The following is a 72,089-nucleotide window of genomic DNA, read 5'->3' as shown; positions in this document are numbered from 1 at the left end:
CTAATGAATGTGTGTTGCTTTTGCACCATCACAAAGCTGAAAAATAGTCAGTTGAAACATCATAAACTCAGGGGCCATCTGTACATATTATATGTATGTATGTACATAGGTACATATACGTAGATTGTGTATTTGTATAAACAGTTGACCCTTGCTGTTCACAATTCCCTATTTGAGAATCTCCTGCTCCCTGAAGTTTATTTGGAACCTCAATATCAAACTTCAGTAGGCTTTTACAGTCATTAGTGGACACACATATAGCCGTGAAAAAATTTGAGTCTCCCTGTATGCACGTTCCCAGCTCAGGTCAAACAAGGCAATGTTCTGCTTTCTTTTTGCACTCTCGGACAACAATGACCAGAGGATGGAGATAGCAGCGGGCAATGCAGTGGAATCCAAGAAGCTCTGGCTCTGGGACCAGTTGACCAGGATTTGAAACCCAGTTCTGGTACCTGTTAGTGCAGCAGCCCCTGGCGAGTCACATAACACTTTCGAACCTCATTTTCTCTTTCATAAAAATAAAGAGAAAAGAACCTACCATGGTAACTGAGTTGTTTCTTTGAATTTAAGATTAAGATTATAATCTATGAGATTATATAAGTATCTGTGTGTGTGTGTGTGTGTGTGTGTGTGTGTGTGTGTATTTCCACTAAGAACAATGGCTCAGTATTCACTAATTCAGTGTTTGCAGGGACTTTCTAGAACATAACTACCAGGAATAACAAGAATCAGTTGTGCATGTATGTGTGTATATACAATAAACATATAAAAATATTCAACCTCACCAGTAATAACAGAACTGCATGCTAAAATTATACAGAGTTTTACTAGCAGATTAACAAAAAATAATGGTCAGTAATATAATGTTTTGATGAGGATCTGGAATAAGTAGTACTTTTACTAACTCTTGCAGAGAGGGATACAAACTAACACAAATTTCTCAGAGATAATTTGAAAAATATCTTGCAATTAGGAAAACCCATCAATTACTTCAAAATCTATCTCACAGACATAAGGATTAATTTAGGCTATAAATAAAAATTAAGATCATCCACATGACTATCAGCAGGAAAATGTTTTAAAATACTTAGTCCCAGCAGCATCTGGGAGGCTCGGTCAGTTAAGCAAAAGACTCAGGTCATGATCTCAGGGTTGATTTTATCTCAGGTCATGTTTGCAGAGTTCCATGAGATCTAGCCTCACTGTTAGCATGGAGCCTGCTTGACATTCTCTCTCCCTCTTCCTCTGTCACTCCCCCACTTGCACATGCACACACAAACACGCACGCTCTCTCTCAAAATAAGCAAATTAATTTAAAAAACAATAATAAAATAAAATAAGATACTTAGTCCCATCCACATTCAAAAATAGTATGAAAAAGTAGGGGGGGAAATACAAATAAACTGATGTACTGATGTCCATTTTATTTCAAGTGAAAAAACTTGTTTTCAATTTTACATAGATTATATATATGCACACACATATGTAATGTGTACTTCTTTCATGTACATGTGTACACACATACATTTAACATGCAAATATATTTAAAAATATATTTATATAAATATATACAGAAAGACGTGAAAGGATGCCCTCCAAAATGTTTCCAGTAATTACAGACAGGAGGATAATGGAATCTTACTGCATGAGGGTAGGCAATGATGTCAAGGTTTTATTGTTGCTTCTGTGGCTGTTTTTCACTTAATACTATTATTCTTGGATATTTTTATTTCTTTAAAAAGAGCATGCATCCTTGTATTATTTTTAGAATTTAAATTTTATTTGTTACCATTCAAAAATTTCACCCAATTAAACATATCACAAATTTTAGTTTTACTTATAATTCTTAGCCTAGATTTGTAAAAAACTTTTTCTATCAATATCCCCACTGCTTACGTTGTATAAAATTGCCTGGCTACATTTCAGTGGAAGTGAATTAGTTTCCTTGTCTCTATAAGGAAAACACTATAAAGACAGTACAAAATCAACTATGTACTAACTTGTCCAAAATTTTCTAAACAGTCATAATATAATTTATTTCTCTCATAAATACTAAAGAATCTTCTTTGATTTGTTCAGAAATTTTTAGGCATTTGGCAACTCTGTTCAAATTTAAGCAAAGCTTACGAAACTGATATGGTTTACTCAGAGGGTATAAATTATATCATTAGAAACAGCACTGGCTTTATTTTTCCCTATGAAACATCATATCATACATGGCAACAGAAAATATGTTATTTTCCAACCCCCAAAGTAACTATTATGTGTGTCTACAAGATCATTTAATTTATTTTTAATGATTCGAATCTTTTCTTAGGGTCAAAGTCATCTTGTATATCAACTTGCTTTTACAAATTAATGTTTTGAAGGAAACAGTAAAAGTCAAGTTGCTTGGGAGTACATTAAATTATATGCTAGTTAATAGTGTTAGAGAGATGGCTTAAAAATAAATTGCCCATAATACCTTTTAATAAAAGCACTAAATGCACTTTTTTTATTCTATGTTAAAAGCAGATGCCTATTTGGCACTGTTTGGAATCCCATTTGCCATGTATATTTTGATTAATATTATGCTGGGTAATCTGCTCTATGTGGTCTAGGTTCAGTAACCTCACTGTAAAATAATGAGCCTTCAAGAATAAAAAATATGCTCACTATAAAGTTGCATATTCTGAGAAGCAGTGAACGTATTCAAATGAAATGAAAAAATGAGGTTTTCACCCAGTAAATTTGCTCGAAGTGAAACTTACATTTCTCAATTTGTATTTAGCTGTCAGTCTGTGCACTAAAAACTGGACGAGCTATCAACCTTTTGCATATGTTTTCTATAAATACCTTTTCTTCTCTGATTCGACTGCCATAGGACTCTGCAGAAGCAGTGGTCTTAAGGGAGCTTACAGCAACTGGGATGCAGCCAATGGCAGTGAGTTCCCACACTAAGTGGCATCTTCAGAAAAGGACCAGCACTCATATTTTATGCAATATGTAACATGATTTACCCAGGGTTGTCAGAAGAGATGAATTTCAGCCAATGCAAGGTAATGAATAGTAATATATGCTGCATATATTTGACTTATAACCCTTGGCATTTCGAAACAAAATTCTTTTGAAGAATTCATTTTATACGTCATAAACTTTTCTACTGTTTTTCCTGTTTGGGCTGTCTTTGTCATCAGACTTCTCAGGAAAGTATTATTCAAAATTGTAAATGAAGCAATATTTTTTGAGAATACTCACCTAAGATTTCCTTTCCAGGCAACACTTGAAATAGGAAAGTTAGAGTGTAAAAAATGGTGGGTTTCATGAAGTCAGAACCTAGAGAAGAGAAAAAATCCAATGGGTTGTTGTTTGTCCATGATAATAAGAAATTTGTTAATAAAGTTTAATGCTCTTTTCTCTCATGAAACAGGATCTTTTAGAAACATAGAAAAATAATTTTGCTACGTTTAATTTTACATATCTGGAATGAAATTAAAAGGCTCAGCTAGCATAGAGATATATTTTTTTTGTTCAAGGCATAACACTATCCATTAAATATAAACATAGCTACTTCCCAGGTTACCTTCTTTTGATCTAATAAACACTATGTTTTAATGGTCATTGTTAAAGAACCTAAGGAACTTTGCTGTTGTCCCTCAGATGATTGTTATGCGATAATTTGGGTAATCCCATATAGCTTTGCATTTTAGTTTACATTTCCTTCCTTGTTTTTCTCCCAACACATAAACACACAAATGTTTTTTAGAGATTCTCACATAATATGTTGATGACAAGTAACTAATTAATGTTTAACATCATATTATAATCATACATAAAACACCTATTTTCAAATCTTCCATCCACATTTTCGTGTGTATATTTTCAAATAATATCCATAGAGAGATTTCAACATTTGGTTATGTTCACAAAACACAACAGAAGTGAAGGAATGCCCCATCCACGCACATACATACATTATTTTGCTAAATACACATACACTTTCCATGCAATATGGACACTGCCCCTGAAACTGTGCCTGCTTTCTCCCCAGTGATTCCATTCTGAAGTTTCTCCTGGCATATCCTTTGGAGTTCACAAACGAAACTTGAAGCTGGCCCCTGTAACAAGGCCCCAGAGACTTTGCATTTGCAGTAGCTCCTTACATCTCAATAACAGAAAACAAGACTTGGGAATAGATATATCTTCTCAATCTTATGAGGAGTGTGAAGGCTACTACTTGAATTATTCATTGAAGAGGGAATAGGAAGATTATGTGACCACAGCCCACCTTTGCAACTGAACGTTTTAACATCATTATAAAAAAACATGTATTACACATTTGTTATGGTGCTGAGCCAGGCACTGTGTACACGGAATTTATGAGAATTACCCTCCATAAATATTCAGTTAAGACATAACCGAATATCTGTAAGACAGATAATGAACATCTACTTATGTAAATTATATAAATATCTCCATAAATATGCTAACCAGAGGTGAAAATGTATACACTATATTCAATTATACAAGGGATTTGGTTTTTGTTTATTTTTTTAAATCGCCTTTTCTAGACCTGAAAATAACAGAAGGAAGATTTTAATAGAGGAGTCAGAGCAAATAATAAACTTCCATATTCTCCAATCTTAATCAGTGTCCAGGCCCACAAGTTTTATACATGATGAGTATAAATCATTTCTAATTCCACCATTGTTAACATGAAAATGTTTTGACATAGGTCACCAAGCCGACTTTGTAAGCTTCCCTGCCAGAAGATAAATTCAAAAGGAAAATGATGAAGACTGTCCCTGTGTTGACACTCAGGTTGGCTAATGGTTTTGTTCTTCCTATTTAGCTAAGTCATGAAATGCTATTCTTAGAAGGACAGTGCAATCCCTCCAGCATATATATTCAAAGATCATTTTCATAATTTAATAAGGCATTTATTTAAACCCTAGTTATTAAGCCAGACTGGTTTTTTTTTTTTTATTTTTTTTATTCACTTACTTTATGTTGGTCACTGCTCTGGGCACCAGAGAAACTGAGATGATCAAGACACAGCCTCAGCTTTCAATGGGCTTCTAATCTACTAATCAGAGCACAGTAATCAGCCACATAAGTGGATAATTATAATAAAATACTCTGCATGCTGTGTTGAGAGAATTCAGAGAACCATCCAACCCAGACTAAAGATTTCCAGATTGTATCCCACAGGACAATCACAAGCTACAGAGATAGAAAAAAAAAAAAAGGCAGACTATAAGGGAATGGTGGGGAGTTGTGGGGATAAGAGGAGCATCAGACAATGATAACCTTGTGAAAAGTCTAAGGCACAAGGGAATTGGGTCTCTTCTAAGAACTGCATGTAGGGGAGGTTAAGGGAATGGGAAAATATGGTTGACAAGACACCGATCATGACAAGCCTTGTATCTAAAGCAAAGGTTTAAACTTGATCCCAATAATAAGGGAAATTATTAAAGACTTTTAGGTAGGAGAGGTGATCATAAGGCTCTTTTAAAGAAATAACTCTGCTAGCAGTGTCAGAGGACAAACTGGAAAGGACAAAGGATCAGCTAGGAAAACTGGGATGGTAGGATGGGCTTGTGGCAGGAAAAGACTGAGGTTTTCATTTTCCTGTGAAGCTTGGTCTTGTTAAGAGTTATTTCTACAGTGTGGCAGTCAGATTTTGCACAGTAATCTACAAAGCATGTAAATACCCAACATAAGCATTAGCATTTGTCATTTTGACTAGCACAACTGGCAGAGCCTGGGAAAGAGTAAGCTTTTATAACCAAGAAGACTACCCTGTTTCTCAATCCAAATAAAAATATTAGCAAAATCTTACGGCCAAAGATAATGAATATGAATGTATTGTCACCCAAAATTCATTTATTTAGATGAATCAATTATCTCAACTCCTGAATATTTCCCTAATCTGTCCCCAGTGGAAAGAGGCAAATTTGCAAGAATGATAGCAGTCAACGTTAGACATACACTATTACCTGAATGACATCACTTATTCTTTGTTTATTAATAATTAGAAATACTAAAATAATTAGAAGTAATCACCTGCACATACTGAATGATGAGTTAGTGTGTAGGGGCTACCTCAGTGGGAGCATTTGAATTTTGGCAAAATGATAAAAAAGAACAAGATCCAAAAGGTATTTGGGGTATTCCCAGGGTCAGATTGTGGGTGGGCACTAGTACCCAATTACCCTTCTTGACTGCTTTCTTGAGTCTAGAAGCTACCCGGAGATGGCTGTACCAGAACAATAGTTTAAAATGGCACTAGTAAGGAACTCAGATGGGACATTATCTTTGGCCCATCTGTACAGTATCCTAGTTAGATTATTTGTACTTTGGGTAATAAAACTTCTCTTGTTTATATGAAAGGTTATTGGGAGTATAATCTTTATTTTCAGAAAACCCATAAAACGGGGGAAAAAACAAACACTCAGGATAGGAATAGTTAAACAAAAAGACTAAAACCTAATGTTTTAGCAGAAAACAGCTGAAAAAGAAAATCTTCTGTGGGTAGGTAGGTATATTACTATACTACCCTAGGATTAGAACTTTGTTGACCCCAAGTCAAGTTGAGTAGTCAGACCACTCCCCTCTACTTACTGTATTTTCATCCCTTCTTTGCAATGTCTCATTAGAGAGATGATAATAGATGATGATGATAGATAGATAATAGATCGATCGATTGATGAATAGATAAAGTATTAAAGCCCATCAAATTCAGGTCAATGGGAAATTAGTCAATTGTGAGATAGATCTGAAGAAATTACAGAGATTGTTATAGGATAAAGAAAATTTAGTTAATAGGAAGTTTATGAGACATGGGTAAAAAGAAAGAGAAGGTTCAAAATTCATCAATGAATTCTAGGAAGAGAGGAATTCAAGACAAAGAAAATATATATAAAATGTTGGACAGGCAATAAGAATTTTTCAGAAAGACATAAACTCCAGATACATTAAGGACAATAATCCTCAAGTGGGGTAAATGAAAATAAGCCAATACCTAGACTCACCATAGTCAAATGTATAACACAAAAAAGAAAGATACTATTTTAAAACCTAGTAAAAAAAAAAAAAAAAAATTCCCAATCGCAAGTAAATTGAAATCTGGTTAACAACAACAGGGAAAGCCAGAGTCAGTGGAACAGTATATTTAAGTGATAAAACAAAATAAATGAGAATATAATTCTATGATTTCAGAAATTATCTTTCAATAATAAGTGCAAAGAAGAGCATTTTTAGATAAGCAAAACTGGAGGGAGTTTACTACAACCAAACCCTCACTAAAGGAAATATGAAAGAAAGAAAATCAACCTAGAAAAAATAATGAACATACGGGTAAATCTAAAATAATGTTTATGGTATATGTAATAATAATGTCTAATTTAAGAGGCTAAAATGGAAAAAATATCAATACAGTACAAAAATCCTGGATGATAGAATTATATAAGAAGAGAGGGAGGATGATTGAAGTTAAAGCATTCTGAACTTTCATTTAAGAGCTAGACTGCATATAAACGAAATCCCACTGTATGGTATCTACAAGAAATCCTTATAACCATGGCATTGAAAGGTAGAAAGTAAAAGGATGGGGGAAATAATACTCCAGGAAAAACTGATATGACTATTTAATTGCTGACAACACAAACTTTAGGGCAAAATAATTAGCAGAGATAAAGAGAAACTGTATATATAGATAATATGCTATAATTTACCAACAGGATATGAATCCAAATTGGTATGCACCTAAAAACCACTCAAAAAATATGTAATGCAAAAATGAATGAATACAAGGATGACAAATCCTTAATGAGAGATTTTAACCCAACTCTGTCTATATGGCTGAAGTTAAAAAGCATGCAATCTGCAGAATTGGCAAAAGAATGACATAATAAACCCAAGGAAAACAGAAATAAGGAATTAATAAAGATATCACGAAGACAAGAAATTGGGTAATTTATAGCATATTCATATGATAGAGTATAGTGGTATATATGATAAACTCCTAAGAGAAAAAGGAAGAACTATATTAAATTTGTACTAATCACAACAGGAAAGGAACACATGATCAGGGAGGAGAACACAACAAACCTCAAAGGTGGTAGGTACATAGTTATGTGCTTTAGGTATGCTATTTGGAAAATATTAAATACTATATATGAAAAGTTAAACTAGGGTGTCTCATTCTCTGACTGCCCATGCTAAAAACAAAGTACATTATCTGTAACAATATTATGCACTTATATTTTAACATTGTATTCATTAATTTTATCAGGTCTCATTTCCTCAACTAGAGTATAAGCCTGCTTTACTCTACATTGCCTTGTTCAATTATTGACTCTCGGGCATGAAGGTCCTCAATGAGTAAATGTCATTTGATTTACTTGCCAGATGGTGATATGTGATAATATTAAGGATACAGTTGTCTCAGCTATCTCTATAGCATTTAACTCAACTTTACATTCTGAAATTCTTAATTGTTAATTAACTGTGCTTAGCATTCCTGTTTTGTATATTACTCACTACCTTCTTTCCAAGGTTCTAACTTTAATATGCCTTTTCATATAAACAACTCCATCTCCAGAATGATTGTGTCCTGCATAAAACCACCTAAGCCCTAAGTAATTAATTTACTGTGGGGCTAAGCACATCAGGTTAGTCTATTATCTTCAAAGAGCCATGGATACAAGAGCCCTCAGTTTCACAATTTGTTGAGCTGTAACAGAACTTTTCACTGAGGAAGGAAGGAAGGAAGGAAGGAAGGAAGGAAGGAAGGAAGGAAGGAAGGAAGGAAAGGAGGAAACTTTACTAAAATAAATGCATATTTAACACCTTCCACAGTTTCCACTTACAATGGCATTTAAACCATTATTTAGAGCAAATATTTTCCTTCCCCTATTAACTCTTTTAAATGTTTCCAAAATGCTTTCTATTATAACTGTGGAAATATTTTTAATAACAGTGATATGAATTTTATCTACTGTTAATTCCAAATAAAAGACAATGTTTATAAATACTTTTTTAATTTTGCCATGTAATAAACAATTATTTCCTCTGGTATTCTTAGAGAATTCAAAACTCTAAGTGATTATCAGTGAAAGATTATTATATAACTGGACTGACAAAACTATTAATACAGTTTTCCCAAGAGACTTTGACAAACATCATCTCTGGATGATTAATTTATTGTCCTATAAATTAATTTATTGTCCTATAATTTGGGGAATGTTTAACTTATTTTCTCAAACATTATAGATTATACTGTTTAAAGTAATTTCTGAATAAGAGAACCTAGTAAATTTATGATTCTTACAATGGCTGTAGTGCCCCTGTGATATCATCAGTAAATCTTCTGATACTTCTAGGTCTATTTCATTATGAACACAAAGAGGATTTTTAAATAAATTTGGCTTGTAATAGATAAATCATATCGTACACCCCAAATAGGATTTTTTTAAATTTTTTTTTCAACATTTATTTATTTTTGGGACAGAGAGAGACAGAGCATGAACGGGGGAGGGGCAGAGAGAGAGGGAGACACAGAATCGGAAACAGGCTCCAGGCTCTGAGCCATCAGCCCAGAGCCTGACGCGGGGCTCGAACTCACGGACTGCGAGATCATGACCTGGCTGAAGTCGGACGCCCAACCGACTGCGCCACCCAGGCGCCCCCCAAATAGGATTATTTTGAATGTAACCATGCTAGACTTCTTTGCTAAATTTACCTTGTCTTCTAAACACTGCAATAGAAGAATCATTAGCATTTATTATTACTTGCCTTTATCAATAATATTTTAATGTGTTTGGGACATAATAATAACCATTTAAAAACTGTGTATATATAATTGTGCCTTCTGGTGTCTGGTGCATCATAGGCAATTAAAAGCAGTAGGCTTATTTTACCTTCTTATTTGATTTCATCAAAAGTGCCATGCCGATGGCTTTATCTTTAAAGTTATACTCTTTCTCTTTCCCAAGATCTCAGGGCTTAGTGCATCTTACACTTACTATCTGTGCTTTATTTTTTAAAGATTATTTGTTTATTTTTTAGAGAAAGAGAGAGAGCAGGGGAGGGGGAGAGAGACAGGGAGATAGAGAGAATCCCAAGCAGGTTATGCACTGACAGCATGGAGCCTGATGCAGGGCTCCAGCTCATGAACCATGAGATCATGACCTGAGCTGAAATCAAGAGTCAGACAGTCAACTGACTCAGCCACCCAGGGCCCCCATCCATGTTTTAAGTAGGATAAATCTGATATACATGAGAATCAATAGTCTATCTATTTCACAGTATGGGTTTTAACTGTAAATTTTGGTTTTTTAAAATGTTATTTCTATGCTATTAGGCAGAAGGATAGCTCTACAGGCTATTAACAGAGTTGTGCTAAGCATAGTATCATTTTGGTCACTACCAAAATTCTACTGGCCAGTTTTCATTACCAAAATGAGTATGTTAATGATGAAACACACACATGTGGATAATTATATGTATATATGAATATATGCATGCAGGTTGAAGGAAGTGCTCAGTCCTACAGTTTCATGGATGCTTCCTAATATATGGAGATAGATATTGTGCCCTAGTAACTTTTCACTCTATGTGCTGGTTTCACTCTTCATCAGGGACCAGTGTTAATAGTCTGAAGCTAATGAACAAAAGGGTTCAGTCATAATATGGACTGATTATTTCCATGACGGTCATGATCAAAGACTATAGTCCTCAACCACAGCCAGTCATTTCACAAATGCACGCCATACTATTTTAAAGGAAAAAAGATACAAGATATACGGTCTCAATTTAAATGTTCCTTCCTCAAGGAAAATAACTCTTACTCTCACCCCAAGATAAGATTTCTATGCTGTATATCCACAGCTTTGTATTATTCACCTTTCATAGCACCCATAACACATGAAAGGAATTACATGTTTAATCATTAACTTAGTTTGGATTCTTCATAAGCAGTCTGAGATTGGATTCATGGATTATTAGGAGTAAACTGTCAGACGAAACCTGTATGGGAATGAGGGAGCAGGACAAGGAAGAGGAGCAAGTTAAGCAAAGTTTGAAGTTTAGCTTCAGCCTAATCCCACAGGGGAGTTCTGGAACATGAATTGTCCCACAGAATATATCCAGCCTTGAAGAAACGTTATTACACTTTTAGACACAGTGTCATTCAGTCATTGCCTACAGGCTGCCTAAAGACAGTAGAAATGCAAAGGCTTAATTCCTAGGCATCTCCAAGCAAGATGGCTCCAGTATCCTAAGAGCAAAACTCTGGAAAAAGTTACAGATATGAGACATTACAGCAAAATTCTACCGTGGCAGTTGGAAGGAAGGCACACCAAAGGAACAAAATGGTTCCCAGGCACTCTAGGCAGGGCACCAATGAGTCTGTGGTAATTGCCTTTCTTCTCTAAAAGTATAAGCTCACTAATGACAGAGGAAGTTTCAGTTTTGTTTAAGGGCTGAATGATACCAAGCGCATACCATACACTTCAGAAATATTTGTAGTAAGAATGCATAAGTAAATGAGTCAATGGAATTATTTGGCAGTTAGCAAATCATATTTCCACCTACTTTAAATTCATTACCATCTTAATGAGAAATGGCACCATAGGTGGATTGAAGGCATTGATAATCAGGTATATATGTGACTGTAGAGGAAAGCTCACCAGAATAAAATACACATGATACCTATTACGGTGTCCACACTTGTTACTATGTTTTTCTATACAATCGTTATTTTTTTTAAATCTATCCATTCAGTGTTTAGGTTAGTATATTACTTTTGTACATAAGTCAGAACATAATATGGTAGTTATCTAGCAAAAAGTTAAACAGAAAGGCAAGAAATCTAAGAGTCAAGGAATTTTATTAGCTTGTTATTTTAACACGTTAGCAAGCCAATGAGTTAATGCTGATTAGCTTATGTGATTAACCTATTACTACCACTATCAGTGATGTCTGGCACATGTGTTTATATATTTGCAAGATTAATGTAAAATATTTTACACTGTTTATTGCCTAGCTTATGTCATAAACATTTTGGTTTTCTATATGTCCTTCATATTTACAGTAACAAATATACATACACACATACATTCACATATGAATGCATGCATATTCTACAGATTGTATGTTGCCAAAATATTTTATTATGGCATTCTTTTCTTTTGTTCATATTTTTCTGTCATCGTTAAAGCTACAATGAACATATTTGTGTCTATTTGTGCTTCTGTTTGATTGCTTAATTGGGATAAAATTAGGAATGAAAATATTTAAGTCTAAGCAATTTATTTTTTTTAACTTTATTTATTTATTTTGAGAGAGAGCAGGGGAGGGGCAGAGAGAGAGGGAGAGAGACAATCCCAAGCAGGCTCCATGCTGGCAGCTCAGAGTCTGACAAGGGCCTTGATCACACAAGCCGTGAGATCATGACCCGAGCCAAAAATCAAGAGTCAGACGTTCAACCAACTGAGTCACCCAGGTACCCCTAAGTCTAAGCACTTTAATTTCTCTGCCATATTGCTTTTCAGAAAGGCTATACTAAATTGCTAAATTAGCAGTAATGAATTAATATGGTCATTTCTTTTCAATATAGCCAGTATTGGATGTTTTGGGTTTTGTTCCCTTGTTTTTTAATTTTACTATGTAAAACACTACCCTATGAATGCTTTATTTTGCCTTATTTTGGTAACTAGAGAGGCTAATGCCTTATTTGTCAGTTTTATTGCCTCTTTTACAAACTATCATATTGTTTGCCCATTAATTTATTTAGAATGTCAAATCTTTCTTACAAATTTGAATATAGATTACCATTATCATGTTGAGGAAAATATCTACAACTTATATAAAAATAATATTATTATTTTATTTAGGTTTTATCTTTTTCCCAGAAAATTAATATGCATACATAGTTTTATAACTTCTATTAATTCAAAGAAAAAATGTTATTTTACCACAGAGCTATTATTCTATTCCATTAGTTGCTACTTTTTCTTTTGTTTCATGCTCATTTTTAACTATTTAATGAACTTGCCATTTATTTTAAATTAAGAGGGTAAGGTGGGAATAACATTTTTCCACAATTGTTCCAAACACACTTATATAACTGTTTTAATGTGGTTTTTTTTAGAAAATTTATGTTATCACACAATAAGAATTGGTATATAATTATTGATATTTCAGATCTCTACCTTCTATTCCACTTAATGTCTACAACATTGCACAATTGTAATATTTTATGTATTGATACTAAACAATATGTTTTAATGTTTGATGGGGCAGGTCACTTTTTTATTATTTAATAATCCTACATATTTTCTCCTAACAAACAGTTTCCCAATTTACTTTTATGAAGAATTATGTTACAAATTTTGGTGCAATTATTTAAATTTTATTTTATATTTTATATAATTAAAAATTGCATTTTTGGAAATATGTAGTAGCCCCTTGCAAGAATTGGCTCACTATGTCCAATTATTCAAATTTTCAAATGATAAGATTATGCAGTTTTCATATAAAGTCTCACCATACGTTAAAATACAACTTTATCCCTAAATATTTCCTATATTATATATCCTGAGGAATCTCTCCCTCTTTAAAATTATATTTCCTAGTTTATTAATTACTGGATTATAGAAATACAAGAAAAATTATATATTTACATTATGTTTAGATATGTATTAGTTTACGATGGATTTACATGGATGTTCTAAGTGTATAATTTCATATATATGTATACATATGTATGTGCATATATATAAATACACTCCTGGTCCATACTTATTTCTCATTTACTTTTCTTTATATTTCCATTCTCAAGGAATTTAAATGTTTTATTAACAACAGAGAAGCATTACTCCTGATTTTAGAGTTAATCTATTCCCTTTAAGACTCTCTAAAAACAGCTATTTCCCCTTTTCTGTTAAAAATATAGACACATGACTCTGAAAACTCTAAAACATTGGTGAAAGACATTGAAGATTACACAAACAAATGGAAATTATATTCCATTTTCACGGAATAAAAAAATTAATCTTATTAAAATGTCCCTACTACCAAAAGTGATCCTCAGATTCAATGCAATCCCTATCAAAATACCAATGACATTTTTACAGAACTGGAAAAGATAATACTAACATTTTTATGGAACCAAATAGCCCAACCAATCTTGAGAAAGAAGAATGAACCTGGAGTTATAACAATCCCAGATATCAAGATAAACTATAAAGCTATAGTAATCAAAACAGTATGGTACTGGACAAAATAGATACATAGATCAAGAGAACAAAATAGAGTCCAGAGATAAACCCACACTTACATCATCAATTACTCTACAATAAAGGAGGCAAGAATATGCACCTTCTTCAATAAATGGTGGTGGGAAAACTGGATAGCTACATGCAAAAGAAGGAAGCTGAATCATTTTATTATATCATACAAAAAAAAAAAAACCTCAAAATGGATTAAAGGCCTAAATGAAACCTAAAGCCATAAAACTCCTAGAAGAAAACATAGGCAATAAATTCTCTGGAGGATTACCATTCATCCATGTCTCCTCAGGCAAGGGAAACAAAACCAAAAATAGTCTTGGGACTACAGCCAAATAAAATGCTCTTGCACAGTGAATAAAACCATCAACAAAACAAAAAGGCAGAATATATAAAGAACTTATATAACTCAACACCAAAAAAAAAAATCTGATTAAAAATAGGCAGAGGACACGAATAGACATTTTTCCAAAGAAGACATAACAATGGCAAACAAGCACATGAAAAGATGCTCAACATTGCTCATTATCAGGGAAATACAACTCAAAACCACAATAAGATACATGGCAATCAAAAAGAATGAAATCTTGCCATCTGCAACTACATGGATGGTACTTGAGGGTATTATGCTAAGTGAAATTAGTCAGAGAAAGACATATATCATATGACTTCACTCATATGAGGACTTCAAGAGACAAAACAGATGAACGTAAGGAAAGGGAAATAAAAATAATATAAAAACAGGGAGGGGGACAAAAGAGAAGAGAGTCATAAATATGGAGAACAAACAGAGGGTTACTGGAGGGGGTGTGGGAGGAGAGATGGGCTAAATGGGTAAGGGGTATTAAGGAATCTACTCCTGAAATCATTGTTGCACTATATGTTAAGTTGGATGTAAATTTAAAAAAATAAAATTAAAAAAAACCCAAAAACATATGACCTTACACCTGTCAGAATGGCTAAAATAAAAAGACAAGAAGCAAAAAGTGTTGGTGAGAATGTAGAGAAAAGAGAAGCCTCACGCACTGTTGATGGGAAGCAAATTGATGCAGCCATGGTGGAAAAGAGTATGGAAGTTTCTCACAAAATTTTAAATGGAAATATCATATGATCCAATAATTGGACTACTGGGTATTTACCCAAAGGAAACAAAAACACTAATCCAAAAAGATAGATGCACCGCTGTTTGCTGTCGCATTATTTACAACAGCCAAGATATGGAAACTACCCAAGTATGTATCAACAAATGAAGCAAGATGTGGTAGATATATAGATACCCACACAAACACAAACATACACACACACACACACACACACACACACACACACGAATATTACTCAGCTATAAAAAAGAATAATATCTTTCCATTTGCAACAACATGAATGGACCCAGAGTGTATTACGCTAAGTGAAATAAGTTGGAGAAAGACAAATACCATACGATTTAACTTATGTGTGGAAACTGAAAAACAAAACAAATGAATTTAAAAAAAGCAGAAACAGACCTATACAGAAACAAACAGATGAATGCCAGAGGAGAGGAGGATGTGGGGATGGGCAAAATGGGTGAAGGAGAGTAAAAGATACAGGCTTCCTATTATGTAATAGATAAGTCATAGGGATAAAAAGTACAGCATAGGGAATTTAGTCGATGATATTGTAACAGCATCACACGGTGACAGATTGTAGCTATACTTGCGTTCAGTCTGGCATAAATTTGTCCAATAGATTTGTCCAATCACTCCCTTGCACCCCTGCAACTAATGTAACATTATGTGAACTGCACTTCAATTTAAAAAATGCAAACACCGGTACACTCAGACATACACATACCCACAGTCATGCATAAATGTTGCTATTGATTATAATACTGTTTTTCCATTTAGCAAAGAAGAACTTTTATATTGTAGGAGGCATTTATTAGGATTTGGTTTCAAATTTTAGTAATTACTGTTTAGACATCTATTAAATTGTTACATATTATTTTCTTATTTACTTGTTGATGTGGTATAATGTTAAATTGGTTTCTGATACTGATATGGATCTCTGGATATCTAAGAGGAAAAAATTTCCTAGTTCTTAATGGAGTAGTATTCTTTAGTACAGCAATAGAATTCAAATTCCTAGCACTTTATATCAGTGTCAATCTATCATTATCAGGGAGATGAGTAAGTTGTTGGTTTTTGTCATAAATGGGATAAGGAAGTATTGATGAAGGGTGAGAAACTAGACACTTTAATAAGTTATTTTAAAGAAAGATAGATGAGAAATGATCACAAGGGTTCCTGGGTGGCTCAGTCAGTTAAGCATCTGACTTCAGCTCAGGTCATGAGCTAACGGTTTGTGAGTTCAAGCCCCGCATCCAGCTCTGTGCTGACAGCTCAGAGCCTGGAGCCTGCTTCGGATTCTGTGTCTCTCTCTCTGCCCCTCCCCCCTCAATTTCTCTCTCTCTCTCTCTCTCTTTCTCTCTCTCTCTCTCAAAAATAAATAAAACATTAAAAATAGTTTAAAAAAAAGAAAATAAATGATCCCAAAAGGCAAATATCATAGATAAGCATTTTTCCTAGGGCAAGTCCAGTGAAAAACAGCCACATTATAGTTGTGTTAAATTTTAATAGAGGATGAATAAAATCATCAGGGATATGTTCAGCTAACCATCTCTGTAACTGCCGACAATGAGCAAGAGACAGCGAGTCCTTTATTTTTATTTTTTTTTTGACAGTGAGTCCTTTAAAAGCAGAGTGCTATTTCATTTATTGTTGTTGAAAATAAAGAAAAGGATGCTTTGGGAAGCTGGTATTTTATGATTTTATTTTAATTCTTTTCCTACTTGGGGAACTACTTGAAGTAGCTCATAGTTTCCATAGTAAATTACTTGGTTCTTATCTGCATAAAAATTTAATTACTGATTTATTCTCTAATTATCCTAAAACAGAAAAAACATTCTGGATTGCCCTAAAATGTGTGACATGACTCTGAACCCTCGCGTGTAAAGTGCTCATCATTTTGTTGATGTCTTAAATTCCTATCTCACCTTTGAAACGTGTTTTTAACATATGATCTTTCTTGACTCTACCTGCAGGCTTGTTGGCAACGTTCCCCCCCCACACACACTCAGCTGTATCCTTGTTTCTGATCAGTGTAATGTAAGTACACAGAGATGAAGGAAAAAACACAACAGAAATTCGAATCCTAAATCTGTTCCTTACTAACTGTGTGAGACGGAATAACTCACTGAAGGATTTCATTTTCTCATTTGCTAACTGGATACTACTGCTTGCCTCGCAGGGCTGGTGTGAGTCTTTTATGAAAGAATGTGCGTTAAATCTCAACAAAATTAGTTCATCTTCACTGTATTCTAACACGTTTAATGTTTGTATTTATATTCATCATAAAATTCTTCTCCTGTTAGAATGTTTCGTCCATCTACTTGAGGTCAAGGACTATGTTTTATTCATCCTTGTACCTCATGTTTGACTCAATGAGTCGGGGAAATCAATTACTGTGCTCCAACCTCTGGGAATCAGAAAGACCAGAAAGTGCTTGCCCAGTTAATTCTTAAAGCTCGTTTAGATATTTGTTGAGAATACCTCCTGCAGTGCTTGTACCTTCTGTGTATTACTCCAAATACACAGGCATTAGTCCCTCACTAAGTGCTCATTGAAAATGTTTGCAAGAAAATAAATTGGTTTTGCTGCCTCATTCCAGTTTGCAAAGGATATAAGGGATACTTTCTATGACCTAATTATGAAACGTTTTTATTCCTGTGTGTCTGATGTCTGTTTAGTGTCAACATCAGTCTGGACAGTGGCTCTCAACCCTGTGACTTTGAGAAAGCTCCAGAAGCCTCCATTATGGGCAAATCCATGTGGAGCTGTGATACACAGGTGTAAAGCTATAAACTGACTCATTTCCACTAAAGAAAATGGGCCACTTGAAAGTACACTCCAGGGGCATAAATCCACTCCAGAGAGACCACCCTTGCACAGTCCAGGCTGCAGCTGCTCTGGAAGGTTTCCATTCTAGGCCAGTCCTGTCCTGAGATTTCTAGGAAACATTTATGTCTTGGTCCCTATGCCACTTCCAGTCTTCTGTCATTTATCACAGCCTCAAACGAAAAGGCTCTAAGACTTTGAAATCTCTTATAAGAGCTATGCCAGGTTAAAAAGCATTTCACTGAATATTTACATGGCAGGAGGGTTACCATGATCACAAAGGTGGTTTTCCCAGGGTGAGGCTCATGCATTGCACTCTGGATGTGCTGACCTCTGTGATTTCCTCAAACCTGGGAAACGTGCCCGCAGGATTTGTGATAGTAGGGGACTGTAATCACACTGCCCTTTAAAAAGGGGGGGAAAAGGCATTTTCTTGAGGCAAATACAAACATTTCTTGGCCTACATTTCAAAGTTGGGAAGACTGGGTTGAAAGAAAACCAATACTTGGGTATCGTAGGTAATGATTCATGCCAAATCATTAGGAGAAATAAACAATTTCCACACAGTACCAAACAATCGTTCTTTGGATTAAGAGGGGAATACTATGAAGAAGAGGAAAGGTAATAGTGACTCAGGTAATGCTAATATTATCTTGACTTGATACAGCTGTTACTACTATTGTTTCTAATAGATAATTAGAGCATCAAGACATTAAGACACATTCATAATTGTATACCAAATGGAGCTCTGCCTCTGTAATTTTCTGCCTACCTTAGAGTCAATCGGTTATTATTATCAGAAGCATTAAAACTAGTTCTCTGTTTGTTTTGCCCATCACTTGTAGCAACCATACCATATTCTTCTCCCACAAATAACAGTCCTTCTAAATGCCCAGAAGATTTATGGCACTAAGGCCATACAAGTGCTCTTGTACATAAAAGGGCCAGTATATTCTCATATTCTCTGTCTCTATGTCTGTCACACATACACACACACACACACACACACACACACACACACACACACACACACACTTTCCTTCACATATACTCATGCTTTTCCTTTTTTTTTTCCTTAGGAAAAATAATAGGTATTAACAAGGATTAACTTACATTTTTTTTAAAAAAGGACAATGGAAATCTATTTGCAAGTTTGAAATGCATTTTGATTATACTTAGAATTGTTTACACTATTTCCAAGGGATATCATCCCCAAAGCATATTTCACAAGAGCATGGAATTTTTATCATTCTTTTAAAAATATTCTACCAAATAATTTTCTGTCAAATTATTTTAAATGTTTTATTTATAAATTTTACCTTGTACCATAATTGATTAGTAAGTGCAACATTTAGTGTACCACCATGTAAAGGAAATAATGATTTTACTTACCAAAATTAATGCTAACCAAATTAATTATGTAGTCCCTAACTGTGCTTTAAAATATTGGTATCAATCCCTGATAGAAAACACAAACACATTTTCTGCTTTTCATAAATTAATCAATTTATGTTAAATAATTGTCAGTAATAGATTTCTTTGTATTTCAAATAAGCATCTACCTACTCAGTACACTAGCTGGGGAAAAGTCAGTTAAAAGATAGTCCTGTGAGGCTAACGTAGAAAACTGAATGAATCAATATATATCATCTTGAAATGGAAAATATGAATTAAATGTTACAAAGTAGGAACTCACAAATTGGCTAGAATGTCTATCACAAGAAGTAATCTATTACAAACTAATCTGGGCCAACCAGATGTTATCTCTATTAGAACTGAATAATCAGAAGAATTTAATCATTTTCCAATGAACAATTATTCAATTAATTGCCTCTCTTGACCTTTCAGTTAAGGTTAGACTCTCATTGATGAAATCTTCATAAAACAATGCCAATAAAAACCATATTTATACAGGGAGCTCTGAAAGAGATCCCAATAGTCAGCGCTGAAACCATTTGAGTAAAAATAAATAAATAACAATAATATTGGGTTTTAACAAAGAATAAGATAATTATCCTTGAGTCTGTATTGATTTTATTTTTTTTATTTTCGTACTTAGAATTTTCATGCAATAGTATTGACTTTTTTCTCTTGATAAACAGTTCAATAAATTTTAACATATGTTATGGATCTGTGTAATCACCACCACAACCAGGATACAGAACAGTTCTATCACACCACAGAATTCTCTTGTGCCATCCTTTTATACTTACTTCCTCCCCTGACCTTATAGCCAGAATCACTCATCTGTTCTCTACGGTTGTTTTTCTTTTCAAAATTTCATACAAATGGAATCATACAGTATATATAACCTCCTACAACTGGCTTTTTTTCCCATTCTGCCTAATACCTTGCATGTATCAGCGGTTTGTTCGTTTTTTGTTGTTGCTGATTAGTATCCCATTGTATAGATACGCACAGTTTATTTACCCATGCAACCACTGAAGGACATTTGGGTTCATTCCAGCTGTGTATTTTTTTTTGTTTTGTTGTGTTTTTACAAATATGAATAGAGCTGCTATCAATATTTTTGTACAGATATTTGTGTAAACAGTGGTTTTCTCTTCTCCAGGCTTAAATACCGAGGAGTGGGATTGCTGGGTCATATGGTAAGTGTATGTTTCACTGTATAAAAAATTGCCACAATGTTTTCAGAGTGGCTGGCTATACCATTCTGCATTCCCACCGCTTTGCATGCTTGTCAGCCCTTAGTAAAGTCAGTATTTTTTATTTTTTTTAGTCATTCTCATAGATGAGTATAGTGGCATTGCATCATGATTTTAACTGGCGTTCCCCTAAAGACTAACAAGGTTGCACATACTCTCTTGTACCTTTTGCCAGTTGTATCTCTTTCTGTTTGTTCAAATCCTGTGACCAACTTTTAAAGATTGTTTTCTGACTGTTGAATTTTGAAAGTTCTTCATATATTCTGAATATGTTTCACTTGTGGGTTGTTTAACCTACAAATATTTTTTACTCAATCTATAGTTGGTTTTCATTTCCTTAAAGTGTCTTTCACAGAGTCAGGATTTTTTTAATTCTGATAAAGTGTAATTTATCTTTTCCTTAAAACTTCATCTACCCCCAGCCACCTAAATTTTCTCTTATATCTTCCTCTAAAAGTTTTATAGTTTTGTGTTTTACATTTAGAGCTATGATTCATTTTGAGTGAATTTCTGTGTGTAAAATGTAAGGTTAGGCTGAGTTTCATTTATTTTTCTGTTCCTTTCATCCAGTGTCACATTGTGTTGTAGCTTTATATTAAGTCTTAAAATTGTAGCTTTATATTATGTCTTAAAATCAAGTAATGTAATTACTCCAAATCGACTTTTCTTTTACCAGGCTGATATAATAAATATTTGAATAAATAAATGCAGAAGGAGTCCATTTTCCTTACAGTAGTACTGGAAAAAATATAGAAGAAATGAGAAAAATATAAAATCACCAGTAGACCACCACAGTAGTTATCACTGTAAGCAATAGCCACGGATGAATACTAAAATTTTCAGTCAGCAAAACCTTAAGGAGAAACAGGGTAGTTGCATGGCCTCTAGGCATCTTCCCAAAATATTTATGTTACTATAATAGTTTGAACATATATTTTCAAATTCTTTGATACTCCTCCTTGAAGTAGGTGGAGCTTAATTTTCCTCCTCTGGAGTATTAGCTAACTTTAGTAACTCACTTATAACCAGTAGAATACGCAAAGGTAAAAATCATAATTTTACACTGGAGGAACCTGGAAGATAGCACTTCAACCAAGTGACCATGGTTAGCATCACCGTAATAAATCACACCGATATTAGGTACTCTGATACGATGCAATGGAAAGGGCACATCACGTTGTGGTGTACTTTCCAATAATGCATAACCTCAATCTAATCATGAGAAAACATCAGACAATCCCAAATGGCTAAAAAATACTGACCAGTACACTTCAAAAGTGTCAAGGTCATGAAAGGCAAGAAAAGGCTGAGACACTGTCACAGATTGGACAGGACTACAGAGACATCAAAGACTAAATGCGACAATGATATTCTGCACTAAATGCAGGGACAGTAAAAAGAGTAAAAAACACATAAAGTCTATAGTTTGGTTAATATTATTGCCTCAACGTTAATTTCTTAGTTTTGCTAAATACACCATGGTTATGTAATTTGTTAAGATTTGAGAATGATTTGTGAAGGGCATAGTGAATTCTCAGTGCTTCTTTGCAAATCTTCTATAAATGTAAATTATTTCAAAACAGAGTCGAAAAATGTTTCCCTTTGTTCACTTATAAATCCCAAAGCATTAACAACCAAAATATTGACATTATTTGTGTATATATCCTCTATTAAAGTAATAATCATAATCATACCAAATTTTTTCACTCACAGAAAACTTACATATTTTTTTTAATTTTTTCATTAAGTTAGTAACATTGAGTAGTGAATAAGTCCATACTGAGTATATGTTCTGCTGTTAGAGACTGTACTGTATACTTTTGGAAGGTATACCTATTGCGTTTCCAATATTTTCTCAGTGTTGCTTTCCTTTGATAAAAATGCCTTCAGGGGACGTCTCCTCCCTGCTCTCAGTTCACTTGGCTTTGTATGGCGCTGTTTTAGGGTAGGCTTTGTATGGCGCTGTTCAAGGCTGGACCTTCAAAGTATTCCATATGCCTGGTGCTAATGGCATCGCATCAGATTTTAACTCGCATTCCCCTAAATGTTAACAAGGTTGCTCATATTCTCATGTATCTTTTTGCCAGTTGTATCTCTTTTTGCTTGTTCAAATCCTCTGACCCATTTTTAAAGATCGTTTTCTGATCATTGAATTTTGAAAGTTCTTCAAAGGATTCTAGGATGAATACTTTGCTTTTGGAGGTGCAATCAGAGATAATCCTGGGACATTTTTTAAGTGCCTGGAAAATAACTATCTCTCTCATTGCACTTAACTGTTAGAGTTGATATAATCTTAATCATGGAACTATTGGAACCCACGAGATGGAGATGAAATCAACACAAAGGAAAACAGAACCAAGAGATGTGGAGAAAGAGAAAGAGAAATACCTGATCTTAATAACATTATTTAAGCTACTTTATTCAGCTATGACTAATGAATGTGATGGAAAACTGAACTCAGATTTTTCATTTTTATGAGATAATAAATTCCTTAATTCACATTTTATAATTTGGGAGGGGGTGTTAGAATTAGGTTTGCTTCAGAAAAGTCCCTCAAAATTATTGATGTAAATGTTAGATAGATAAACCTGAGGTACTTATTTGTAGTCTGAGATAAAGTAATAATGATTTATTTTTAACTCTATTGATCAATCCCATACCCATTCCATTTAAAGACGAAGTAGAAAATGACAACCCATCTATTCTTTCAGTTGCACACAACTGCAATTCAGTTGCAGATATTCGAAGAGAGCCCAAGACACATATCCTGATAAAGAATAAAGCAATCAAACAATGTGATAAAATTATTGGATAACTGTATGTGTAATATGCGATAACTAGAGAGAATATATTGGATAGCATCCAGAACGAAATAAGCCCCAAAAGACTTAGGGAGTTCAAAGTCAAGAATCTTAACACTCTCTATGGGATATAAATAAACTTTGCTTATATTTCTAGACCCAAATTAAAGAAGAAGCTATAAAAATAGAGGATTGTATAGAAGACTTTAAGAAAATAAGCCCATGCCTCTGCACTTGTACCTCTGCCTATACACTCAGTAGAAATGTCATGGATTAGGAAGAGCGTGTATATCCCACCTGCCTTCTTGTGCAATCTACAACTTTGGTTGCATACAACTTCCCCAATTAATCTAAAACATACTGAGCATATCACTCACAATTGAAAGTGTAAAAGGAACGGGCTGCTTCCATTCTTATTCCATTTTATGACCTAATTAACAGGAAAGCCACCCTTTTGAGAAAAGATCTCCATATTGAGGATATAGCTTTAGCAGGCCTTTAAAAACCCTGTGAAGATTATAGCCATCACATGCAGGTGACATGATTTTAAAACCAAGAACCATTAGATTTTGTTCGCTAAACCATTTTAGCACACCTAAAATTTCCTACTCTTGACCAACTCCTTACCCCCCCCACCCTTATTTATCCAAAAGGTTCATAAATTAAGTTGCATAAAACTCTACATGGAAGATTTACAAGGGCACAATAAGAAAACTGGCAGATGTTCTTCCATTCGCTCTTTGAGCAGGAAGGGCATGTGGAAAAGGCACTGGTTTGAATGACATTTGAAGTAATGGCCTGCCATTCTGCTGGCACTTTTAGTGTTAAGCAAGTGATCTGCAAAGTAAAGTGGATTCACAGTTAGAGTCAGCACCAGTGCACAGGTCGCCCATAAAAATAGAAGATTCCATTATTCTTCAGGCTCCCTAGAGGGAGCAAGGTCTCCAGCATCATTACCAGGACTAAATCTGACTTTTCTACCTCCCCTAATTTCCTCCTAGTAATTATAGGTCAAGCACTCTTTTGTAAATTATAAAACCTTTGTTCTTATCAAAAATGAATAGCTGAGGAAAAAATTATAAAAAGAGTCCAAGGAAAAAAATTTCAATTAGAAAACCAAGCTAATTTGGTATGACCAAAGACTGTCAGGCATACTGACAGTGCTCTATTATGCAGTCATTTGGGCTCTTTCAAATTAGTTATGTTAATGTCCTGTGAGTGAATGTAACACTTGGATGGGACAAGATTTCTGCAATTAATTTCTGCAGTCAGTGGAGAGACAAGCAAATTTATTTTCCCCCTCTCTGGGAATTGGTAGTGGAGGGTGCGAGGTAGCAAAAGTGCATTTAGGAACAGAGTACAAGCTAAACACAAGCCCTAAATAAAGCAGAAACAATGGGAGCCAATGCCTCCTCATTCATTCAATTGACAATGTTTTGCAGCTTAAACCTGTTTTATTAATTATGTTTGACATTTCCTTAATTAGTTTCATTTACACCAAATCAATCCCTACTGCTGTATGGCATCATTTATCATTTTGAAAAATTTGCATACTGAGTGCTGACTTTTCCTACTTAATTATACATTAAAAGTGTCAAGCGCACTTGCTGCCTGGCATTATCTGCAGCAGAAAGGTTTGTGGCTGGACGGTGATGGTATTAATCATTAAGAGCCCCCAAGTGCTGCTGGGTAATATCTGGGGAGTAGAGTGACTCTCATTTTAACGCTAGAGAGCAGAAGTGCTTTTGGAAAATGACCCAGAGCAAAAACAAAATAAATGACCTAAAACATCCGGTGTACTGTAATGTTTTGCTCTTTCAATAAAAATATGCTTTGGTGGGAAGGTTTATTGTTAACTATTCATTTTCTGTAAATTTAAATACTCTGAGTCCAACAGTCAGTAAATATGTGACCTCTGCTATGACTTGAAAACCAGATATTTTGGTTGAATATATATGGTGGCTTGGTAGGATACATTCCAATACATACCCAGTCAAATTGTGCTCCTTTACAAATGAAAGCTAGAAAAATATAGTATATCATTAATACAGTGATTGATGTTGCTCATTTCTTTTCTACTTATAACTTTCAATGAATAAGCAACAATTTTTCATTGAACAAGGAGCACAGTTGAATGTAGAATATGCCTAAAAATCTAATACTCTAAAAGAACTTCATTTGTACAGTCTAACAGATTTCAATATTATGGAATTTTCGGTGACGAAAAAATTATAAGATTACAAATGTTAAGCACAAAGCATGACTGTGAGCCACAGCAACAAAAGAGTTAACAAGAACCTGTTTGTAAATTGTGTATCAACTATGCCTTCCTTCATGTCAGAACCCAAACTTAGTGCATTTAATATTCAAATTCATTTTCAAATGCTTGCCCATTAACATAATATATGCCACTTTGCAAGCCTGGTCAGAGAAATCTGTAACTAAATAATTTTCAAGTTTCCTTCATATCAGATGCATTATATGCAGTGTGAAATTATTTCCCCACTCTATCCCTTTGCTGAACAGCAGAAAACCAACACACAATATAGTAGATATTACTGCAAGTGCATTACATTCTTTAGGAGCTACTATATATGCAGGAAAATTTATAATTGCTAATTTTAAGTGAGCATTTAATTGCATAGCTTGTGTATAATTGTAAGGTTAATATGCAATTGCAATACAGCATTACTTAAAACTCAAAAAAGAAGAATGTATATGGCACAAATGTATTTATGCAAATACTATAAATAACTCATTTATGTTTTCCGTTAAATATGCTGTGTTTTTAATGATGCCATCATTACATGTACTTGCTTTGTCTCATACGAAAATAACTCAAGAACGGAAAATATACATCTAATTTGAATATTTAACACCAAAATGATCCATATACGTAGTGACAATTCAGTTAAATTTTTCAAATAATGTTGAAACCAAGAGTACAGATTTTATATATCTAGCATCTCCCAAATTTTAGATCTTTAAATCTATACTTATATTCTTTCTTGCCCTTTCAGGCCATGGTCCTTCATTCCAGTTACAAATTATAAAAGGGCAAATAGCTTTCCTCATCATGAAAGAATAATAAAATATCATAAATAGTAATGATGATAATGATAATAAGAGAGAGCATATTTTAATGCTTATTATGTCCCAGGCACTGTGCTAAATGCTTTATATTTATTATCTTTATCCTCACAATAATCTGATTAGGCAGATATATGATTACCCCACTAAGGCTAACAATTTCAAGTAACCAGTCTAAGGCCACAGATCTAAGTGGCAGAGCTCAGAAAAGATTGCCCCTCCTAAGACCATGTTCCCAGGGACTTTGCTTATGTATGTTCATAATACTCCACAAACTTCTAGAGCCGTGTGTGCTGTGGTGAAAAGGAAATCAGCTTTTTAATGTTTATTTATTTTTGAGAGAGAGAGAGAGAGAGAGAGAAACAGAACATGAGTGGGGGAGGTACAGAGAGAAGGGGAGACACAGAATCCAAAGCAGGCTCAAGTCTCTGAGATGTCAGCACAGAGCCCGACACAGGGCTCAAACTCACAAACTGCAAGACCATGACCAGAGCCGAAGTCAGACGCTTAACCAACTGAGCCACCTAGGCACCCCAGGACATCAGTTTTTTTATTCAGACTGATATGCTTAAATCCCAGTCTCTCACTTAGTAAGTATATGACTTTGGACAATTTACTTACATTTTCCGGGCTCTTTTTTCATCTATAAATTGGGATCAATGTACCTTTTTCATATGGCAGTTGGAAAGACTTTTGTCACACCAAAGAACTTAAGTGTTAAAGGTGATCTTCCTTGTTCCTTTTAGATGTGAACACCTGTTCACACCTGACCCTTCACTAGATTTAAGTTCTTCTTAGTCAGTGTTGTTAACCATGCTTCCCCAAACAACCAGAACAAAGTTGGACACATTGTGAAAACTCATAATGGTCCATAAATGATTCTGTGTGAGAGAACTGTTTTATAATGTTGAGTCCTGCAACTGATCCTCTCTCACTGTCAAATCATCTTCCTCCCCTTTAGCCCTCACTATGTACCTAGAATCTGTTTGTTTGGGGAAAATATTCTCTGCTTTATCTCCTCCACTGACTCTCCACTGCATTCCTAATTCCATAGTCAGGGCCAGGGCACTTCCAAGGCTCATTCACCTGTCAACTTGCTTAGTGGAAACTAGGGTGATGGCAGAGGCTAATACATGTCTATAATCTGGTCAGAGCTAACTGAAAGAGTTAAACTCAGAGGAAAAAATCAAGACTTGACGGTGATTGTTTACAAACAACATGCTCTATATTATAAAGCTATGCAGTGGTTTTAACGTAACAGGTGATAGCCTGATCCAAAGTCAAAGATAAAATCTACCCAGAATATTTAATATTTTCCAACATCTGGGGAGATCTTTGGTATTGTAAATCTTAAGAAAATAAAAGCTAGAGCACCTGGGTGGCTCAGTCAGCTGGGTGGCTCTTGATTTCGGTTCAGGTCATGATCTGAGGGTTCACTGAGTTCGAGCCCTTCATCAGGCTCTGTGCTGACAGCGCAGAGACCGCTTGGGATTCTCTCTCTCTCTGCCCCGCTGGTGTGCTCTCTCTCTCTCAAAATAAATAAATAAACTTAAAACAAAATGTAGATGCAGATTTTTCTTGGCACTGGATCTTATTACATATTTTTAAAAGAAAAAAATCTTCAATATGTGAATTGAAATTCAAGTAATCACAGTTTGAAATAAACCTATGCACGTATGAGTCACATAAGCATAGAATTAGATTAAAGATACACCCCACACTGCTTACTTGCTTCATTATGTGGAGTAGCTCCAGACACATGTGGCCTTTCAAGAATACACACACACACACACACACACACACACACACACTATATATATATATATATATATATATATATATATATATATATATTCTACAGTTCTGAAACTCTCTACTTGTTAAAAAATTAGCAAAACTCATTTACTTGGCTCTTACAGGATTCATTAACCTTTGTCTTCTTTTAAGAAACCAGGAACTATTCTAAAACTGACATTGTCATTAAAAACCAATAGGAAGTTACCATTTTTAAATTAAAGTCATTAGATAAGTTTTCAAGAGTTAAAAAAAGATTAGAAAAAAATTCAAATGAGAAAAATAATTTTGCTTTGGGTGTAAAAAGGCCCCAAGAGGAATTCCTCAAGTTTTGTTGGAAAGTACTCTTTTGTGATCAGAATATCTATGAAATTTCAACCCAGAGTGTTTTTAAGGATTTAACTCTTTCATGCTTCAAAATGAAACAACTCTTTCACAACAATTGTATGATTATCATGTCACACAATAAATAAAAAATACCACACAAGAGGCCAAGGAAAGAGTTCGAAGAACTATATTAATATTTCATGATACATTAAAATTTCATTAATTTGTAATTATATATTGATATAATAATTATACTTCCACTGTCATCAAGGAAACAGTAATATTCCTCTAACCTGTTTTTTTCAGAATATAATTCTTTATAAAGTGAAATAAACAACTTACATATTTTCCTATTGTCCAAATGCTTTCATGTTTATTCTAGCACTTTAATCTAGATCCATCTATACCATAGCTTCCCATGGAGAAAAATGGCATGTGTAGATGAGGAACACCTAAAACCTCAGAGTATAGATGGTATTATGGAAATTTTAAAGAACATGAAGTTAATGCTAACCATAGCTTCATAACCACCATTCTCTAACACAGTAAGCTTGGAGATATTGTATGTGACTTTGGAAAATAATTTCTACTATTTCTCTTTTGGATTTAGTTAACCAGAAAAATCACATAAACTCTAGCACCATAATAATAAGTCTAACATTAATTCCCTGTATTCCTTTTACAATACCCTGCCCTACTTCCTAATATCTTCCTTTAATATTCCTATAATAATTCCTTCAAAGAAAACATCCTCTCTCTAGGCAATTCCTGCCTACTCCTATTTATATATCTATCACCAGATTAATTTTCTGGCAATACTACTCATTCCACAACTTCCATCTCAGAAACACTCTAACTTTACACTTTAGCTGCCAATCATTATACATACCCCTCAAGTAAAACTAATCTCCCTTAAATATCTTCTGTTTCCCATATCTCTGAGGTTTTTAATAAACCTTTGCTCTAACTTGGAGTACTCTGCCACTTGCTAACTGCATATCCAAATTTTACTAATTGTATTCTCCTCAAATGAAAGTTCCCTCTACTTCTTCCGGTTACCTACAGAATTGCCAACACTATAGAACAGTATTTTTTTTAATTTTTTTTAATGTTTATTTATTTTTGAGACAGAGAGAGACAGAGCATGAATGGGGGAGGGGCAGAGAGAGAGGGAGACACAGGATCAGAAGCAGGCTCCGGGCTCTGAGCCATCAGCCCAGAGCCCGACGAGGGGCTCGAACTCACGAACCGTGAGATCATGACCTGAGCTGAAGTTGGACGCTCAACCGACTGAGCCACCCAGGCACCCCTAGAACAGTATTTCTAATTTACCCAGATATGGCTTGTTTCATTTATTGTTTGTATGTGTTCTTTTCCAAACTACATTTTAAGTTTCTTGGAAGTGGATACTATTTTTTTTTCATTGTATACACAGAAAGGTCATGGCCACCAACACTGATATTCACTGTATTCTCATCTATACTATGAGTTCCTTAAGAGATAGTAGAATGCTTAGAAAATTTCCTGGTTCACATTCAAGATTTAAGAAATTCTGTTTGAATATTAAATAAAACAAAACTTCTCTTTTGATCTATTATTTTTCACAAGAACAGACAAAATTATTATGCATATACAGAGAAAAATAAATAAAGCAGACTAGTACTATAAAATATTTAATCCTTCAAAGAACTTGCCATTTCAGTAAATCCTTAAGGAATTTCACTTAGAATTCAAGCAACACATTATAAATTAATTTTTATGTAATTAAATATGTAATTTTAATATTCTAAAAGTGGAATGCACCTGCATTCAACCTTTCAAAAATTAAATATCTATAATCACAAGAGAAAACATGGAATGACTTTTTTCAGGGGGGCTGACTTGGAATGTTTATAACTATTGACTGTTTCAATAGTGATACACAAAATCAGACACTTCTGAATAAAATACTTTCAATGGATACAACAGAAATCAAGAGCACAGCATCACAATTGGGAAGCTCTCAAGACACTTAAATGTCAAATTGTGGACGCGAATAGTTTAAATGTTAATAATGGCAGGTTATTCGATTCAGTTCAGTCTATTTCTAAATTGCCGAATCTGCAAAAAGTAGATGCAAGTAGTTGGCAGTGAACCTTGTCCCAAGGGGTAAGACTAACAGGAGACTTGCTGCTATCATTACAGGGATTCGGCAAATAATGTTTTGTTGCACAAATCAGCAGTAGTCCCACATTACCAAAAAAATTAAAATTAAAAATGAGAGTAATGAAACTGTTTTGACAGAGGGGTTTTTTTTCTTTTTGACTGAGTATATAGCATGTTAAAAATCTAACATTATAAAAATGAAAGGATAACCTTTTTTTATTCAAGGGACTTGATATTCTTTCTTCTCTAAATCTGATGTATCAAAAGTGGAAGAATGAGAAGAGAGAGAGAAGAAAAAAGAAAAAGAAGAGTATCGATGAATGTTTACTTACATTTAATTAAAAAGTTATTGGCCTGTGGGACACCTGGGTGGATCAGTCGGTTGAGCATCCGACTTCGGCTCAGGTCGTGATCTTGTGGTTCATGAGTTTGAGCCCCGCTTCAGGCTCTGTGCTGACAGCTCAGAGCTTGGAGCCTGCTCTGGATTGTGTGTCTCCCTCTCTCTACCCCTCCACCACTCACACTCTGTCTCTGTCCCTCTCTCAAAAATAAATAAACATTAAAAATTTTTTTCAAAAAGTTATTGGCATAAGAAATATTAAGGCAAAAGTTACATATTAAAAAATTAAGGTGAAACATTAAAGTTACTTTTCAATTGGGAATTCAAGCTTGTGTTTAAGTGTGCATCATTAGTTTATTTAAAATTCCAAAACCATTACTCCCTCTTAGGCATCTTTTTTTTTAACATTTATTTATTTTTTGAGAGACAGAGAAAGACAGAACACGAGCAGGGGAGGGGCAAAGAGAAGGAGAGACACAGAATCTGAAGCAGACTCCAGTGTCTGGGCTTACACAGGGCCTTACACAGCTCGAACTCAGAACCAGGAGATCATGACCTGAGCCTTGAAGCTTAACTGACTGAGCCACCCAGGTGGTCCAGGGATCTTTGCAGACAAAAGAATATCCAACTCAATGGGCTTGAACAAAAAAGGGAAGGTATCAATTTACATAACTTAAAAGTCCCATAACTAAGAGTCAGTGTCCTCAAGACTCACTCTTCTCTATCCCTGGTTAGCTTTGTTCTCTTCGACTTCAAGCAGGTTCTTCTTATGTAGTGACAAAGATGGTCAACGGTGACACTATTGGACTTAACAGTACTCTAAATATCTCAGGCAAAAGTCTTAGAGTTTTGAATGTTACAGTTTGGGTCACATACCTAGTCCTGAACCAATCAAAATGGTGGCAGAAAAATGTAGTGTTCATTACAGGCAGGTCTGAGCAGTGGGCCAGTCTGAAGCCAGGGGCAGGGTCAGCCCATCTGAACCTTACAGAATCACTTCAATCCACCAAGAGAAAGAGATGAGCCCCTTCTGCCAGAAGAAGGGCTACTGAAAACAAAAACCTACTGTACATTCTACTTTCAGGAAGAAAAGTTTATACCAATAATATGAAAATATAAGCTAAAAGATAACTTTATGCCGTAAGAGAGAAAAACTAAAAATAAATTACAGGAGATTTGCTACAATGTGTGTTTTAAACAATTAGGTGCATGTATGTAATCAACAATATACATATACATATGTATAAACATATCATAAAATCTCTAAGACTATTACCACTTTTCCAAGTATATTAAATATAGCAATAATAAATATCTATGCTTCCACATTATAGTTTGGCTTGCGTGTCAGTATCATAAATTTACTAAGTTCCGAATCTACTTTAGGAGTATTGACCAAAACAAAGTATAATCTAGTCTGTTATTTGGCATGGTCAAGAAATAAAGCATTAAAAAAAAACATTACCATGAATTCCTTGTATGTGTGGGAAACGGAGTTCTCAACTCGAGTCATTGTCTTCCACCTGTCCCCCTTAAAACAGAAAATAAAGCTCCCATGTGAAAGGCACCCTCCCTGTACCAAGATGTAGAGACATCCCTATGACCAGAGACAGGGATTTAGAGCAAGATGGCTGTATAAACAACCTTTGTTACTTTTTACTCATTTACCGCTACCATGTCCCAAATTCTGTTTAGAATTCCTTATTAATTGAAGCTCCCAAAGTTGAGTTTTCTTTGTCCTGCCAAATCCTCACAGATTCTTTCCCTTTGTCTAAAAAATATAGAAACTACCTGCCTTAGTCATTTATTTAGGTTTCAATTTTAGTATTGGGCCTCCGTGTGCAAGTAATAACACTTCAGTTTTTTTTCTCCTGTTGATCAGTCTTATATGAATTTAATGTTTAGTTTAGCTGGAAAACCTTGTCGAGTAGAGGAGGAATTTTTCCTTCCCTGCAGTCTCCACAACTAATAAGTGACAGAAGCAGGATTCGAATGCCACTCGTGACTGAAAAGTAAACAGCCTGAAACACCGTACATCACCTCTCAGTGTTTGGGATATTGTAGGTGCTCTGTAAGTAGCAACTGTTCTTATCATCTGAGTTCTCACAAATATTGATTATTGTTATCCTAGAGACATGCAGAAATACTGATGAGTAAGGTATTGTGCATGATAAAACAATTTACTTCATATATATTTAGAGTCATGTTAATAATTGACAATTTAAAAATATTTGAGGGGCACCTGGGTGGCTCAGTCGGTTCAGCGCCGGACTTCATCTCAGGTCAGGATCTCACGACTCATGGGTTTGAGTCCCACGTCGGGCTCTATGCTGACAACTCATCAACTCATTTTATTTTTAATAAAAATATTTGATAACATGGCACAAGCGTTTTTCTTTATTTTTTTAATTAAAACTGGACTTCAGCAATACAGTTTAAGATCACATTTTTTCATGTTTAGTCAGTTTTTTATAGTTTTTCTTTTGTTAAGTTTATTTATTTATTTTTGAGAGAGAGTGTGAGCAGTTAGGGGCAGGGAGAGGAGACAGAGCATCCAAAGCAGGCCCTGTGCTGTCAACCCAGAGGCCCATGTTCCAACCCACAAAGATGGGATCATATTCTGAGCAGAAGTCAGATGTTCAAGTGACTGAGCCACTCAGGTGCCCCTAGAGTTTTTCTTTAAGAGACTTTCAGATTTGGTAAAAAAAATTCATTGAGACCTAACTAATTCAGAGACCAAAAAGCACTTACCCTCCCTCTAATGGTTCATTTACTTTAAATGGATGAAATTTGTCGGTAGTACTCCTTGTAATGGAAGAAAAAAAAAAAAAGAAAAAGAAAGAGAAAAGTCCTTCTCCTTTTACACTTCTAGAAACTGTCCTTTTAAATCTTTATGAAGAGATCAGTTTCACACAATAGCAGTAGTTCTCTGAGATACTCGTTTTAGACTCTTTTTACCCAGTCATGGCTCTGGGGGCTTGTTGGGGGGGGGGGGGAGGTTTGTGTGAGTCAAATTCTGTTACTAGGTTTTCATTTTATTTATATTTCCATTCCACAGTTATGTTTTACTTTTTTCCAGCTTTGTTGCAGTACATTTGACAAATACAATTGTAAGATATTTAAAGTGTACGTATACTGGTGATTTGATATACATATACCGTGGGAAAGGATCCCCCCATCTGCTTGATGATCACATCCACTACCTCACATACTTATTTGTAGGTGTGTGCGAGACCACTTACGTTCTCCTAACAAATTTCAACTATATAATAGTTACCAATGATAGCTGCCATGTTTAATATCAGATTCTCAGAACTTAGTCACTTTCTGGCTAAAAGTTTGTGCCTTTTTACTAAGTTTTAATAAAGGAAAAAAATACCGTTTCTCCCCGGCCTGCATTTTGGTCTAAAATCACCATGGTTCTACGTGACTTAGATCTCATAGAATCGGTGACTGCTTCAAAGCCATCAGTTGATACAGTTGGTCTTGGATGTTTAATTAAAGATTCTAATCAATTATTGCTTTATAACCATATATTATTATGAGTTGTTTTTCTTTTAGAAGTCATAAAAAATGTGCTAGAGTCATCCAAGGTTTTGTAGTTTTAGAATTGAACATTATAGACACAACTGCAATAATAACTTGAGACTTCTGAGCTTTAAATTGATTTTAATAATTGTACATTTTATAAGGTTTCATTTCAGCTGATCAGTTAACCCTTTAGAAAATGATGTATGAACCGGAGTATTATTAGACTATTATTTTTTCATACATATATTATTCACTAAGATATTAAATTTAGATTTTAGATGTTAAATTATTTTGATAATGTAAGCTTCAGGTAAAAATTTCAGTTGAACAAATATCCCCTGAATGGAAAATACTCTTGGAAACCCAATCCAGTATATTAAATTTTATATTACTCATATTCTTAGAGTTCAGAATCTACCTAAGATAATCATATGTTGGTCTAAAATAGTCCCTAAAATACTCTTAACCTTCATGAACCCTAAGTTTTCCTTTGCTTATTTTGAGCAACATTTATTTCAACAAGATTCTCTTAAAAGAAAGGAGGCAACAAACTTCTTAATATTTATTCTAATCCAAATAGAACTCCCTCTCTCTCTCTCTCTCTCTCTCTCTCTCTCTCTCACTCTCTGTGCACATACTGGCAAACACATAAGACTCTCTTCCTACCTTACTTTTTGTCCAGGAGAATCAGTTCTTATTAATACTTTAAGCCTAAAAGAGATAACACATTAAACTTTGTATTTATAAGCTTTTTTTGTTGTTGTTAACTGCTTTTTGGCACTAAAGTTAAAGAAGCTAATGCCAAATTCTCCATTTTACAGCAGCTTGTGCAGATTGCCATTTTTCCTATTTGAATTTAATTTTTATACTGAGAGGAATATGTTGTTAAAAATCAAAACTGATTATTATTAAATGCTTTTAGTAAAATTATGACTTGGGGAGCGCCCCCTCTCCTGGCACCACCCTGAGGTGACTCACACAGCCCGCTGTGGAAGGCATTAGCGGGCTCCCGCACACAGGCATTCTGTGGCAATCATTCTTTTCAGAGCACAATTTGTGGGTCTCTGTGAAATGCAGCTATTGGTGGTTCTGCCTGTACTCAAATGAAGTGATATTGAATTTCTATTATGCATGTGCCTTGGAAACCTCACAGCTCTCCATAAAGATTTTATTCACACAGCAGATTTGTTGTGACTTAGATAGTTTCAGACAATTTTAGATTTGAATGGACATGGCAGGATCTGACAGTATAAAAGAAATATCAGGAGAAAGAAACATGTAGAACCAAATGATATATTAAGCAACCTACAGAACAAAGCACAGAGAATGCCTGTGATTGTAGTAAACAAAACCAGAAAGTGCGTCTTTGAAGGACCTCTCATGGGGGCTCAGCTTTTTATATTGCAGATATGAGTTGGTGATAGAACTTGTCAACTCCTTTCATCCTACAAATTAAGTTTTGATAAAGCCTTGTTCCTTATATAACCTTCATATTTTTGAAATAAATTGCTCATAATAAGACACATTCTGGTTTTCATATATACTTCCAATGATCTAGGTCACAAATACAAAATGGAAAATAAACACAATTGCAAACAAACATTTGTTCTTCAACTAGAATTTAGAAGAGTTAATTAGAAAAAGAAAAAGAGTAATTTTTTAGTGAAAATATAAAATATGGAATTCAAATAATGGCAAAACAGGGGAGAGAGGAGTTAATATATTTAGGGCAAAAAATGATTTTAATATGAAGTTTCCTTCATTATTGAGAGTGCACTATGCATCAGGCATAATTTAGAGACTGCAGAAATAACACTGAATGATGCAGATAATATCCCTTATTTGATGGAGCTTGTTTACTAATGGGAAAATGGTTAGTAAAGAAGTAAATAAATTAAAGAAAGAATAATTCTAGGTAGTAGTAAAGGCAATGAAGAATTTAAATAGACTGGTAGGACAAAATCTTTCTGGAACAGTTGGCAGGGTGTGAGGAGGCGGCTACTTTATCTTTGGTGACTAGGGAAGGCCTCACAAAAGAGGTGACGGGAGTTGAGACATGAATGACAAGAAGAAGTTAGCCATATGAAGGCCTGCGGGCAGAGCATTCTAGATTGACATACAGCAAATGCAAAATCCCTTCTTAGGTTAATGTTCTTATCAGATGGTATTTCTTCAGATTCCACATATTTACATTACTCTAAAAATAATTCACTTCTGGACAGTATGGAAATTCCTCAAGAAATTAAAAATAGAACTACCATATGATCCCTCCATCCTACTTCTGGGTATATATCCAAAGGAAAGGAAATGATTATCTCAAAGAGATGTCTGCACTCCCATGTTCACTGTAACATTATTTCACAATAGCCAAGATATGGAAAAACAACACAAGCATCCATCAATGGATGAATGGATAAAGAAAATGTGATATAGATGGATGGATGGATTAATGGATGGATAGACAGATAGATCTACACACACACACACACACACACACACACACAATGTGATACAAAATGTGGAACACTTGTGTATCACAATGTGATACAACAAATGGAACACAAACACACACAGTGGAATATTATTTAGCCTTACAAAAGAGGGAAATACTGCCATTTGTGGTGACATGGATAAATGTGGCTAAATAAGTCCAAAAAAGACAAATACTTCATGGTATCACTTATATACAGAAATAGATAAATAAATGAAGTTGAACTCACAGAAACAAAGAGAATAGTGGGTGGCAAGTCCTGAGGGATAGGTAAAATGGAGAGAGGCTGATAAAAAGGTACAAGCATTCAGTTATAACATGAGTTAATTCCGAAGGTCTAATGTATAACAAAAATACTACCATTTATAAAATAAATTGCTAAGAGACTAGAACTTAGCGTCCTCGTCAAAAGAAAAAAAAAGGTAACTATGTGAGGTGATGGATGTGTTAATTTAGTAGATTACGGGAATCTTTTCACAATGTGTGCATAGATCAAATCATCGTGTTGTTGCCTTGAAATACACTTTTATTTGTCAATGATACCTCGGTAAAGTTGGAAAAAACATATGAGCGCACATACAAAGCTTCATTTTGGAATAAAAGTTGGATAGAGCTCATGGGAGAAAGAGATGAGGATGTTGGTTCACAACCTTGTCCAGAGCTTCCCTGGTGAAATCTGAAGCTGGCTCTTATACTCACAGGGCAGGAGAGACCGAAGAAAGAAGCAGGCCACTCCAGACTGGGAGGTGGCAGTTTTAAATTGCAGCACAGGGAACTTCAATGCAAGGTTTGTCTTGGGTGGCAGCAAGACAAATGTATACCTACGCCCACCTGCCAAATTTTAAAAGTTTATAAAGAGGCCTTAACTGGGTTCAGTCATGCAAGGACATGTCCTTGGAGCAGCCCCTGAGAGCAAAAAAGGTGAGTAGAACCCACATTTCTAGGAGAGGGAGTGGGGGTGAGGTGCCTCAGAGTACCCAGGTCCTGCTCATGAATCAATCAGTGGTCTTTTCTTTTCGACAAGGTTCCCCAGCAGAAGAACAGAAAGAAAAATACCTAGTAGGCTACATTAGAAAGAGCCAAAACACAACCGTCCCCATAGACATTAAGAACTGGATATACCTAAGTAAAAAATCAAGATAAGCAGCACATTTAATCATATACTTTTGAAACTTTAGTTCTGACCCCAAATCAGTTACCTCTTTTTTTTTTTTACCATAGTCATTCTCTATTTTTACAAATGACATTAATGCATTTAATTTCTATGAGCACCGTTTTATTTGAATTTTTTACAACCTCAAAAGCACCTTAATGTTTCTATAGAAATCTTCCCAGAACCAGTCTCAGAAATCACTTCCCTCTACTCCCGGGAGCTCTAGCCCAACTTCCCAATGTTCCCTGGATATCCAGGGTCTCTCATGTTCTTTTCTTTTTTTAATGTTTATTTATTTACTTTGGGAGAGAGACAGAGAGAGAACAGGGGAGGGGCAGAGAGAGAGTGTGAGAGAGAATCCCAAGCAGGCTCTCTGCCATCAGCACAGAACCCCACACAGGGCTCAAACTCACCAACCGAGAGATCATGACTTGAGCTGAAATTAAGAGTCAGACAATTAATTGACTGAGCCACCCAGACACCCTAGTCTCTCATGTTCTAAGGGAGAACTATATTATGTATCATTCCATACTAAGATGTTAGCAGTTTAGTTATCATATTTGAAAAGAAAATGAGAGGAAAGTATAATACAGACAATACAGAGTAGCATATCTACATATGGTAATTCAATAATCCAGTAACCCTGGTGAAGTTATTTCTAAGTGAAATACCATTTTATTACCCTTCCATCAACACCACTTTTCTGCCTCCATGTAGACCTGCCTTGACATGTAAACTTGGGATGGGCTTTGTTCCAGAAACTTTCAGATAAGCATCATCATTCCATAGGACCTGTGGAATATTCAAGTTTGCACATAAACTCAAATGTGAATTAAATGGATCTACAATATGTACTTGAAGTTTCCCTTGAAAGAGCCTTTACAGCAAGGTATTGTTATAACTTCAATAGTCTGTAAGCTCTTTGAGGGCAAGAACATCTATTCCAATCATGCCTTACATTTCCCACTAACATAGGATTTGGAATTATCAAAGAAAAATTGCACTGGATAAGTTAAATAGGGAAGGCAGATCTTAAAAACAAAAAAACACAAAAAGTATTGCAATAGGGGAGAGAGACTGAACTCAATTGTGCTGAAACAAAAGGTGGGAGAGATTCTCAGTAATGCAGTAGCTGGTGGAAAAGTACTGGAAGGTGTTACGGGGGGTGGGGGGTGGTTAATGCAATTAGGCATTGTATCTGTAAATTAGCAATGATCAGTGTTAGGTTCCTACCCTCCTACAGAGACTGGAAGATAGGAATACTATCTTTCTAAATGATTATATGTCAAAGAGATGGCTGCCAGGTCCTTGAGAAAGACATTCCTGAGATGTAAAACTGGCAAGAGGCTGAGAGAAGATTTAAATATCAAAGGGGCAGAAAAAGAATTTATAATTGAAAGTTTTCTAAAGTAAATGGTCCAAAGAAGGGTAAGCCAGGGACTATAGTCCAGAAGAAACCTATATGACATTTATTCAAGCTGAGGGGAAATTTTAAGGCCATCTGTCAAAATGTAGTTTTTGTTCAAGAAAAATTAGCTGAACAAATGAATGAATGAAGCTTCTAAATATTTTAGGAGTCTAGTGGATTTTGAAATCTTTCAACCACAACATACTTGAATATATATGTATAAAAGAAACTCCCCCTTAGATTATTAATTCCAGAAAATCTAAATCTAAAACTTTTACATAATTTTATTTCTGCACATTATAATACTCAACATATAATTTATACTGATGGTAACTAATAATATAAATGCAAACACAGTATCGGAAGCTCGAACTTTTTAGTTTTCTACTAAATGCTTGTATGTATTTAGGCTTCATCTTTTTCTTTGTCTTGCTGTATTAATTTCTTTTTTTGGTTGGGTGTTCAATTATGAGATGTTTTAGGACCAGGATGATTTCAACTCTCATTTGAAATGAATTATTTTCAATGAAAGTTAATGGAAAGGAAGAAACTCACTTTATTAAAGCGATCACTCAAGCCAAGAGTATTTTATTTGCCCTTCTCCACTGAGAACTATGCCCAATTACTTAATTAAATTTGAAATTATCAAATAGAGTACACTCTCCAGGGTTCAGATAGTCAAAAAAAAGGAAATAATTTGCATTTTCTGTTCAAAATTGAAAGATGTTTATTCTGGAATGTTAAGTCCTCCTTACAGTGTCAATTCATTGTTTCTTAGCCTGAGAGTTAACCTGATGGCAGGACAAGGAAAAAGCCCTAAGAACAATTTCCAATCACCTTCCTACCTGATTTCCAAGGAACAGAACACTGTGGGCCTGGACCTTCAAGCTCTACCCTCCCAGTGGTGCATCTGAGAAAAAATTATGGTAATCTCAAAATCCTATTGAGGCTTAAAGACATTTCATCAAGTGAAAAAAAAATTGAGTAAAATGCAGAAGGTTTTTTTTTTCTATTTAGGGGAACTCAGGTTTATGTGAATAGATCTCATGTGGGGAGTCTTTTGAAGCTAGGGACTTCAAAGCAGATCACGGACTTCCAGAGGGTTAATCACTTAATGCAAGAGAGGGGAGATGGAATTACCACCATTCAGTCAAACTAAACTTATCTTTTCTTTTGAGAGAGAGCAAACAAATATCCATCTTTTAGTTCCCAACAGTACTCCAGTTGAACACGTGTTTGTGAGCAGGCTTTCCTTGCAAGCTATTTTATATAAATCACAATGAAAAGAGATTCCAAATGTCTGCTAGTGGCATTTGATGCACCACTTCATTCAGAGGACATCATCTTTCCCCAAGCTGCAAATCTTAGGTTTTGAATGTTAAAACATGCTTATTCAATGCAGAACAGACTACCCAAAAAAGAGCAGCAAGATTATATCAAGTTAGGGCAGGAAAAGCTGGACTTTCTGACTATAAAAACAAGAAGCGCCTTCTATGCTGATTAAAGCTCTTTAAAGTTAGTAGAAATCATCTGGAATGTCCGGAAACTAGTAGGAGATAGAAAGGGTGGGTATTATTTCTACCAAACTTGCATATTATGGTCAATAATGTTTGTAACAAAAAAATCAGTGGCACCTGGGTGGCTCAGTCAGTTAAGGGTCCAACTCTTGATTTGGGCTCTTGATAGGTCGTGATCTCAGGGTCATGGGATAGACCCCGTTGTTGAGCTCCACACTGAGTATGGTGCCTGCTTAAGACTCTCTCTCTGCCATTGGTCTTCTCCCCAACTCATTCTCTGTCTCTCTCTCTCTCAAATTAAAAAAAAAAAAAAATCACATGGCATGATTAGAAATGAACATGTAGAAAATCAAGAAGATGGGGCACCTGGGTAGCCCAGTCATTTAAGCATCTGACTTCGGCTCAGGTCATGATCTCACAGTCTGTGAGTTCGAGCCCTGTGTCAGGCTCTGTGCTGACAGCTCAGAGCCTAGAGTCTGCTTTGGATTCTATGTCTCCCTCTTTCTCTGCCCCTCCCCTGCTCATGTTCTGCCTCTCTCTCTCTCAAAAATAAATAAACATTAAAAACATGTTTTTTTAAAGAAGCCTATAAAAAATAAGGCTACATCTTCCAGCTTCACAGTTCAGTGAAATAATAATGGCAATAGTAATATTAATAATAGGACTTAATCAGAACAACCTCAAACAAGTGCTTGGATAGGAGCTGAGGTAGGCTGTGGGTGGACACCATCTTTATGATTTACAGTGATGACTGTGATGTCTCTGGTCCCTCAGATGATCTTCCTGAAGAATGTACTTAAGTTTAATTATAGTTCATAAAGACTGCCTGATGATGACCAAGAAAAGAAAAGAAAGACAAGTGTACTTAAGATATTTTACTGCTGGAACTGTAATAGAAAGGAAATTGTAATGAAAATAGTAGTTTGTGATAATGTAACATACAATTAATACATATGGATATTATTTTATGTTTATAATTTACTATACGTAACTGTATTATGTATTACATATAGAATATAAATGAAAATTAAAGAGGAAATGGAGTAGAAATCCTGTATCTGATACTGACTCCATATATGTATTACTAGTTAGGGTAAAGGACAAACTATAGTAATGAAGACCCAGATAATTCAGTGGCTTAAACAGGATAAAAGTTTACTTATCTCTTACTGAATAGACCAGATATGAACATTCCTGGCTGGCTGGCTGGTTCTTCTCCACAAGGTCATTTGAGGGCCAGTTCCTTCTATCTTGTTGTTTCATCATGCCCTAGGTGTTGACCTTATTTGAACACACAAAAAAGAATCACCTACACATCCGAGTTTTAGCCTGTGAAAAGAGAAAAGAGACAATCCAGCATATTCCACCTTGTCTTTTAGGGAAATGACCTAGAAACTGCAAATATGGCCTCTGCTTATACCCCAGTAATCCAAACTCAATCCCATGGCCACTCTTACTGTGTTAGTTTGCTGGAACTGCTATAACCAAGTACCAAAGACTGAGTGCTTAAACAATAGGAATGTATTTCCTCACAAATTTGGAGTTTAGAAGTCAGAGATGCAGGTATCAGCAGTGTTTGTTTCTTCTGAGGCCCCTCTCCATGGCCTGCAGATGGTCACCATTTTCAGTGCCTTCATTTGGTCTTTCCTCTGTGCATTTCTCTATCCTAGTCTCCTTTTCTCATAAGGATACCAGTCATATTGGATTAGGACCCACACTAATGATTTCACTTAAGCTTAATTACTTCTATAACAAACCTAATCTCCATATATAGCCACATTGTGAAATAGTGGGGGTTAGAACTTCAACATACAAATTTTGAGAGGATATGACTCATTCCACAATACATAGCTTCAAGGGAGACAAAGAAATAGAATTTGTTGTTGGTGGCTATTTAGCTAGGTAAAATTTCAGTCCTACTACCAAAAAGAAAGAACACAAAATAGATATTAAGGAAAAGTTATCAGCATTTGTGACATTATTGTAGAATCAATAAGGCCAAAGAGATATAAATTAAAAACTCACCAAGAAAAAAAATGGGAAGGATATGTAACTGATAATGCAACTCAAAAGCAGTTGAACCCCACGAGAGAAATGTCTGAATACAAAGGCCTGGTTAAAATTAACTCAATTTTAAGAATAGTGATTCCATTTCAAGTGGGGAGAGTATAATTTAGGATGAATGTAATATCTGAATAGGATTCGTAAGCATTAAAAGAAACTGATTTCTCAGGATGTCTGACCAGTCTCCTTTGACCACCACAAAAAGTGGACATGACTGGGCAACCCACAAATAGAATTGTATCAATACTATGGCTCTCCTTTTTTAAAAATTTTAATGTTTATTTATTTTTGAGAGAGACAGAGACAGAATGCCAGTGGGTTAGGGGCAGAGAGAGAGGGAGATACAGAAGCAGAAGCAGGCTCCAGGCTCTGAGCTGTCAGCACTGAGCCCGACACGGGGCTCGAACTCACAAGCTGTGAGATCATGACCCGAGCCGAAGTTGGAAGCTCAACTGACTGAGCCATCCAGGCGCCCCTAAGGCTCTCTTTTTTTATCTTTAAATGTTACATCATACACACAGAAGATTCTCTCTTAATCTAGGAAAAAAGAAAAAGGTTTACTAAATGAAATTAAAGCCCTATAGATGTCAACTTGCTATGTGAGCAAAATATAGGGATTTTTTCCTCACAAGAATTATTGGATGTACACAAGAAGATAGAAGATGATAAATAAGACTCTTGCTAATTTCATATTTCTGGCTAAATTTTGGTGTTTTGTTTTTGTTTCTCACTAAACGCTCAAATGTGCTCAATGATTTCTTTTTTTAAAAAGTCCCTATGAGGGTAAGTCTCAAGTATAATTCAGAAACATACATATAACCTTCCTTTCTTGTTCTCAATTCCCATGGCAGTTCTATACTGTGAAACCATAAACATGTGAGCACAGTTACAAATTGTTAATTTATGAAATTTATTTGAGTGGATATTTGCCAGTTTCTTTCTGCTGTGACTCATGTTTGGGTACATGCCAGGAGCACCCCTTGCCTTTTACTTTACACATACAAGAAGAAAATGGGAGCATAAGGCACTTTTACTAAGAAATATTGTGATTAAAAAATAGTTATACAGCAAAAAACAGTTGCAAACACATAGTATCATTCATTGCTAATGAGTTAAAAGGATACCACAGTGCACATATAAATCACTATACAGTATCTTGCAGTTTATTTAAATTCATTGTGCCTCATTATAACTGAGCTATGCACCTTTAGGTCTGAGTTGATTAGGAATGCGATAGCTCAGAATAGCTTTTAATTCAGAGAAACATGGCCTGACCTTTACCATAATCCTGTGTGAAACACACTATAGTTTAGACATTAATAATGATGCTACCTCTTTTTCATACTGGTGAGATGCTACTTAAAATTTGGTATTATTAGTTAACAGGCTCAGGCCAATACATCAAAACCAAATTACCCTTCTGTGTATAACTACAGTACTTAATTCTGAGTTCTTCATCTCTCATAACTATTACTTCCTCTTTAAAAATGCTAAAAACCAAAATGTAATAGTGTCAAGTCATAGCAATAAGTCACAGAAACAAACTAAAGGCACTCCTCTTCACTCCCCATGGACTGCCACTGTATGCGGTTCAGGCTTTGTGCCTCATGATATACGTTTTAACAGCTAAGGCATTGCTTGTCTTTGACCTTTGTCTCTCAATTTAAGAATGCCATTCCTTTAAATCACCTTCTGGTAAGTCAACTAGTACAAACAATAGAACTTTCTTACCATTCTCATTCAGATACAGTAGAAAATGCAAATCACGTGTTTCAGTATCCATTTTCTTTAAAAAAATCATTTATAGTGTTTATCACTAAAAATACAGTAAATAATAAAGTAATATTTACAGAGTTGAATTGATCTAATAGCTCACCACACATTGTACTGAAAAATAACATTCCTCTGTGCCACTTGTTTTTACCTTGTGCATATTTGCTTCCCACTCCCCAGAGGCAACTTGTGACTCTTACATGTTTCCTCTAGTATTTTTAACTCCTATCCCCCAAATAACATGTTTATATTGCAAAATCTCAATATTTCCATTTTACGTATTACATGTTGACTTGCTATAATAAAGAATAAGATATAGCCCATTTAGAACATCATCCCCCCAAAACTAAGATTTCTCTTTATTGTCAGTCCTGAGGATTTCTTCTGTCACTCCTATGCCCAATCCCCTTACAAAGAATCCTTTTTTTTTTTTTTTTTTGAGTTAGGATCTTCCTTGTATCTGAGAAACAGAAACTCAAAACAAAATATCAAATGTAATGAGATTCTACTTAGCACAGGCGAAAGAACATTCCAGGGTATAGAATGACCCTCAGAGCTCATTGTTTTTCCATGCTTGAATTTCCCAGGACACATGGGAAGAATCAAAGATGGCTACTGGAGCTTTGATTATTATGCATATACTACAGAAAAGAAAGAGGTAGGAGAAGCCTTTCAAACACTTGAAAACACTTCTGCAAGCTGTGCATACCACCTCTACTTCAATCCCATAAACAGAACTTAATCACATGGCCACACCTATCTGCAAAAAAACCCCAGGAACTTAAATCTTTATTTTAGCAGTTCTGTTCCGAAGAAATACAGAGGAACAGCATTATGGGCTTCTCAACCATACTAGGTCATCTTTCTAGATTATTTTTTGTTTGCTTGTTTTTCTTTCTAGATTATTTTAATGAAACATATTGAAGGAACTTTCTGAGAAAAGATAGACTAGAGATATATTTTTGAGACCTTGCCTCTTTTAAAATATTTTTATTTTTGTACTCTCATACTAGGCTGAAAGACTGGCTGGGATATAAAACTAAATTATAATTTGTTGTAGAATTTCGAAGGTGTTTCATTGTTTTCTAGATTTCAGAGTTGATATTGAGAAGTCCAAGCCCATTCTGATTCCTAATTCTTGGTCCATGATCCTTTTGCATTCCACTCTGGGAGCTTTTCGGATGGTCTCTTTACTCTAGTATTCTAAAATGTCAAATAGCATGCATTATGTGAGTATCATTCATTAGTTTTACTCAACACTAAGACAGGCTTTCTTTCTTTTTTAATTTTTTTTAACACTTATTTATTTTTGACAGAGAGACAGAGCATGAGCAGGGGAAGGGCATAGAGAGAGGGAGACACAGAATCCGAAGAGACTCCAAGCTGTTAGCACAGAGCCTGATGCGGGGCTCAAACTCACAAACGGTGAGTTCATGACCTGAGCTGAAGTGGGACGCTTAACCGACTGAGCCACCCAGGCTCCCCAAGACAGGCTTTCAACCTGAAAATTAAAGTCAACTCATTCTGGGAAATGCTTTGCCTTATTTCTATGAAAATTTTATCACTTCTTCTTTTTCATTTCTCCTCTGAAACTTGTACCCTGACATCAATCAAAATGATCTATGTTGCGTTGCAGTTAGAAAGCAAACCCAAACATCAGTGGTTTAACACAGCAGTTTATTTCTCCCTGAAATAAACTGGCCTGTTGAGGGCTTAGCTCCATGTTGTCTTTAAAGAGGCTGGGCTGATAGAGTCCCCAACCTCCCAAAGATCTGAGGACGGCAGTAGGGGAGAGGTAACATGGCAAGTTACACACTGATTGTTAAAAAAACAAACAAAAAACACACCCAGAAGTAATTTGCAACATTTCTATTCACATTTTATCAGTCACAGAAAGTCACATGTCCACGCCTAAAAATTATGTATTATGTACTCTTCAGTACCTGTATTCTTTCACTCATCAATAATACTGCATGTAATAAAGTGATTTTCATTATTTCAGGGTTGTACTTGATTATAATGACTATACCACCCTTTATTTACCCATTCAACTATTGTTGGACATTTAAGTTATTTCTAGTCTTGGACTATTAAGAAGAAAGCTAGTATAAACTTCACTGTGCCTGTCTTTTAGTGAAAAACATTGAAAACGTAACAAAAGTTATTAATTTTAATACATTTCAATTTTTAACTTCTTAATAGTTTAATGGTTGGTGCTCTTTGTGCCTACTTAAAAAAATCTTGGATTATCCAAGTTATGAAAGTATTCTCCTAAGTTTTTTCCCCTAAACTTTTATATTTTACTGCTCACATTCAGGTCCATGATCCATCTCAAATCAATTTGGGTATACAGTATACAGTAGAGGTCAAGATTTTTTTCCATTTGGATAACCGACTGAGAAGTATCATTTATGAAGGCCATTTTTTTAGAAGTGGATTTGCACTGATGCCCTTTTTTGTAAACCAAATAACTACGTATATTCCAGTTTTCTATCTCTTTGACCTTTATTTTCTTTCCAGAATGATTTATTCAACTTTATATTCTAAACCTTATATACCTATATTTTAAATTTCTATTATCCCATTTTATTCCCAAAAGCTCTTTCCTTTTCTCTGATACTCCTTTTACATTGTATACTGTTTTTAAATCAGAGATAACATTATAGTCTCTTATCTATGGATCTTACATTTGTGAGTATTGGTTATATTTTTTTCAACTTCCTGAACTGACTCAGCCTCCTCTGAGTCCGTGTTTTGGTGTCTTTCATGTAGAAGATTTTCTCAAACATCTGGTGGTCACAGGCTACCCTATCCAGTATATATAAAGTCAACTAGAATCTCATGCTAGGTGAGGGGAGCTTACTAGCTGAAGGGTCTCAGTGTATATGGGATTGCTAAATAGAGACTAATATTTTAATAGCTTTTCTCTCCATTCTGCCAGTTTCCACAGAGAAATCTTCTGCTAGGAAATGTAAAACTGGGACTTGACTACAGTACCACCATGCTCAACAGTATCTGCTGTCCCTAAATTCAGAGTTCCTCTGGTTAGTTCTCTAAAAAGAATAAATACTCAGACCCCTACTAAAGTGGAGGAAGAAGTATGCTATCAGTTATTTAGAGTGGGAAATAGAACAAGTCACCTGATTGCTTTGTATTACCAACTTTCAACACTCTTTGTTTCTATCCTACCACCATTGTATTCCATATTCTAATATGCCCACTGTTGTCAAACCCTAGAGTCTTTGGGATAAATAGGATCATTTCTTGATTGATATCCACCACAGAATGTGAACTAAGCTTTCAGATTTTTCTGTTTTGCTTAGTAAGTTGCCACTTGTCCATTTACCTACGTTTAAAAATATCACATTGATCTCCATTATCTGCTATTTTCTGTCCCCCTCTCCTCCACCCATTCTCTTTTGCCTTATAGGTTTATGATTTTTTTTCTGTATTCTTGCCACCATTTTAGTGGTATTTAGGTAGAAAACCACGTTTTCTACATTCTTTGTCTGATTTGGATTCACTGTTGGCTCTCTTTGGTGCAAGATAAATTACATTCTGGAAGCAAAACAAAACAACAAATCAGGTGTTTCTATTAAATTGAAAGTGAAAAATAATTAATCTCCCTGCCTAAAGTTCAACAAACTTGAGTTTATCTATTTTTTTCTTTCACATTTAAAAAGTATCTAAATAGCTTTGTGAACACTAGCTCCCAAATGCCCACACTGACTGTATTCAAAACATATGACTTTATTTTTAAATAAAAAGTTATAAAATGTTAAACAAATTATATTGAAAAAATCATCATTTTTTTAACCTTCCAACAGAACCTCTTTTTAAAGTTTTCTTGAATATGACAGTGCCCTCTACAATTTCTTCTTAAAAAATAGATTGTTTTTATTGCCATTAGAATTGCATAAGCCAGTCTAGCTGCCTAGGCAATTTTCTCCTTTCATCACTACTCCTTGTCTTATCCCTCCTGGGAATGTGCCCCGGAATGCAAATTTGCCTCCACAAATAGACAAGAAAATGTCTTAAGACTGATGTCAAAGAATAGCTGACTTCTCTAACTAGCACTACCATTTCAGATCCATTTTTATTAAGATACAAATATCAAACAGTAAAATAACATAAAGACAGTAGATACGCTATTTATTAAGTACTGGTTTTCAAATGGGGTAAGAAGGAGGCTGGTAGAGGAATCTTGGCTACTTGTAAGAAACAATAGCAACGTAACTTTGTTGTTTCAGAAGTGTACCCCACTCCTTTCTCTCCTAATCACCTTGTTATATAAATAAGACATTAGCTCTGAAAAAAAAAGGAACTTTGCCTTGATTGCACACCACTTGAACCAGAACAAAACTCATCTTAGAGTCCCAGTCCAGTGTGCCAGTTTATTTCCATTTGTGAACTACAGACATTTAATATTTTTTTCTCTTTTCCAATTATTCTGACTAGGACTCCCAGCATAATGTTAAAAATAATAACAGTAATTTGAATAACTATGTGGTTCTTGCATCCAATAGAAATGTTCCTTATGCGACCATATTAGTTATGATTCTGGCTTAGAGGTTGAGATGCATATGATTTACATGTTAAAACATTGTCCATTTATGCATTTTGTTAAGAATTATTTTAAACAACAAATGATGAAAATTTTTCAGCACCTTTGGAAAAGAAGAATATAATTCTTCTTTCATATGTTAAATTATAACACAATTTTTTTCAACCATCTTTGCATTCCTGCTAGAGATCTCAGTTGATTGTGTTTTATTATATGTTTAGAAATGTTTAGCTAAATTCCATTTGCTGATATTTAAGGATATTTTATTGACATTTACTAGTCTGTTACATTCCTTTTCAGTTATTTTTGCCAGTTTGTATTATCAGTGTTTTGCTGGCTTTATTAAAGAACATTAAAGGTTCATTTACTTACATCTGGAAGATTTTAAATAGCAAAAGAATTGTAAGTTACTTTGAGTTTTGGTAGAAATCATCTGTAAATCATCTTGGAGTGGTATTTAGGTAGGTGGGGGTAGCTCTATGAGAGTGTTCTCTCTGTTCTTATATGATTTGTCTCTATAGGTTTTAAGTCTCGAGATCTAAGTTTTGAAAATTTCAATTTTCTCATAAAATCATCCTGGTAGAGAAATATATTACCATAGACTATAACAAAATAGTTTCTTAAGATTCTCTTAATTTCCTTTATAGCTCTGATTATTTTCTTATCATTATTTTCTTTTCTGATGTTTCTCTTATCATATATTCAATTCATGTGTATATTCATTTACATAAAAAATATTTAATCTAGCTTGTATCATTGCTATTTTAAGTAGCTACGATACAGTGATGAATTTAAAAAAAAAAGGAGGAAGAGAGAAAGAGACCCTATTTTCTTGTGTGTCTGTGTGTGTGTGTGTGTGTGTGTGTGTGTGTGTGTAATTTGAGTTGGATAAATAACATATGTTCATACTATTTTATATATGGCTTCCAAATTTTCTAAATTGAATTTAAACTTTTTGAAAAGCTATTATACTGCCTGGCGAGAAGGTGTAGAAGAGAGGAGAGGTATAAAGTTAAGACATTTTATTTCTGGCTAAAAAAAAAAAAAGCCTCTTTCAGTATTAAACAGTTGTTTTTGAGAAAATGTCTAATCTTTTCTGGATTACTTCACTAACCTATCTCTAGTATTTTTCCTAGAATATACCTAACAGGTGGATCCTTTTTCAAAAAAGACATTAAAGTTGTCTCCTAATCCAGATCCTGACTTCTGATCCTTTTTTGGTTTTCCAGAGTTTTGCCAGTTGATCTAGTCCCTAAGTACGGATACTGGCATCTATGAAAACATTCCTGTTTCTGCTTACTGTTGAGGATCCATGCTGTCACCCTGTACTGAAGTCTGCTGACCAAATTGGAAAAGTTCTGCTTTCTCAGCATAATAAATATGTAGGCTTTCTGTAGAAGTTTGGCAGGGGGGTGAGGGGGGCTGGTGAGGTGAAATGTCAGCGATCTTTCTGCCTGCTAGGTCGATTCTATGTCATTTCTCTGTTGTGCTCACAGCCCCAATGAGTCTTATCCATGCCACCCATCAGACAGGCCCTTAGTTTGTACCCTCTACTCAATGCTTTTACAACACAGTTCACCTTTATCTTTCAAAAACCTATAGATCCTTTGAAGCATCTGTGATAAGTGTATAACACTCAAAATCTCATTGTTCCCTAAGTTCCCCAATTTACTGAAGACTTCACTACTTGGTAAACTATCTGGATCCTTAGCCCTAGTTCCATCATGAGTCATGGCAAACTCAACATCTGCAGAGGCAATCCATCCATTATTGTAAGTCCACTATGTCACAAATCCTGATCTGCAAAATGTTACTTTCCCCATTCTGATAAACATATCACTGAAAGCTCAAATTACTTAACTCCATAGATTTTTTTTTCCTGCTAGAATGTAGCACTCCTTATTCTATTATCTCTCTCACCATCTGTTCCCTCATCTGACAGAACCCCAGAGTTAGTGAAACCCAATATTAGGCACTCTGTAAACAGCTGAATATGGATGGAGAAAAATCACACGAATATGCCACTCAGTGCTACCTGTCAACTCTCCAATTTCATAGAAATGTACCTTCCACTGCCCAAGACAGACATAAGACAACTCCCTTGTTCTCATACTCCCCAAACCCTTACAATTCACTTTATTTGATAAATTTTTCTCATTTACTCTTGAGGAAATAAAGCCATCAAATAAGAATTTCCTAAGCCCACCACAAAATTTACAACTCACCAGCCATATGATGCACTGTTTCTGTCTTCCTGATTCTGCTTTGTATATTTTGCCTAAACAAAGATTTATTTCTGAAAGTATCATTATTATAATCCATATTCATATAGATATTCTCCATTCATTTTTACTATTTTACACAGTTTCATCATACATATATACAACATTGTACTTGTTTCTGTGATAATACAAGTAAGAGGACTGAAAACAAATCAATTTCAAACTTTTCAGATTTCTATATTAATCAGATGCTTTCTTTGATTATATATGTAAGTAAGTGTCATGTAGTTTTCTCTTGTTTTCTATTTCTTTTCTTTGAGTAATAAAATGCTTACATTTTTAAGTCTTTATGCATTTTAAATTTATAGGAATTTTCTCTTGCTATGCATTCATGCTCATCAAAAAACAATGTTATCATTTTGTTTAACATGTATCTGCCTTCAAGGAGAAAATTCACTTAGGGGCTTATAAAATCATCCAATATATTTTTCTCACTAGAAATTCAAGTGACATTCTGGAGTCTTCTATTTCTGGTAAAGATGGTATAATGGGGACTGGATTTACTCTCTTATGTGAAACAACTAAAAATACAGACAAAATATGTGAAGTAATGGTACTTAAAACACTGGAATGCGGGTCAAAAAGGAGAGTGAATGTTAAAAGATGGCAGAAAAGGGAGATGATCTGTACTATTGCCCTTACTGCTTGGAGAAAATTTCTAGGCTGAAACTTCAAGCAGATAAATGACATGTAAGTGGAATCCCTGAAAGGTGTGAGGTGTTGGGGCTGAAAAGATACAATTAATACAGTAATAACAACTGAATTTTTTCCAAATGTGATGAAAATTATAGCATGAATCTAAGATGTTCAGCTAATCCCGAACACATTAAAGACAAAGAAAACTATACAAGACTCACCATAATCAAATTGCTTAAAACCGGTGATAAAGAGTAAATTGTGTAAGCAGCCAGAGCGAAATAACATCTAATATACAGAGTAACAAAGATAAGAATGGCAACCTAAGTCTTGTCAGAAACAAAGAAAGCAAAAAGACAATGGAGCCACATCTTTAAATAGTTTGGGGTGAAGAAGGGGGAAGGGAAGTTTTGGGCTATAATTTTTTAACCAAAACATCGTCCAAATATGAAAGTGAAATAATGACTTTTTCAGATATATAACATTTGAAAGAGCTTTTCATCACCGATCAGCACGGTAAGAAACATTCAAGGTGGGTGTTCAAGCAGAAGCAAAATAATACCAGACTGAAAACTAGGTAACACACACCCTAAAATATAAGGCCGTGACAAACAGTAACTATGTAGATAAATGTAAATAATTTTTATTATTTAAATCTCTTTCAATGATAGTTGACTGAATCAAAAATAAGAATGATACATGTGGGGACTTAACAGCATATGCAGATATAAAATCCATGACAACAGCAACACAAAGGCCAAGGAAGTGTAAATAAAATATATTATTTTAAAATCCTTTTACTATACATGAAATAGTATAATACTACTTGGAGGTAGAATGTGATCAGTTAAAGATATGTACTATTAATATGACCGCAATCACTCAAATATCACAAGCAGTGTTATAATTGTTCTGTTACTTGAGTGACTTTTCAGTACACACAAACACTAAAATATTGGTTCACTAAAATGAACCAAAAGGAGATCAAATAAATCACAAAAGACAATTAATGCGAAAGAAGACAGTAAACAAGGGAATAACAAAGAACAGATGGGACAAAAAGAAAAGAAATAACAAGATAGATTAAAATCTAACCATATCACTAATCCCATTAAATATAAACAACATTAAAAGCCCATTGAAAAGGCAGACATTGTAAGACTGGTGAAAAGACAAAATCTGAGTACATGATACCTACAAGAAATGCACATCAATGTCTTTTCTGTCTTTGCTAACAGTATTTTTTCCTTGTCTTTGCCTTTAAGTGTGTTTTACTATGCTGTGCTTAAGAATTGTTTTCTGTGTGTGTGCATGTGTGTGTTTATGTGTATTTGTCCAGCTTGGTATTTATAGAGATTTTGTATCTTGGGTTTAAATGTTTTAGTCAGCCTTTTGTGTGTGTCTGTATATGTATACGTATATCTACATACATTTGTGTTTATAAAATATAGAATTTTATAAACTATAGAGAACTTATAAAACTATATATTTAACATTTATGAAAAAGATTAAGAAAAGTAAGCTAAAATTAACTATTTTATTTCTAAAAAAAAGATTAACTAAAAATTATTTTTATTTTTAAATAAGATGAAAAACTATTCTTATGCATACCATAATCCACATACCTTATCTTATTAGGTTTGGCATACCTTGTATAGACCTTCTTGGAAAAGTTAAAAATTATTTTTTTAACAAAGTGAAAACTAAAGTTATTTCTAACTACATCATTGATTTGTATTCAGTTTTCATCCTTTATGAGACAGAAATAACACAAAAAGAGAAGATAATAGCCTAAAAAACACAGAAAAATATTCTCCATTAAAATGCTCACTGAAAATTAATATTGAATCATTGATCTACAGCTTACTGATCATACTAATGTATGTTATTTTAAGGTTTCCACTAGGACAAAAATACTGAAAAAGTCTGTTCTGGAGATTGCAATATTCATATTTAACTCATTATCTTCTCATGTAAGCAATGTCTTTTACCATTTCCCAGAAATTTCTAGGACTCTGGAACACTTTTACTCCATGTACCTATGTCACATTTTGTGACACTGTAGTATTGTGTTTTTAATATAATTTAGACTTCAGAACAAGTTTTTGCAATTTTTTGTATAGTGAATTATTCATTCATATAGAATTACATGTTTGCCCTTTCAGGGGCTCTCCATTTCTTCATGCATATTTGTATTTCTATCTTCCAGCATCTTCCTTAACCTAAAAAATGCCCCTTAGTATTTTTCAATGTCTAAAAATTAATTTGCATTTTAAATTTCTCCCTTTTTTATGGGAAAATATCACTTTTGAAGGATAGTTTCACTAGTTTATAAAATTTCAAGTACACAGTTGTCTTCTCTCAACACTTTAAAGATGCCACTCCACTGTTTTCTTGTTTCTTTCATTTCTGTTGAAAAGGCAATCCTAAATTTTATTTTACTGCTGTGACATTTATGCCATTTATTCTCTCTTTTAATATTTTTTTTCTTGTTTTTCTCTTACTTAGGGTTAGGTTCCAGGTTTTGTAAGGTTGATTTTCTTCCTCTAATTCATAACTGTGACCAGAACATAGTCCTTCAGGTCCAAGAACCTAGGTCATTCTGCAATGCCCTTCCTCCTTGGCAATTCCTGATTTTTATTTTTTGTCTCCTTGGAAATTTGAAATTTCCAAAAACTCTTCTCTGCTTGTTAGAAGCTCTCTGCTTACTTCTGATCTTGTGGAACTTACAAATTCCACAAATTCCCGAAGACAGAAGGCTGATGAACATTGGGCACTTGGCTGTATCTGCCATTTACCCAGGACCTTGCTCCCTCAAGTCCTGATTGCTTTGGCAGCCCTGAATCCCAGTGTATTCTCTGTGCACATCTATGAGATTGTCCAAAACTTTTTTGGATTCTCTTCTTAAAATGGTACTCTTCTTCTTTCACCTGACTCTCATCCATCTCCGGAAAGCTTCTTCACAAGCAATATAATAAACATTATCATTAATCAGTCCTCTCAATCTTTCTTCTCCTCTGGTTTAACTTAACCATCTAGCAATGCATTTTTCATTAGCCATAGTCGAATATATACAATTTTTCTTTATTATTTGTTCATAGACTAAATGCTTTTTTTAAACTTATAGGACTTGCCACTATACTCTCTCTAGAGACCCCAGCTGTTTCAATTCTTCTTAAGTGTTACAAATACATACATATACATTCCCATGTATATACAAATACCCAGGTGCATGCGCATGCTCACACACACGCGCGCGCGCGCGCACACACACACACACACACACACACACATCTGAATCATAATTTTAGTTTCAGTTTTTATGTATCAACTTCATCCATTTATATTAGAGCCAAGTGAATGTAAACTATGGTTGCTCTCTCCATTTCTCTCCATGATATTCTCCCAATTGACTTAGGGCCTTACTGACCTCCTGAAATTGCCCTCACAAAAATAATGAAAGACCCTTTCATCACTAGATAAATGATAATCTACTTTTTTTCATATTTTTAGTATCTTTTCAATGCCCACATGGTAAATCTTTATTCCCTTATGAATTTCCTAACATTCCTGGGTTTCTGAGGCTCTATTGGATCCTGGTTATTTTCAAAACAGTCAAAACCTGGTGCAGTTTTTCTTTTGATAATTCCTACTTCACCTCTTACGATACATAGTTATATAAAGTTAAAGTAAATGTTATATAGATTTAAAATCTATTGAAGATCATTATGTTGTCCTATTTACTTCTACATCTCAATAATTTTGCATATTACAGATATTTAGTAAGTAAATTTCATTAAATTAAAACTATGAATCATTAAAAATTTGAATGTCTTCTATGAACAAAATAGTGACAGAATAAAAATTTCTTTTCACCAACAATTTCCCTTGAATGTAAATCATATTGAAATGGTGAGTAGCATCATCAGAAATGTGTTTTAGAAAAATCAATCAAGGGGTGGTATGCACTTAGACTAAACTTAGAAAGTTAAAACACGTTTAATGTATTCTTACCAGGGCTGAGCTTTTTCTTAAAGATAAGAAATTGCTACTAGAGGGGCTCCTGGGTGGCTCAGTTGGTTAAGCATCCACCTCCGGCTCAGGTCATGATCTCACTGTTTATGAGTTTGAGCCCCGCATCAGGCTCTCTGCTGACAGCTCAGAGCCTGAAGCCTGCTTCAGATTCTGTGTCTCCGGATCTCTCTCTGCCCTGCCCCCACTCATGCTTGCTCTCTTATTCTCTCTCTGTCTCTCTGTCTCTCTCTCTCTGAAAATTAAATAAACATTAAAATAATTTTTTTTAAATTGCTACTAGATGTTGGTAGCCAACACTACTTTGCCAAGCATTAACAATACACCTACTTTGATGCCTTTCAGTTCTTGAAACTTGACATATTCAGTACTGAAACTATTGTTTTCCTCTTCCCACAAGTCTGCTTTTCTCTTTCCTGTGTTCCTATATTGGTGAATGGTACAATTCAGATGGTTGCTTTAAATCAATATCCAGTCATATTGGACTGTTTCATTTCTTTATTGCCTACAACCAGCAAAATCTATAGATTTTACTCTTAAAATATTTCTTGACTCCAACTACCTCTCTTTATCCCCATTGCCAACTTCCTTTATAAGCTCTAATCACATTGTACATTGCAGAATTATTACAATACTCTCAAAACTCAAGTCTTGCTTTCTTCTAATTTTTGCTACACTGTACAGAACTAATGCTCTTTATAAAAGGTAAATCTAAACATTTCATGCCTCTGATTAAAATGCTGTAAGTTCTCGGCATTGTTCTTTATATAAACACTAGCATATCTTATATGCTCTTCTTCATCTGCTTCTCTCTCTCCCTCTCCAGCCATATCCCTTGCTACTTCAGGCTTAACTTGTTCAAGTTCCATAAACAAGTCATGGTCTCTCTAATCTCGGAGACTTTACACATGCAATTCTTTTCCCCACTTCCTCGTCTGATTAATTCCCACTCATCCTTCAAGTCTCAGCTTACATGCACTCTTTCAGAAAGCTTTCCCAGATTCCCAAAATGGATATGGTCACTTCTCATGAGCTTCCATAATCAAACTGCCCTTTCACATAACTTATAATGTGTTGTAATTTTCCATCCACTTATCAGTTTCCTTTAATAGTATTATTTGGAGAAACACCTATAGTACTATCTTTTAGTATCATTTTCTTAAAATCTAACACAGAAAAGAATATGTGGTAGACAATATACATACATATGTATGTGTATATATATACACATGTATATACACATACATACATACACACACACACACACACACACACACAGATTTCATTATAGAATTGAATGAATCATCTTGAGGCTTTCCAAGCCATATTTATTACTTTTAAAATAATAAATAATCTGAAAGACATGCATTTCATAGAGTAAAAGCAAGGAAAAAGTGAAGGAAGTAAGGTCCTTATTTCATAGGGTTTATTAAAATCTAGTTGAAGAACCAAAAATAAATACTACACAGAAAATTATAATTTTGAACCAGAACTATCATAAAACTTTCCTGATATAAAATAAATGTGTTGTATTTTTCAGAGTTACCCAATATTTGAGGCATAGCAGAGGTAAAGAATATGTTTGAACTTTGTAGCATTAAGACTCATGAGTTCAAAATAGAATTATGACATATAAGTAACTATCACTTATTTTTGAAGCAGTTGTGCTTTCTTTTCAGATTAACTAATTCTATAATTTGAATGTTTTCTGTGAGTGAAATCTCAAAAAAGAGAATATAGAGTAAGGAAAACATTAACATTATAGACAATATTCTTTTTTTCTAGACAGACAACCTCTGTCCAAGGAGTGTAATCAGAGAATTTGTGAAGTAGATGAGATATGGGTTATGTTTGTCTAAAATTATTTATACAGGCAAGATATGTGAAGACCAAAATTCACATATAAGAAAGCTCTGGACACCTGGATGGCTCAGTCAGTTAAGTGTTAGACTCTGGATTTCGATTCAGGTCATGGTTCGTGAGATCGAGCCCCCGTGTCAGGTTCTGTGCTGACAGCGGGGAACCTACTTGGGATTCTCTCTCCCTCTCTCTCTGTCCCCTAGTCTCTCTCTCAAAATAAATAAATAAACTTTTTTTTTTTTTTTTAAAAGGAAAGTTCAAATACTTCCATGTCTAGAGGGTGCTTCCTTCGGACTGAATCTTAAGATTTATCAGTTATTTAGTGTGAGATGGTGGAGAACTGTGGAAGCTAAATTCAAGAGTTCATTATACAATAAGAAAACCCTAAAATCTGCAAATCAGGGAAGGATGGCATGTGATAAAATAAAAATTGGAGACAACAGTCAACAAATGATATAAACAGAATAAATTAAAATTATAAAATAATCCTATTGGAAATCTTTTTGAGCCATGTATTACGTCTTTAGGAATTATGCTTCTTTCCTAGCCTAAATTTCCACTCAATAGCAGTGAGCCAGCACAAGGCACTTCCTTGTTAAGCTTTCCCTAGCTAGTTCTACCTCCAAGCTGGAAGAGCTTCAGTGCCCCTACCATGTGCTCTGATCACTTTGCACTTCCTCTGCCATATGTCAATTCACTGTGAGATAGTAAGACTTACTTCATTGCTTGCCTTTCCCACAAAACCAAAAGCTCTATGAAGACCCTCATGTTCCTTATTCCATTCCCAACATGACTCACACTTACCAGGTGTGTATTACTTCTTTTAAGTTAGTGATTTTGTCTTTGGGCAAGGACAAAAAGCTCTGAGGGTAATCTGGTGTGTGCCTATGGATGGGCTCATAATACTTCATGGAGGAGTTGATAAAGAAAGCCACTCAACCTCACCACAGCTAGAGTATCTGCCTAGAGCTCTAAGAGAGTGGCACTTTGCCTGGTTTCCCTCCTGGAATTTTTCCTCCCCTAGCATACTTGATTTATATTTTAAAACGAGCTGTTCTGTTAATTATTGAGCATTTGCAGAATATTATGCACTTACAAAGTGCTTATGCTGTAAATTATTTTCATTCACACAAAGAAAGGTGATATTCATGTTATATCCATTTTTTAAGCAGAAAAACCAAGTAAAAAGATAGCCATCCTATTACACAGCTAGACAGAAAATCAGCCATTTATTTGTATCTTCTTCTGAAACAGAATATTACCATGGAAATCATAGTTATGAATTCTATTCTATTGCTTCTCTATAGCCTCAGAAAGGCGTTTCTGAGGCCATAAAAGTAGGCAAGAGATAAAGGTGTGTCTTTCCCGAAAAATAGGCTAAATTGAAAGACCGAAACTTCCCCATTCAGGTAGGCAAGCTAAGGCTTAAATTGATCATAAATATTGAAACAATGATTACACAATACAAACACTAGAGAGAAATATGTGCTATGATACTATAACCTTTCACTTAAATATTTTAAAAAGATTTTTATTCACATTATAAAGTTTATTTATTTTTTTTTGAAAGAGAGAGAGAGAGAGAGAGAGATAGAAAATGAACCACCAGGGGAGGGGAAGAGAGAGGAAGAGAGAGAGAATCCCAAGCAAGCTCCATGCTCAGCACAGAGCCTGACTCAGGGCCTGATCTCACAAACTGTGAGATCATGACCGGAGCTGAAATCAAGAATCAGATGCCTAATGGACTGTGACATCCAGTCACCCTGTTTTGTTCACATTTTATATTTACCATGACACTTTTAGGTAGATTGCTTTATAAAACAAACCCACCACAAAACCTTAAGCAGTCCTGAACCTTGAGTTTATATCCACTTGATCAAAAAAGTTATTTCTAAGTTATTACATAATGTGTTCAGAAAAATAACTACTGTCCTTCTACCATTATTTATTTATTTATATGTATATATTACATGTATATATGCATATATATTATATGTATATTATTTACATTTACTATCAACATAAATTATACAATACTATTATATATTTATACTATAATATACTTATAGTATATGTTAATATATAAAAAATTATAAAACTTTAGTATATATTTTTTATATTATATATATTTTATATATACACACATATACATATAAAACATTGGAGCTTCAAAAATAAAAATTTTTATTGACCCATAAAGTCAGATCTCCAGAACTGTTTTTCATGCATAAATTATTGTTTTTAATCTATATATTTTTTTTTTTTTTAATTTTTTTTTCAACGTTTTTTATTTATTTTTGGCACAGAGAGAGACAGAGCATGAACGGGGGAGGGGCAGAGAGAGAGGGAGACACAGAATCGGAAACAGGCTCCAGGCTCTGAGCCATCAGCCCAGAGCCTGACGCGGGGCTCGAACTCACGGACCGCGAGATCGTGACCTGGCTGAAGTCGGACGCTTAGCCGACTGCGCCACCCAGGCGCCCCTCTATATATTTTTAAATGTGTTCAAAAATTTAAGGATGCATATATCTGTCAATATAAGTATTGTTTGTCTCATATTTCAAGCTACTTTTTAACTTCCATTGTACAGATTTCCCCTTTCAGATGATTTGAATAATGAGGTTAACGCTCAACAAAAGCAACTTAGATATGTATTTAAGAAATAAACCAATCATCAATAATAATAATTATAATAAATAGGCCACTTATTTTAAAACAAACAAGCAAAATAGAAAAATTTCTTCTTGGTGACTACCAAATCTGTTTTACTTCTAAAGCGTACTGCACTTTTCTGAATTCAGTTCTTTTGAAAGGTGAAATTAAGGTCTACTAACGATATTCCATTGGCAAATTCTTATTACATTGAAGACTTCAATGGATCTACCCTTATTCAAAGAAAATGCAAAAATGAAGTTCAAAAGCTATTGATACATTATCAAAACTATTTTTCTCCCAGTAAGTAGTTTAGTATGTGGATTATCCATAACCACTTTCTAACCAAAAACTAAAGCTTTCTTCCAGTTATATCCTTTTCCCTTTGGCCCACTTCACATTAAACATTAGAAAGACTAACAGAAAAACCATACCTAAATAATTGCAAAGTTGGAATTTTTAAAAATTGAGATTTTTTTCAGAATTATCTATTTTCACAAATTTCTAATCCCAGACTATAGCCCACTCTTGCTTATTTCTGAAGTGGCACAATTTCAATTCAAAAATGGAAATCATTATTTAGTGTTTCACTTGAGGTCATGAAAATTATTTTAGGAGTTTTGATAATGCTCCATGTTTTAGCAGAAAAATATCCAATGTACATGGCATATTCTTTACCTACAAAATATTCTGCTATTAGCAAAACAGCTTTTGGTACCTTCAACTGAAATGTAGATACTTAAAATTAAGTAACTCCTCCTGTAGTAAATAATGCCAAATACTTTTTTTTTTTATTTTTTTTAACGTTTATTTATTTTTGAGACAGAGAGAGACAGAGCATGAACACGGGAGGGGCAGAGAGAGAGGAAGACACAGAATCTGAAACAGGCTCCAGACTCTGAGCGGTCAGCACAGAGCCGGACGCAGGGCTCGAACTCACGGACCCTGAGATCATGACCTGAGCCGAAGTCGGACGCTTAACCGACCAAGCCACCCAGGCGCCCCAATAATGCCAAATACTTTTAAAAGCCTTTCATGTAAAAAGCACTCACTATGGGAAATTTCTTCCTTATATAAATATAGCTAGAATTTGTCTCAATAACTTCCAATTCTTATTTGTATGACTATCCTCTGAATAAATCAAATGCCCATCCTTCAAGTAAATGATGACAGAAATTATGTCATCTAATCATTGAGCAAATAATTATTCTGTACCTACTTTATACTAAGAACCACTTGTGAACAAAACAGAAATGGTCCCTACTCTTTTGAAGCTTGCTCTTTAATAAAACATTTCTCAATTCCTTCAAGATAATTTTTCTTAGAGCTTGGTTTTCACAATCTTAGCATACTTCTTCAGCTTATCTTTCATGAATTTAACTTTGTAATATCCTTATTAAAACATATATATGGGGAAAAATGTATGATTTAACCTCTAACTTTATTACATCATAGGGCATTATTTTTTTATATAGTTATGTATTCTAAGATACTATTTTATATTGTATTATACTTTTACACTCAGGTATACATACATTCAACACAGAAGACCAAATCAGTCTTTTCTTCCTCTGGACAGGACTGATTCACCCAGAAAAATGCTTCTGCAAAGACACATGTGTGTGCTTGTTATGACTAGAACTAAGATTAAAATAAATCACTTTGCTTCTCCAAGTTTATCTTAATACCCTCAAAGTAAAACAATTGCTACCTTACCTACCTTAGAAAATTGTAAGGAGCCAATTAAAGTTAAAATTAAAGAACAATTATAATAATAAACTATAGTCTATTACATAATATAAACCATAGTTTGCTAAACAAGTATAAGTTATATATTGTTGCTATTATTAATCTTATTTCTTTAAGAGTTCCACCTACTCCTGAGATTATTTTATTTTATATAACACTTACTTACAATTGTACTTACAAATTTTTAAAAGAGTATTGAATTTTTAAAAATTAAGTCCTCTAAACTAATCAATGCAATTATTATCTGTGTGGCCTCCCATGCCTAACTTTACATTCATATAAATATATATAATTCATAAATATATTTACATAAGTAACATTTTTTAGATAGGATGTTTTATTTTAATAAGATTATATAGGGTAAAATTACATTAACTTTTTATTTTTTATTTTTTATGTTAAAGAGAAAGCATGGGGGAGGGTAGCAGAGAGAAGGGAGAGAGAGAGAGAGAGAGAGAGAGAGAGAGAGAGAGAGAGAGAGAGTGTGTGTGAGAGAGAATCTTAAGTAGGCTCCATGCTCAGCAAGGACCCTGATGTGGGGTTCGATCCCACGACCATGGATTCAAGACTTGAGCCAAAATCGAGTCAGATACACAACTGACTGAGGCACCCAGGTGCCCCACATTAACTTTTTAAAAAAACAAACCATAGGGGTGCCTGGGTGGCTCAGTTGGTTGAGCTTCCGACCCTGGCTCAGGTCATGAATCGTGGTTCATGAGTTCAGGCGCTGCATTGGACTCTATGTTGACAGCTCAGAGCCTGGGGCCTGCTTCAGATTCTCTCCCTCTCTCTGACCCTCCCTTGCTCACTTTCTCTCTCTCTCTCTCTCTCTCTCTCTCTCTCTCTGTCTCTCTCACAAATAAATATCAAAAAACTTTTTAATAAAAAATTCAAAAAATAGAAAAAAAAAATTTAACTGGCCTAAATGAACTGGCCTTGTTCCTTGTTTTTCTTTGGTATTAGTTAGGATTAAATAATATCTGCTATCAAGTCAGGTGTTATCCTAACTTGTATTTATACAATTGGCTTTTTGAACTCAAGTTCTGTATTTATATATATCCTAATATTTTCCGTTGATTATTTAGTCATCATTAATTTTGAAATCCTAGTTCTGTCCTCAAATATTTGTTATCTTTCTAAGCTTGATCATCCGTTTTTAATAAGCCTGCATTTCCACATCTTCAACCAAGTCATTGGCAGAACTTCAAAATAAGACATCAGCTTTAAGAGAGACTTTCATATGCTTCAAAATTCCTTTATCTAGATTAATACCATCTTACTAATTGTGTGGTAAGCCCATTCTCCCTGTTCAAAAAATATTTTTGTTAATAAAACTACAAGGATGACCAAACAATAACAGTAACAATGTACACATCCTACCCTGGTGTTCCTCTTTAAGAGAAAAGTCTCAGATGGGGTGCCTTGATGACTTGGTCAGTTAAGTGTCTGACTCTTGGTTTCAGCTCAGGTCATGATCTCGCAATTCGTGAGTTCAGGTCCCTCAGTGGGCTCTGCACTGACAATGAAGTACCTGCTTCAGACTCTCTCTCTCTCTCTCTGTCTCTCTATCTTCCCCTCCCCGCCTCTCTCTCTCTCTGTGTCTCTCTCAAGGTAAAAAAAATAAATGTAAAATATAAATTTAAAAAAATCAAAAAATAAAGATGTCTAAGAAAAATTTGTGTAAGTAAGTGCTTTCCTGATGGATTGTGATTAAAGAGTCATGATTTTTACATGGCAAAGATACCAGCTATGGGCAGAGAACAAAGGGAGACTAAGAACATCGAGAATCAACTTTCTTTAAAGGAAGTTGCATGTTAAGATTCTGAAGGAAGAGTTGATGATTAGTGCAGGTCATAGACCTGTACAGGAAACCAGTTTAGACAGGATACAAATACATTCTTTTAAAGTACAAACGACTTGGGGCACCCGGGTGACTTAGTCGGGTAAGCATCCGACTTCACTTCAGGTCATGATCTCATGTCTGGTGAGTTCGAGTCCTGCTTCGGACTTGTACTGACAGCTCAGAGCCAGGACCCTGCTTTGAATTCTGTGTCTCTGTCTCTTTCTGCCCCTCCCCAACTCTGCTCTGTCTCTCTCTCTCTCTCAAAAGTAAATAAACATTTAAAAAATTTAAATAAAGTACAAATGAGTTAAAAAGTTATGATGAACTTTCTGTGGTCAGAGGCCTGGGGTAGGCTTCCACTTTCAAGTTCAGTGAACTACTTCATCATTAGGTTCATGCAGAACTCAGTACCCTTATTGCCACTGATGCTGCTGTATTAAAACTATTTGCATCTGTATCTCTCTGCAGAACACATGCATGAATTCAAATATTTAAAGGTGAATACTTCTTGGCATAAAACAATGGAGAACAAAGAGAAAGCATTATCCGTTTACAGGACAAAATGATGTTGTAAAAATACCTTTGGTTTTTGATTAGATAGAATGACAAGTACCACTGTAGTATCAAGAAAATTTAGAATGACCCAAAGTCCATAGCTAGTCAAGTTGTGGTTGTAAAGGGAAGGACAATTAAGAGACAATTCAGCTTTAAGCTGAATAAAGCTGACTGAATATGAAAATGCCTATTTCTATCTCTATGTTTTCTACCATAAAATGTCATATTCCCAGGAAAATGACTACAAACTCTAATTTCCTAAAAGGATTAAAACACCAAACTGGATATGATTCAGGAAAGAGTACTCTAGAAGAGGGAGAAGAAATCTTTTCACTGTAGGATCATGGGATTGCTGTGAGTGAGGTCTTCCCCCTTCACTTTGTTCCACAACTTCTTTATTCCAGATTCCCTTTTTGACTAGATGGGTATCTCCCCAGGCAGCTGGGGGCATAGAGGGAATCATTCCACTCCCTCATGTGAGCAAAGAAAGCAACTTCAGCTTCAACAGTCCCAAAAAGGTATTGGTGTAGTCTGCAATCACCTGGCCAGATAATGGGATTTAGAGGTAATGGGCCCTGGCAATTTTAGGATGACTTAAGTGCAAGGCACCCATATAATTACCAATTGAGAGAAGACTATTGCTAAACTCTTATTATTTTATTTAATATGACAAAATATATACTATTTAAAGGAATTTGATAGAAAATATTGCTTTGTTTTATATTGCTCATATCTAGATATAAATATATATAGATATAATACTCTGTGGCTTATTAATAAAAAATACTTGAAATCCTATTTGTTGACTTACATATTCTCCAGGTTCCTGGAATCCTAATAAACATAAAAGCATAACCTTAGACCTAAACCCTTGATGTCTGAAAGAATTATAAATATACTCCATAATCAAAGAGTTCTAAAATTTTAAGATCAAATGCAGAAATAGAACACAGAGAATAACGCCAAACTATTTTTTATGTTTCTTCATCAGTAGACAATTCAAAACACATTCATCAAAGACATTAGGATATTTATTCTTTCTTCCTCCCTCTTTTTTTTTTCTTCCCCTTCTTCTTACTCCTCTGACCTCCACACTTGGGTATATCCCTATCTCCACTCAGCTTCTGATTCAGGTTTTTGAAGATTATGTTACTTTCTGTTTTTCATTCCTTGCAGTTGCAATGAGGCATTGGTCTTCAAATCCAGCCTTCAGAAGAAAAGGATGAAGGAAGTACCTCTCCTAAGCATATCCTCCTGATGACACATTTATGGGACAAATAAAGCTTTCTACTGCTACAATGGACAACTTCTTATAACTGAGCTCCATGTGCTATTTTACTGATGAACTACACTATTTTTTTTTCCTTCCTAAAGATTGCCAAGTTCTGGAACTTCACTCTGCTTACAGTGTTTTGTTATTTTCTCCATCCTTTTAAAAAGTAATTTCTATTATCCCAGGAATCAAGCAGGAAAGCTGGGAAGGAGGACAGCAGAACCGTCCACAACTGTTAGACTTGCATAAAAGTTATAAACATTATTTGTGTCAATATGATTCATGAATTCTTGATTCAGTTCTTAATCACATTCCTCAGTGCAGTGTAAAGTATATATACTTTACAGACAGAAACAAAGAATAAGTTATATAGTTGTACCTTGAATTGACAATTAACTGATAAATAATGTCAACAAATCCAAGTTCAATTCTATACAAAATAACGTATTTTCTCCCATTAGCAAACAAATGACAATTTCCCAACAATAATCAAGTGTGATAAATAAGGGAACTTTTTTTTTTCTCTGTCACAGGATCACATGGCCATTTTACGCCCTATTTTATGTCTTCTCTATCCCAAATTACACCTAACTCTTAACACTAAGAGCCAGATGTTGGAAAAGGAAGTCTACTAGATAGAATCTTTTTATGTTGACTAATCCACTGAGCACTGGCAACAGATTTTCATTTGATTTTTAGTAAAAGTATTTTCCAAATGTAGTATCCCCACTTTCCTGCCTTCAGAATATTTATTCAATGAGGAGTGTGATATTTTTGTATTACTGCATAACAGTAATAAAATTTAGCAACTTAAAACAACACCCATTTATTATCTCACAGATTCTGTAGTTCAGAGGTCCCAATTCTGCTCAGCTTGGTCCTCTGCTAAGTATGTGACAAGGGAACAAACAAGGTACCAGACAAGCCAATGGCTTCATCTGAGCCTTGGAATTCTCTTCTAAGCTCATGTGACCATTAGCAAAAGTCACTTAGTTTTAGCTGAAAAACTCATGGTGATTTGTGTCTCCAAAGCCGGTATCACAGAGCATTTCTGACTTCATGACCTTTTTTTTTTTTTTTTTTTTTTTTTTGAGAGAGAGAGAGAGTGCAAGCAGGAAAGGGACAGAGAGAGAGGGGGAAACATAGAATATGAAGCAGGCTCCAGGCTCTGAGCTGTCAGCACAGAGCCCGACTCAAGGCTCGAACCCAGGAGCTGTGAGATCATGACCTGAGCCAAAGTCAGACGCTCAACCTAATGAGCCACCCAGGCACCCCTTTAAGACCCTTTCTTAAAGGGCTCATCTGATTAGTTCAGGCTTACCCAGAATAACCTCCCTTCTGATTGACTCATAGTCAACTGATTGAAGGAATTAAAATCACATCTGCCAAAATCCCTTCACTTTTGCCATATAATTTAATTTATTCATGGGAGAAACATCATCCTATTCCCAGCTTCCATCCAACACTCAAAGAGACAGGATTATACATGGCATGTGTTTCAGGGGGTAGGAATCTTAGGGGACATCCTAGAATCCTGGCTACCACGTGGAGAAAAGTTAAATCACTTTAATAATTCAGCAGCAGAATTTTAGAGCAATCATTTAGCACTTAAGTATGCCATACAGACAATTCCTGACTGATGATGGTTCAACTTTCAATTTTTTCAACTTTCCAATAATGTAAAAGTGATACACACTCAGTAGAAACCATACTTCAAATTCTGAATTTTAATCTTTTCCTGGGCTAACAATATGCAGTAGGCACTCTCTTACAATGCTGGGCAGCAGCAGTGAGCGACAGCTCCCAGCCAGCCACATGATCACAACCCTTCTGTACTCACACAACTGTTCTTTCACTTCCAGTACAGTATCCAATAAATTACATGAGACAATCAACACTGTTATCAAATTGGGTTTGTGTTATATGATTTTACCCAACCTAGGCTAGTGTAAATGTCCTGAACACATTTAAGGTAAGCTAAGCTAAGCTAAGCTATGATGTCCACTAAGTTAGGTGTATTAAATGCATTTTTTATTTATGATATTTTTATCTTATGATGGGTCTATTGTTATGTAAACTTGTCCTAAGTTGAGGAATATATATACTAAAACTATTATACAAATGAGTTTTAATTTTATACCTATTTATTCCATACTTTAATTTCAACAAAATTTTTCTTTCTTACCTTTCTCTATCACCCTCCACTGTCACCCAATTCCTTGGTGTCACTTATTTTCTCTTTCTGTGATCTTGAGCTGCTGAGAAGTCTCCTGAGAGGGCAGAACACTGGTGCTTTCACAGTCTGGCACCATGCCTCTACCCTTATTAGTGAGTACAGTTGTGCGTATTAAAGAAATAACTCATTCTAGGGACTACTCTATGTCAGAAGTACCTTCATTTAATGAAATCAGAACATTAATTTGGGATTCCTGGGGGGAAAAAAAAGCTTTATTCCTCTTATATTTCTTCATACTAGCCTACAAAAATAATTTGGTATTTTTCCTTTTCTTTTTCTTTTAAGACATATCCTTTTCAGAAATGAATAAAACAAAATTGGGAAGTCTAACACTTGGGGGTCTATTGGCCAAGTCTTGTCCACTCATTTCTTTTATACATCACCTTCAAATTATTACTCTTAAATCCTAGCCCAGAACTCCTCTGACTACAAGTATCAAATAATCCACCTAGTCTACCCCATTCCTGATGTCTATCACATCTGCAAAATCTACAAAGTGAACTTCCTGAGGAGTTAAACCACATTGCTCTGGGTTCTTTGTTTGTTTGTTTGTTTGTTTGTTTTCCCAATATACACAGATTAAACACAACACAAACAGTAGAGAACTTGATATATATTCACAGACTAGAATTGAAGGATTCTACTCTTTAACCTGGTATTCAGGGCTGTCCATACACAAGCTCACACATATCTTCCAGAACTTTTTAGCTCGTCTTCTTCTTCAATTACTCCATGCCTCAGTCAGGCAGAATATTCACTATATCCTTTATTCCTACAGGGTGGCATCTCTACATTTGTCTTATATCATCCCTAAAGGTTCCACCTCCGCGTAATGTCTCCTGATCTATGGAAACTTTGGTGATTCAACCTACTCCCTATACCACCAGTTGGGAGAAATACTCCCACCATTCAATATTTATACTACTTTTTTTGTATGTTAGTTTTGGGCCTTTTATGTTCTACTGACTTTTGCAGTTACTTATGTTGACATTTTTAATTCTTCAACTAGACTTTAAGATTCTTGGGAGAGGTATTTTTATCTCCCATAAAGTTTGACAGCCACAGTAGACACTAATAAGCACTTTTTTAAAGAATCAAAAATTCTTATAAGCATTACCAAAGTTATTGTAATGCTTAAGAATTAGTAATTTTCTATGTTGATAGTTTCTGTAACTTTAGATAATTACTAAGAAAAATAAGTTATGGATCCATTCAACCTGTGTTGCTGCACCAGAGGATGGGGTTTGGGGCAGTATCATGTCTCTGCCTCTCCCACCCTCTTCATGTGATCTTTTTATCCTTTGTTGTGGTGAAACAGTTCACCTAGTTTTCAGATCTTTTTCAGAGGGAAATTATCCATTTTGACCTGTAGATATAGCATATCTATGGGATGAGGGTGAATTCAGAATCTTCTTACACTGCTGCCTTGCAAATGTCTCCCCAGTGCCCTTGTTACTATTAATACTGCATGCCAAAGGAATCCCAAATGTCCTAACTTCTACAAATTACAATTTCCATTTAGAATTAAAATGCAGGGGCGCCTGGGTGGCTCAGTCTGTTAAGCGTCCGACTTCGGCTCAGGTCACGATCTCGCGGTCCGTGAGTTCGAGCCCCGCGTCGGACTCTGGGCTGACGGCTCAGAGCCTGGAGCCTGCTTCCAATTCTGTGTCTCCCTCTCTGTCTGACCCTCCCCCATTCATGCTCTGTCTCTCTCTATCTCAAAAATAAATAAACTTAAAAAAAAAAAGAATTAAAATGCATATTGGGGCCCCTGGGTGGCTCAGTCGGTTAAGCATCTGACTCTTGGTTTCAGCTCAGGTCATGATCTCACAGTTCATGAGTTCAAGCCCCGCATCAGGCTCCATGCTGTCAGTGTGGAGCTTGCTTGGGATTCTCTCTCCCTCTCTCTCACCCTCCCACACTTGTACTCTCTATCTCTCTCAAAATAAATAAATAAACTTTAAAAATTATGCCACGGCTCAGAATGGTTTTTAAGAACTGAATTAAAATGCATATTTTAAAAGGAAATATTTTAGAAAATTTCATTAATTCACTTATATTTGACGAAGAGGAGGAAAAAATAAAGTAGAAAATTAATGGAAACTTCTATTCAGACTAATGATGACTTTCCTTGTTTTGACCTTCCTATGGCAGATATTTAAATTTTGTTTGCTTTCTTTACAGGGAACACTTAGACATTTAGCTTATCTAAGGTGCAATGACCTGAATAATAGAAGCAGAGAAACTGCTAATTTAGAGATTTTAAATGGATAAACCTTGTAAATGGATTATGGAAATTTAAACATAACAAATCAGCTTTAATCATGTAGTTAATGAACTTCCACAATTTAACTGTGAACTTTTCAAATGTTGGGTTATGTTTATAGTCAAAGTCAAGTACGCATAAGCCAAGGGTACATAGGAAACAATTTAAAGGTCTTTATAACTTTTAGAGACTTCTGATGCTTCCTCCGAGTTTATAATGTTTTCTGTACATAAGTCTAGTAACTAAGTTAGTCATAACCTATTTCATTTAAATTCTGATTAGAACGTGACATCTTACTACAGACTAAGTTTATTAGAGGCAGAGATTTGTACTTTGATATTCATTTCTCTTTCTACTCTCATGAGTTACACATAGTCAATAAATGTCCAGTGAATCAAATTCTGTAGTGCTTCAGAACCAAACTACTATTTTTCAACATGATTACTACAGAGAACATATGGAGCATGAACCCTGGCCTAAAAATTCTCATCATCTCTCTCATCATTACCTGTTAAAGCATTTCATCATAGTTTGAATCCTTTATGTTAGAGGTTGGCTGAGGCCTGGAGTAAAGAGTGAAAATGTGACAAATGGCCACTTATTGGTCATTAACTATCATGATTAGAGCAGTCTGCCTCTCAGAGTGAGGGTCAGCATTAAGAAATGAAACCATCCTTTAGAATATCCTCTTGATAGAAATGAAGCTGTTCATTATCTGATCATTAGGGTCCATGCCAAATAAAACACATTTCTCACACAACCCAAGTCCTAATTGTTCATTTAGTTATTGGCTTAAATGGGAAGCAATGAAAAAAGCAAGTAACTAAGCAACT

General features: G+C 34.8%; 1 long non-coding RNA gene and 1 other non-coding gene across 2 annotated transcripts; one reads left to right on the top strand and one right to left on the bottom strand.

Annotated features, from left to right (window-relative positions):
* Window positions 1–18,453: 18,453 nt before the first annotated feature.
* On the top strand, window positions 18,454–18,617 carry LOC122232410. Its single transcript, XR_006209757.1, has one exon. It is a non-coding gene; the product is annotated as a U1 spliceosomal RNA (small nuclear RNA).
* Window positions 18,618–35,566: 16,949 nt separating this feature from the next.
* On the bottom strand, window positions 35,567–62,916 carry LOC122239636. The gene is made up of 3 exons (XR_006218936.1): window positions 62,870–62,916; window positions 42,642–42,800; window positions 35,567–35,613 (listed from the first exon to the last, which is right to left on the bottom strand). It is a non-coding gene; the product is annotated as an uncharacterized LOC122239636 (long non-coding RNA).
* Between the last annotated feature and the right edge of the window lie 9,173 nt (window positions 62,917–72,089).

This window comes from Panthera tigris, chromosome A1, assembly GCF_018350195.1.
Source record: "Panthera tigris isolate Pti1 chromosome A1, P.tigris_Pti1_mat1.1, whole genome shotgun sequence".
Classification (NCBI taxonomy): Eukaryota; Metazoa; Chordata; class Mammalia; order Carnivora; family Felidae; genus Panthera; species Panthera tigris.
The sequence above is the reverse complement of the archived record's forward strand: the minus strand, read 5'-3'. Positions and strand labels throughout refer to the sequence as shown.